Below are 60,948 nucleotides of genomic sequence, written 5' to 3' on the forward strand. Positions count from 1 at the left end.
AGATTCACTATATGCAGATGGAATAATTGGCTAAACACTGAGTTGTAATCAATGGGCAATTGGGGCTGGCTTTGCCAATTGGTACTTGGTTGGATGGTAAGAACACATCTTTAGTAGATATGGCTTTATTGTGGTTCATGTCTGCTCTTGAAGTGGAGTTTAATGGTAGTTATCTGGGCATAATGGCCAACCCTAGTAGTTGTCATATGAATTAGGTACATTACTTAAATTTTTTACAAGTACTGTGACTGTTTTGTTCATTAGGAGTATGGGATAAATCCAACAGATTGGAACTGTCAACGGCAACTATGGAAGGGTAGAACTGGAGCTGATCAAGGGTTTAGAACTTCATCTTGTTGCCAATGTAATCTTTTTGTATACAGTTAGTTTATGATGTAACTTGAAGTCATTTGAAATGATATATTTTTTTTCTAGTTAGTTCTGGGTACCAATATCAATTGTGAGTTCATTCTGTGTTACTGTTTGAATTCTGATTAATGGAATAATAAAATTAGCAAAATAATAATAATTTTTTTTTTAATATCACTACTCTTTTCACACAGACATCTGTGTGAGTTAATAAGGTATTTCACACTGACTGATGTATTAAATATTATTTTCATCTCACACGGATACATAAAATTTTTACAATGCTTGTTAGAAGACAAGTGGGACCCACAAGAATTTTCACACGGACTCTAAAAACCGTGTGAATAGAGCATTAGCGCCCCCTCCGAAGGCAACCGAAAAATATTCCGTGCTTGCACCGTAGGTACAGCCTTTTACCTACTGACATCCGTGTGAAATAGCATTATTTCACACAGATATAAATCTGTGTGAGTAACCCGTTTTGCTAGTAGTGCGGGTTACTACCGGAACTCGTATATGTGCCTTAAGGCCTCTTTGTGATAGACCAGCACATACATGTCAAACTGAAAAACTAGAGTTGCACAACTGAAAACACAAACTCACAAACTCATGTTATTTGTATTCCAATTCCTGTTCAAAGCCATACAAAGGCAATGCTTAAATTAGCAAAACTCTTCCACCATAAAGGTTCCTTTTCACATAACCTTTGTCAACAGAGTTCGACCACAAACGCTTTCTCAAATCTCTAGGATCGAACTCTTTATATGGCTTACCTGACTTTCAGTTCAAGATCATTCCAGATGGTCTACCTGTTTCAGATGGGGATGCCACCCAAGACCTCAGTTTGCTTGGTGAATCCATCATGAAAAATTTCCTAGCTCCATTTCGTGACCTCATCATGAAAAAATTTCCGACTCCATCTCGATCTATTTAGATTAAATTTCTTATTATATATAATTGCTAATTAGCCTTGAGAGTAGTAATGTAAGGGTGACCTCCTGGGAATTCCTCATAACAATTAAAGATTAGCTTGGTTGCAGTATCTCAATATTCACATGGATGTTATATAGTTCATTAGTGCATCAAATGTGATCAATTTGCTCTTTCTGAAATTGTTGTTCCAACTTCCAACAGATGAGAGCTGTTTGGCGAACGGGTTCTGGACAAGCTAATAGATTGGATTCCAGGAATGAAAGGTATCCGCTTAAAGGATCTACCAACCCGAGTTTCAAACTACGAATCCCAGTGACCTCATTTTCAATGGCTTCTTGATGTGATGGATAGCCTTCATAGAGCTTCACAAATTGTTCTTCACACATTTGATGCTTTGGATGCTCTCTCTAGCACTACATCTATGCTCCCACCAGTTTATGGCTTCTGGTCTCATTCATCACCAAAGTCGAGAATTTTCACCATCAGTGTGGCACCACTGGTGCCTCTACCTTAATCATTCCACAGCAAAACATACAAGCCAGAAAAGTCATGATCAATCATGGTGTTATTCAGATTTAGACTGCAGGTGAAATTTTGAGAGTAGTGTTACCTTCAAGCCGCCCACCCTTGAGGGGTTTGGGTGGCCGCCAAGGATAAGGCTTGGAGAGTTAGGAGGAGGTAGAAGAAACAGTAGAATCTTTGTTGCAATAGTAATTTTGCATACAAGATAAAAAGAAATCCGGCAACTATTTGGGTCGGTTTGACTGTCTGAGCATAAAACAACAATATTTTTAGAATGGTGCAACAAAAGAATATCTTCACAGTTCACATCGTACTCAGACACGAGAGTTCTTCAATAAATTATCCTCCAGCTATAGCAGACTAAAAGCCATTCCGTTCCTTTCTAAGGTCCGAAAGATCGAATACTAAAAAGACCAATTAAACAAAGGGTGTATTAAAGTATCTAATGTTACAATCACAGCAACCAAAACTTATACAATCGAAATAATCATAGTAAAACAAACGCAATACATGTTTTATGTATGTGATCAGCAAAATTTTACATTTACTGCAAACCTTACTCATCCACCTCATCTCTAATTTCTTTTTGTAGCTCATCCTTGTACTCATCAAAACTTCTATCAAATTTCTTCACAGTACCATCTTCAACAATCCAAATTTGACTCCTCTCTTCATCATCACACACACGTGAAATAAGTCTGGAGTCGTGACTTACTAGTACAACCCCACCGCTGAATTCATCAAGTGCATCAGCCAGTGCATCAATGCTCTGCATATCTAAATGATTCGTGGGTTCATCCAAAAGCAGAATGTGGGGTTTTGACATGGATATTGATGTGAAGACAACTCGAGCTTTCTGTCCTCCAGATAATTTTGCAATAGGAGTCAGATGGTTGTGGCTAGGGAGTCCATACTTTCCGAGTTTTGCACGCACAGCCTCCTGCTTGCTAAATCCCTCTTGGTCAGGATGAAGACGAAGTAGGTATGAAACAGGGGTTTCGTCCATTGTCAGGAGGTCCACAAAGTGCTGTGAATACCTACCAATCCTCAACTTCTGACTTCTCCTTACTTCACCCTCAGTAGGAACCAAATCACCTGCAAGAAGGTTGAGCAGAGTAGACTTTCCGGCTCCGTTAGGTCCAACAATTGCAACACGAGTACCCATATCAATACCGACATCAACATCAGACAGCCTGAAATCTTCCCGGTTCGGATAACTAAAGCTGACATCAATGAGTTGCAGGAGTGGAGGTGTAAGCTCAGTAGGTTCAGGAAAGTGGAACTCGACGCTGTAATCCCTCCACTTCTTAGGAGCCTCAACTTGGGTGTCATCCTCCTCAACCTTTCCCTTGCCCTTGCTCTTTGCTGCTTCCTTATTAACTAAAAATTTTGCTCGGTCCTTGACCTTCTCCTGTTGAACCCGACTTCCACTCCTTCTGGCAGCTTTCACCTGCTTATCATAAATTTCAAACTTTTTGTTTACCTCTTTGCGGCGCTGCTCATACCCAGTTTCAAAATCATCAAAATTTCCACGGTAGAAGTGGAGCTTCAGATCATGCAGATGAATAATCTCTGTGCACACTGTGTTAAGGAAATCACGATCGTGTGAGACAACCACCAAAGTTTTTTTCCAGCGGCACAAATACTCCTCCAACCAAAGAACAGCCCTCAAGTCGAGATGATTTGTTGGTTCATCAAGCAACAAAAGAGTTGGTTGCACAAAAAGTGCCCTAGCTAATGAAATTCTCATTCTCCAACCACCACTGAATGACTTAGTGGGGCGGCCTTGCATATCCTTTGTAAATCCCAAACCGGCAAGAATCTTTGAAGCCTGGGCTTCAGCAGCATCCGATCCCATCAGCTGCAATTGATCGTACAACTCAGCAAGCTTCTCTCCTGCATCATCATCATGACTATCCTCTTCCTCACCACCGGGAGCAGAATCTGAATTCTGCAATGCTGCAACCTCTTCCCGGAGCTTGACAAGTTCTTCATTAGCTGAAACAACTGCTTCCAGAGCACTTCTATCATCACCAACTACCTCCTGTTCAACTAAAAGAACATCGATGTTTTTTGGTACTGGAATCTTCCTCCAAGCAAGAAGCTTCAGGAGGGTAGACTTCCCCATCCCATTTGGACCAACCAGACCATATCTCTTCCCATGAGATATCTTCACTGATGTATTCTTTAGTAGTTCCTTTCCTCGAGCCGCCACAGAAAAACTATCTATTGATATGTCCTTGATATTAGCATCTGCATCTTCACCCTCAAGTACTGAAGCCCTGCTTCCAATAACAACAGTGAAAGCATCATGATCATCTCTCAGGGCCTCCTTCTTTGACAGCTCAGCAGCATGGGCAGCAAGAAGGTCCTTCTTTTCACGTTTTTTTAACTCTTTCTCTGTAATGGATATATCAATCGTCTTAGCCTCTGACCTCCTTTGCTGATTGGATTGTTGTTCCTCTTCCACCTCATCATCAGAGGGAGGGAGATCAATACCATCAGTGTAGGATGAAAGTTTTGGAGCGACTTTTGCCTTTGCACCAGAGGAAGATGCCTTCTTGGGCTTCTCAGGTTTCTGGTCCATGTTGGCCAACATGGCGGAGACTGTTGGTGCTTTCACTTTCTTTCCATCTTTAGAAGCATCTTTTCCGGTTGACTTACCCTTCATGGCGGCACCAGCTTCATCTGTCTTCTTTTTTCCCATTGCAGCAGTATCTAATAAACAAACAACAGTAAATGAATTAACATTAATTAAGGGTCAGTTTCTATCCAAGACAATAATTTGAATGGACAGCATACAGAAAAAATCTTATGCTAAAGCTCAAGGATTTTTAGGAACACAGCGCCTTTCAATTTTTATAGAACATATGTAAAATGATACAGATGAATTATAAGAACACAAAGCTTTCTATATGTCTCTAGAACTCTTTCTTACTCAAATTCTCTGTACGAGTTATATCACTATAATACTATACTATAATGCAATCTATCAACTAAATTTCAGTGTGCACATACATATGCAAATTGATAATATATAGGAGGGATCCTCATGACTCTGAAATAAGACTCTAAACTCAATTTAAATTTCTAGGGTTGAGGAAAATCTTTCATACAAGGTTAAATTTTTGAATATGAGGTAGCCAACATCTAGGTTTCAGAAACTGAATCTAACACATTGCCACTTCCTGCATAATCCCAAAGTTACAGACCCAAAAAACAACAGTCATCTACTACAATGATACACCTACCTCAAATTTAAGTCATTGCCTCAAAACAAGTCATTAACCTAGGCTAGCAAAGACCCTTTACAACCCAAAAACAAAAACAAATTGGCTCTAAAATTTACACACTCAAATCCTAAATTTTTTTGCCAATCCCTTTTTGCTGAGTTTTACCCTAAGGTACAATCTTTATACAAAACAATCATCTGGGTGAATAAATCAGAATCACAGAACAGAACAATAGAAAACAATACTAAAGTGGATAACAAAAATTACGATAAACCCATCAATAATTTTCTATGCATAACGGATCTAGGCTTCTCTTATGCTCCGATTTAAACTAACCCTAATTGCAGAACACAATGACTGAAAACGACGAATCAAAAACCTAACGGGATCGAACCAATTAAAGAGAAGAGAAAAGATGCATACCCACCTGAAAAGAGAGGAGGATGGAGACGTATCAAGGCGTGAAGCGGCGGAGAGACTTGATTGGTTTCTGGGTTTTAGGGTTTTACGTCGAAGATGAAAAAGAAGAAGAAGGAGGAGAGGAGTTAGGGAGATGGAGGCTGATACAAAAATATGTCTTGGGAGACGGAGCAAACTGGTCGGTTGGAGCTCTTCTCTTAGCTATATTACCGTATTCAACTTTAACACTTCAAAACGACCCGTTTTAACAATTTTGGTATAGAGAGAGAGAGAGAGAGAGAGAGAGCACAGACCACCCCAAAGCTGTTCGTGAAAATTTTTATGACTTTTTTATGGAACTAAATTTCTAATCCCTCCTATGAATTTTTCATTATGGTGTTTCATTAGTTATCAGGAGAGTTTGTAACTATGCGATAAAATAATAGAGTGTGAGTAAAAAATGCAAAGAAAAAAACGAGAGAAAATGAATCACTTGAGATGCCGAAGCCGAATGAACCACTTTCCCGCTTGTTTTATCTTCCTTTAGGAAATATTTCATTTTCTTTACATCCCCAAAAAAAGAAAGGATGGGAACCACATTTTAAAATCTAATTCTTCTAAGCGCTGACAAAACAGGAGAGAACTCGGGTTGGAGAGAGTAAAAGAAATTTTTTAGCCTGTCCGGCGGTGCCCCATGTCAACAGTGGCTCCGTGCCTCATTGATGAGAGGCAGGTGTTGCCAAATGGGGTCTTGGGATCGCAGGGGTCCTGCTTTATTATTCGTTTTGTTGGTTAAGGCTAGGTATGTTTCTTCACTTCTCTCAAGAGGCGGTGTCCGTGTGGAAGACAGATGTTTGGCAATCGGTGCGGAGAAAGGGACCAGAGGCCAGATCATGGCGATGCCATGCCATGGATCGTGTGGCGCTGACTTCTACTCTTCAGTTGGCTACTAGACGAAGGCGGCAACTGTGGTGGATTTGGGTTCTCAAGTTGGTGGGCATGGCGGTGGCAAGAAACGGTAATTTTTTCACCAGTTTCTCGGTGATAGACTTGGTGTCGTTTGCTGCATGGTTTAGGTATCATCGACCTGGGGAGCTTGAAAGCATGGATTTGCGATGGTGGCCTGCCGGTGGGGTCCTTGATGACAAGGAAGAGGAGTACTATGGCGTCATCTCTTTATTTTTTGTTAGTCTTGCTTTTAGTTAGGTTATTGGTTAGATTCTTTTGATCAATAGTTGGTCCCTACTTGTTTGAGCTAAGGTTGAGTCAAATTGATGTGTCATGGATGTGGTGTCTTTCCTAGGGACGAGTTGGTTTATTTTCGATTTTATCTTATGGTCAATGTACTAACAAGCGATCCTTACACGTGGTCTAATTTCAGTGAGACGCGGTGTGAGAGATGGTGTTGGTTTTTTTATTATTTTTATTTTTTATGGCTATTTATGAGGTGTTATTGAGATTTTCGAGATTATCTGTATCCTGTGAGGTTGGGCGACACAATGGGTTAGGGGTTGAGCTCTTTTGGATTATGAAAGTCATTCTCGATGATGGACCTGTAACTAGTTCGGTTTCTAAGGAGGAGAATGAGGAGTTCATGTCCACCATCGGTTATTCCCATATTATATAACCTTGGTTATTTTCAATAAGGATCCTTATTCTAAAAAAAGAAGAAAAAAAATTATGTTTCAGTTTAGGATTAAGTTTCATTTCTCGATGTTTCAGTTCCGCGAACCAAATGAGATCCAAAAGAACATGTTGGCGTGATTCACTCTCCATAATTGTAGGAATTCTAGTATAATTAGGATTGCATAGTTAAAGAGAATATTATGTAGTTAAGGGGGAGAATATCACTGTGTAATTAGTTTCTTATTAGGATTGTGTATACTTTGTATATGTGCTCCATCTTTGGAGAAGATCAATACATTAGAAAATTCTCAATCTCTTTGTTCTGTTTGACTTGGTATCAGAGTAGAGATCCGCCTGGACTCTGTTCATTTGTTTCCACTGCAAATTTGTCTTTGTACTCTTTAAGAGTTTGTCCTTTGTCTTCGTCCGACCTCCGTTCTTTTTTCCCTAAAACCCTAAAGTTTGCAACACCTTGCCGTCAGCCTCTCCTTCCTTAGCCGTGTCAAATTTTGTGGTTTGTGTTGCTGTTTAAAGAAGAAGAATGACTTTGTCTCCTCAGAGTGGAAACCCTCAGTATCGGCTCAACAATCAAAGGTACCAACCAAATCAGAATTATAACAGGGGACCAACCTTATTCAACAGACAGGTGACTTGCAACTATTGTAAAATTGTTGGCCACTAGAAGAGTCAATGCCCCAAGTTGCTAAAACTCAACTTCAATAACTCTGGTTGGAAATGGAGTAACAATGGTCAGAAAGACAAGGCGGCAATCCTATTGGTGTAGGAGCAAGAACCTGATTTCTATGGTGTGGAGGGCCAAGATCAAACTAAGGGTAATGTTTCCCTAACTCAGGAAAATCGAGGTAAAATTGGTGTTACTTTAAATGTTTCTGGCTTTACTTGTAGTAATACATGGGTAATTGTTTTTGGTGCGTCTGATCATATGACCTATGATAAGTCTTTCTTTGTCACATTGTCCTCCCCATCCATAACACATGTCTCTAACGCTAATAATGAGTCCTTTCCGGTCTTAGGAATTGGGTTAGTGCAGGTTATACCGTCCATTACACTTTATAATATCCTCTATGTACCCTCTTTGTCTCATCATCTCTTATTTGTGTCTCAGTTAAATACACAAAATAAATGCTCTGTAACCTTTTATCATATGTATGTTATCATTCAAGATCTGTGCACTCAGGTGATAATTGGTAAGGGAGATCTGAGGGAGAGATTGTTTCACTTGGATTGCATGTACGGAGGACCGACGCAAGCACCATCAAGTCCACAAAGTCCTGTTGCCCTGACATTGAGTTCTGATCGGCTGAATGAACTATGGTCGTGGCATCGCCGTTTGGGCCACCCATCTTTTGGCGTCATGAAGAAATCCTTGCCTTCTCTTTTTTTGGGAGTAAGTGATTCTAGTCTACCACTACACCAAAAACGTTAACACACAACACTTTTTGCACAACGAAAAAAAAAAAAGCGTTGTTTGATGAAGAAAAGTGAATCACACAACATGTTTACTAAACTTACGTTGTATAAGGTGGTTAAAATTCTGAATTTTTTTTAGAAGGTCATTGCACAACGGTTATAAGAATAATCCGTTGTGTGAATCATAAACAAAATAGCGGCAAATTTCCTTCTTAGATCGACTCAAATTTGGCTCCAAATTGGTACTACATCGTACAACAGTATAGTTATATCTGTTGTATGAGAGTAGCAAGCAAAACATGATACAACGGTTTTTTACGTTTTGTTGTGTGATAAAGTGGGAAATATTTGGATGTGCCTTTATTTGGCCCAAAATAGCAGTGAAGCCCCCCAAAAACCTCTAAGTTTTGATTGAAATATAGCACCAGATTGATGATCCCACAACCAAATGAGTTGTTTCCGTTGTGTAAATGAACATTGCCTAGCATGTTACTTTGGTCGATATTATAGCGGGAACTTTTCCCTCTTTGAAACTTTAGCTAAGGTTTAAGTTGTTCACAATCAGACAATAAAACTTCGTCTTTATGTTATCTGATTCATAAAACAAAAATTAAAAGCCTGCCCTTGATAGCTTAATTATCTAGCTAGGTTTATTGGATTTGCTGTCTCCCCGTCAACACTTTATCAAAACAGCCGTTTCCTAGAGCAGCTCTCAACCATTTTGCTAAGCTGCCAAACAAAATCACGCTCGGCTTGCGGTTTGTTCCTTCTCTTATTCAATTCAGAGTTTCAGTCTCAGCTTAGGGTTTTGATTCGGCCTCCAATTTCGTTCTGCCTTTTCTGATAGAGAAACAGAGAGATCTGCTGGGCTCGGAGCTTAGCACGATCGGCAATGGGAGTTCCAGCTTTCTACAGATGGCTAGCGGAGAAGTATCCACTCGTCGTCGTCATCGATGTGGTAGAAGAAGAACTGGTTGTAATCGACGACGTTTCGATTCCGGTCGACACTAGTAAGCCAAACCCTAACGGCGAGTATGACAATCTATACCTCGACATGAATGGGATTATTCTCAACATCATCAAAAACCATCAATCTCTCATCAAAACACCATGGGTCTCTCATCGAAACACCATCTGTTATCAAACACATCTCGATTAGGGTTCGACTGCACTCATCGATTAAGATTTGATCCCTCTTCTTGTTCATGTCTATCTCTCCTAAGCCAACCTATTTCGTCTCTCATCTCCCCTCACTTGCAAACCAAAAAGGAAAAAGCTCGAAGTTTTGATTCTGAGCAACACCATCATGAAGGTAATTCCCGTTTCTCCTTCTCTAGATTTGGTCTTCGTTATTTTGCTGAGAGAGAGATAGAGAGTTTTTTGTTTGTTTTAAGTTGTTTGCTCGATCTGTGCAGAAAGGGGGGGGGGGGATTGTTTGCTCGATCATACATGAAGATTTTTTTGTTGGTCTTCTCATTCTTTGGTGGAAAGAAATTTGGTTTTTTGGCTTTTGGTATTTGACAATTTATGACTTCTTTAATGTTTTGCTGGCATGCTTTTCTGATTTCATTTTTTGGGCTATTTGGGATTTGTAGGATTGTGCTTGGTAATGGCTGCGATTGTTTTGATTCAGCTCTGAGTTATTGGCTTTGGTTGCATGCCCTGAAAGGGAAGGGAAACGAGTTCTGGTTCCGCGCCTACTGCCAAGAATTGGTTCTGGTTATGATGATCTCTGCAAATGGTAATTACGCACTGCCTCTCCTCTCTTCTTCGTTTCCTCTTCAGCTCGGAATTCAATTTCTTTCTGATTTTCATCCACTACTATCAGCCATGGAATTCCCATTCAATTTAACTTCCAGTGAGCTGCGCTCTTTTTTGTTTCTATAATTAGTTTGCTATAATTTGGTTTTGATTTCCAATTGTTAGCTGTAATTGAAATTTGTTAGGTCTCCACGACAAAAGGCCTTTGCTTTTTCAATTAGAAGCATAAATTCATCATATAAATGCTGCATGAATTTAGTTTGGATGTGAATTATTTATTAAGATGTTCGAATTAAGAATTTCGGATAATATTTAGCTGGATCTAAATTGTCTATAATAGTTTGAAACACATTATGCAAAGCAAATGTGAATTTCATTTCGTTTTCATATCATTTATTTGATTATGGCATGCTCAATGCTAATCCCTATTTGTGTTTCAGCTGCCTCGAAATCCAACGACATTGCACCTGCAATTTCACTCATAGAGAATGCATCAAAGCACTTCAATAAGATGAGATAGAAACATAATGAGGATCTATGCCTGGGAATTGGTGTTAAACAGGGTGGATATTCGGGCATGTCGTATACCATGGACTTCTATAGCAAAGAAAATGCAAGACCAGTTGATTCAACCATTGAATATAATGGTTTTAAGATAGGTCAGCCTTCATATTTTCATTCTCTTAGTCAAGTGAGCTTGGACTATTTGTGACAGATAGTTGATGTGCTATTTGTTAGAGTTAGAGTAATGATCGCACTTTATGTACTAATACAAATTGGTTGCATTTAAATTTGTTGAAAGAGTTCGATTGTTGAGCTGATATAGTATAGGATTTTGGAAAGGGATTAAATTACACAAATGTAATATGTGAAGAATGTAATTAAATGATAATTCATTATGTTCTAAGTTCCAACAGGTTGATCAAAATGATTGGTGTAATGCTATTTGATATAAATCAAGAAATCAAGCACAGACTAGGCTCTTCTTTATATTTTTTCTCTGTTCATGCTTTAATGCTTATCAATGGTTCGTATTCTTTGTGTTTCTGTTCAATCTTCTTAGACTCTTCTTAGCTTTTAATATTTCTGTTTCCCTAGTTTGTATGCATTTTCTGTTTCTTTGCATTCAGTGTGTATAAGATCTGGGTGTTTTGTACTGGAGATTGGTTTTTGAGCTTGAAAGTTCTTTTTGTGTTCTAGGTTTAACAATTTTTTGCCTAGTTGATATCTAGATATAACAAACATTTCTTTGGAGTCTGACTCTGCAATATTTCATCCCCTCTCTCAACCCCCCTCCCTAAAGCATCCTAAACAGGGGGAGAGGAAAGCATGGATTTTTGATCTTTCTTAATCTTATTCTCTTTAACTCCCATAATTCATTCCTTTATCTACATCCACAGCATCATTTTCGATTGACTGTCAAAGAATGGAAGAATTTATGAGGAAGCTAGTATCAAGCATTTGAATGAATATGGAGAAGCTGGGTTGCGTACGTTGACGCTTGCTTATAAAAAGCTTGAGTCTGAGTATTCTGCTTGGAACAATGAATTTCAAAAAGCAAAATCATCTATCGGGCTTATAGGGAGGTGATGCTCGAGCGAGTAGCAGAGAAGATGGAAAAAGACTTGATCATGGTTGGTGCTACAGCTGTGGAGGACAAATTGCAAAAAAAGGTCAGATAAGCTTCTTATTACAATAGTAAATAAGGAACTGCCGTTTTGATTTACGGCAACTTAGTACCTTTTTTTATTCTCTTAGATGCCCCAATGCATATACAATCTTGCACAACCTGATCTTAAGATCTGGGTGTTCACAGGGGATAAGATGGAAACTGCAATCAACATAGGGTTTGTCTCTAACCATTTAAGTAGAAAGCACTACCGTGAATAATAATAAGCTACATTTCCCCCCTTCTTTTTAAATCTTTTTAAAATTTATACACATGTAACATCATTTCTTATTGTTTTTATTTATTTAAAAAGATTGCAATAATGGTGGACAAGAGCCAAAAAATTTATTTACTCTGATAAATGTGGACCAAAACCTAATAATATTTGAAAAGGTAAACAAGTAGTTGCATAAAGTTGATTGTTTTTTGTACTTTTTATGTCTTTCATTGGCTAGGTTCAGTTAATAGTGCATGTAATGGAGCCATATTAGGAGTTACGGACACATTAGTACTCCTAGTAACAGAGATACTACAATGACATGTGGTGCTTAGCTGGAATTGTTACCTGACTATGAATAGACAGTGTGTCTGTCTGTCTGTGTGTGGGTGAAGGGTCGTCTGTGTGAGCCCCCGAAAATTTCGTTTAGTTTTTGGAGGTAATTTTTTGCCAATAAGATTTTTCCGCAAGGTAATTTAAGTGAAAGAATTTATTTTGGAAATTATTTTGGTATCGAGACCGCCTATTAGGCCTCATGATCTAAGTTTGGGCCGAGATTCTTTCATTTGGCCTAGAAGGTTACCGAAGTTTAGTGAGGCGACCGTTTGTTGAAGTTTCGAATACGATACATAGGGTTATAACAAAATTTTGGATTTCGGATTTCTACGAGATTGAGTTTTGGGCCTTGGACAAAGTGAAGAATTAACTTAGGAAGTTTTCGACGAAAACGAATAAAAGAAAAGTTACGAGCCCAAAACCCGAAAGGAATTAGCAAGGAGATTTCCGGAATTCATCACAAGGGCAAGATGGGTATTTCACGAACATGAGTATAAATAAAAAAAAGGGCAACTAGAAAACCCTAGAGCCCTCACTCTCTCCCTCTCGGCCGCACCCCTCTTCTCTCTCCCCGACCCATCTCTTTCTCGTCTTCCCTCTGCAACCACCGGAAACACAGCATCCGGCCACCATCTCACAAAACCACCACCACCAATCAACTCAATACCTAAACCTGACCAAAACCAGAGCCTTACTGTCGACATGCACTGCCTCCGGCCTCCACCCGCGACCACCAGAGCTGCTGCCTCCCAACCTCCATCAAATTCCGGCCATCACCTCTCGTCACTGCTACCAGCAGTCGAACCACAGTCTAAATCCGACCAAAACCTAAGAGAAATCACTGCCCTGCATCAGCCCCAACCTTCACACTCGATTTTCAAACCTCCAAAATCACTGTTCATCATCCTTATATGATTTCCATTTACCGATTCACACCACCACTATCAGAAATTGAAGCACCAAGCCTTAAAGAGACCATGCCTTAAATCTCGAAGTCGGAAAACCGTTGTACAAGCTCGCCGGAACTCGTAGCTAGCTCTGCATGCCTTCATTCTCCGGTCTCTAGCTCGAATCGAGCTAAACCACCTCCATAGTTCGAATCAGTACCTCGCAGTCCTCCAAAGCCCCTAGTTTTGACCTCCGATTCCAACTAGAGCTGCCGCACGCGGTACACGAGCCGCCGCTGCTCGTGAGCACCCCAACGCTGTCATGTAACACCGCCGACGACCTCTCCTTGCTTTGGTAAGACGAGCTAAAAGCCCTTTTGGTTATTTGATTAAGTTTTAAATCCAGATTGGAATGGGTTATTAATCTTGAGTTCTTTGGTTGGCGTTTTTGAGTCCTGAACATGGAAGCAACGATGGGATTTTGAAGAAAAAGGGGAGTTTCTGGTAGTGTCATCTGATGGGTTAAGGAGGATGATAAAGAAACAAGAAGAACTACAGGATGCAGTATGTCATAGAGACTGGTCTCGATGGGGTTGAGTTAGGGTAAGAAATCCTAGCCTTGAACTTATGATTTCAATTTTGTTGGGATATTGAAATAGATTGATTGAGCAGGTTGTTTTGCGGTGGAGAAAAACACCTGAATTGTTGGGTCGAGGACATTAAGTCGAGGCTACCAAAGAAAGGATTTGGAAAGGTTATGACTTATGAGAAAGGTAATGACATGATGAAGGAAATGGATTTCTGTTTACTGTGCTTGTATTGTATCGCTTGAAATCGGAAAAAATAAGTGGAAATGGATAATTGCTTACTTTTATAGTACTCGGCTGAATGTGAATGAGTTGGTGTGAATGAGGTTATGTGTGTGTGAATGGCTATGTTTGGCATAGAAGGAAATTGATTAATGAGAAGGGACCATTTTTGAAAATGAGTTAATGTTGTGAACAATGTTAAAGAAAGTGAGTAATCACCGATGTTGAGCGGGGTTCGGAAATGAAAATGGTGGATTTTATTTGTTTGAGTTAAATTAGGATATTGGATTAACGTTCATGAAATAAGGATTAAAAATCGGAGTATTCTAGTGTTGCCATATCCCAAAATTATCATAAGAAAGTGATCATTCGGGAATGGTAATTACTATTTATTTGCTAATATTTAATGGTTAAGTTAAAAATGGTCAAACTGGTTGACTTGAAGTACATTAAGGAAATAAGTATAATCGCCATATCTCAAATGGTTCAAATGCCATTTCATTTGGATTATTTGAGAATGGTAAGGGTGGTTGTTGCTTAAGAAAGGAATACTAGGCAATGGCATCAACTATTTAACCCGAATTTTATTATCAAAAGAAATATGATCAAAATATCCCGAATGAACTTACTATTCTAAGTGAATTGTTCGGGAATGGTTTTTTTAATAATTATCGATCATGGGTTATTTGGTGAATTTTAAAGTGAGTTATGAATTAATTACTTATCGGTATAATTTTTGTTAAAGGACTCGAGCATGTGCACATGAAATTGGAAGAAGTATCGAAAGTCGGAAACGAAGCTAAGTTTGGGCGAGCACTCCATATCCAGGTAGGGTGAGCTGTCCCTTCCTTGTTAAAGGCTTTTCAGTATATGTGGAATGCTATACTAAGATAGTATGTTGCCTGCAAGTACGATTTTGGCTGTTCATTAGTCGATGCCTCGTGATACATGTGTTTTTAGAATTGATAATTGCTAATTGCGAAAACAGAGGCTAGACTTGCATGTTGAGATACTGTACCCTTGTATGTTTGTACTTGTGACCTGAAAGTGAATGGGACCTAAACGCGTAGATTCTTAGGGATCCCACGATGTCGATAACCGTGAACCTCCGGAAGGAGCCGTGCTCCTATGTTTGTCGAGGAATAGTGAGTACAGACAGTGAACCAGTCATAGGAGACTCAGGGTCAGGAAATGGACACTTTCGCTACTTGTAGTTATAAGGACTACAGAGTAGTTGGCTGGTTCTCGAAAGATGACGAACCAGGTCGGTCACTGATTTGATTTATATTAGCCGGCAGGTAAGTATCTCAGAGCTCTAAATTGTGTGAAGCATACTACATATGCTTTATAAAAGAAATAAATGTTTGTGGTTGCCTATTTTTAAAGTATTTTCAATAAACGTGCACAATATTATGTAGTAAATATTTTCAAGTATATTATCTTTCAAACCTAGCATGGTTGGGTCTGCCCCTATTGGGCATGCGAGGACGAAAGCTCACCCCTACAACAGTGTGCAGGTTTCTCGGATGTGGTCGGGGAGCATATAGAGGAGGCACATGCCTGGCTTGGCGTATTCTTCTTTGACTTTATCAAGAAATTGTTTTGGTCCTTTATCGGATCTTGAAGTCACTTGCTTATTTACTTTCACACTAATTTATTTTGTTTATTTATTTCCTACTCGTTTACAAAAATTCCGGGAGACCCGTAACCCTGGGGCGCGTCTCCCATGCTTGTAATTACTTAGTGTTTTGTTTTATTTTCTAAATTGGGCTCCGATTGCAAGCCCAAAACTCTTAGCCCATTTCAAATTCCGCTTTTGAAAATATGTTGTTTGGTTGCTAGGACGACTTGTCCAAGGAAGTGTTTTGTAAACCAACAGTTTGAACCCAAAAGGCCTTGCGATTTCGGGTTGATGAGTTATCGGGATGTCATTCGGGACATGTCGGTTTCTCATTGGCTCGGGGTCGCAGCGCTGTGGGACCCCTCTCTCGGGTCACCACAGTCTGGGTCTGTATTTATATAACATATAATAGCCTACATGTGATAATGTTTGTATTACATGTCTAAATGGGAAGCAAGGTATCCATGGGGAAGCAGGAACTAGTTTCTCTTTTTACAGTGAATCTCATGATAGTTCGTAATTGCTTGCAGGCTGTGATGGCCAGTGACTTTGCTATTGCCCAGTTTCGGTTTTTGGAAAGACTTTTGGTTGTCCATGGACATTGGTGCTATGAAAGGATTGCTCAGATGGTAATATCAGTATGCTCATCTAGTACTTTATTGTCACAGATTTGTTAAAATGCCACTTGCTTGTGCTTGTATGTTGTATGCCGTATACTTGCACATGCTTAGGAACACGAGAGCAGGTGTCTACTTAGTCTTCTTTTTTGAACTTCATCCACTTGTTGATGGAAATATTTTGCTTTTCAGATTTGCTACTTCTTCTACAAAAATATAGCATTTGGTCTGGTACATGCTACTTTGAGGCATTCACCGGATATTCGGGGTAATCAATATATGATGACTGATACATGCTATCGTTCAATGTTATTCTTACCTCATTGCCTGTGTGTTGCATTTTGATTTTTTCTCCTTATTTCTTAGTTTGATTTTACGCAGGCTAATGCTTCTGCTTCCAAGAATACTTCGACCATGACAAAGTCCCCTTCATCATCTCAGCCCAATCGTGGATCACAGATCTCTAAAGAGCTAGTCAAGGCACATCAATACCGAGCTATTTATTTGACTTTTCACTTCATTCATTTGCTTCTATTTAGGGCATGCACTAGAATGCTTTTCTTGTGTAAAATGTTGGTTTCAATGATTGGGAAATGCACCCCTTTTGCTTTTGAAGTTTAAAGTATTGGTTATATGAATCATTTGATGGTTTGGAATGTTTATATTTGATAGAGTATTGTTCAATTGGTAAATGGACCAAATGAATGCACAATCTAATTCAGGAATGAGATGTTCAAATGATCACACAACATATTAGATATAATGATAATTGCCTGTTGTCTAAATGGCCAAAAAGGGGACAAAAACACATTGTAATCAATCATATCACACATCAGTTTTTAACGAATCAGTGTCTTTTGATTTATACTCAGACAACAGAATTAATTGAACTCTGTTGTCTTAAAAGTTAATCACACAACATAATCAATTGAACTCTATTGTCCTAAAGTTCTTCACACAACAGATATAGTCCAAGAACTGAAGTTTGAAGATCAATCAGACAACAGACAAAATAAAAAAAAATTGTCTGAAACGCTTAACATATAACAGCTTTTAAATGACACTGTTGTCTAAAGACAGCGCCTCAACTGCTGCGCAGCTACTCTTCGCATCTGCCGAGCTATCACACAACAGTTATAACACATACCTGTTGTCTGTGTGTTTCTCACACAACTGTGTTCCACCGTTATCTGATTTTTCATCAGACAACGACTCACTCTACAACGGTGGGTCTCCAAATTCCACAACGGTTTTCTGTCGTTGTCGGATAAGATTTTTGGTGTAGTGTACATTGTGAAACCTGTACTCTAGCCAAGAGTCCTAGGTCTAGTTATCATTCGAGATTTCAGTCTAGTACAATGCCTTTTGAATTAATTCATTCGGATTTATAGGGACCTTTCAAACATTCAACTCTTTCTTGAATGCATTATTTTGTTTTATTCATGGGCAAAATATTGTTTAGTATCCTGTGGTATGGACCTAACATCAATTTAGTCCCTGGACTTTCAATTTCATCAAAAATACCCCTACAATATCATCTTCTCGTCCAATAGGTATCTCCGACTCAATTCCGTCAATTTCAGACGTTAAGTGCTGACCTGATATTTCCAACTCATCAAAAGTAGGGCCCACACAGATGTGAAATTCTCAAAATGTCCCTAGCTCTATCACAGCCCCAAATCCTATTAAGATTAAATTTTCTCGCCAAAGAAGACCTAAATACTTGTATCCTCCCACCCAAAATAATTGATTTACAGAATGGCTTATCAAAGTAATAACATTTGACCTGTAAATGTTCAAAGCAACAACTTGTACGTCAAAGTAACCAATCCACAAATTTAACCAACATGCTATTGAGTTCAAGCACCATTTCTACATTTGAAAGTTTAACAACGTCAAACTTTCTTAAAATCCAACAAAATAAGCAGCCCAAATGTTTACAACATCTCAAATGTTTACATTTCAAATAGCTCTAATCATCCTCCCAAAAAATTAGAGCTAGCAACCTAGGTAGCACACACCAAGGTTGCACAAAAAATGTTAGGGCTTGCTTATCATTCCCTAAACTTCCTCCTACTTTCCCCCTTGTTTGGAATTCTGCCTAATCCTTTGAGTTGATCTGGAAGGTGTTGGAGTTTGGCCTTTTGATGTTTTACTTGATGTCGGAGGCCTTATGGTTGCTGAGATAGATGTGGCAGCAGCAGTAGCAACTTTGGTGGACTTGGATTTTGTGGCGGCAACAGCAACTTTGGTAGAGCTAGCAGGGGTGGAAGCAGCAGCTTTTCTAGATGCCTTCAATGCAGGCATCTTCTTCTATACTCACAAAAAAAATCAGAAACAAGAATATAATTGTCAACACATACATACCAAAAGCAAAGCATCACTAGCCCAATCACAGACCTATTCATCAATAAATACATACAAAGTTTACAAGCTAAAATCCATCTTTCATTCCCTTTGATATTCTACCACTTTTAGATGGTTTTTCCTCAAGTCATTCTTACTCAATGGTGACTTAATTTCTTCCAGGTTTAGGTTGCAAAAAAATTATGAGATCAGCCTTAAAACAGAAACATAAACAAGCTGCCCCATAAACAAATTAATTTGAAAAAGGACACTAAACATAACGTGAAAATAAATCAGAAATTACCTGGGCCTTTTGAGATGAACTTCCTTCTCCATTGTTCAGCTTCCTTTTCTTGTTCACATTTGCAGCTTGCTTATCTTTTGGTGGAAGATGTTTATGACATGTCTTCACGTTGTGGCCAACTCTTTGATAATTGCTACACTTCAAGGACCGCTGAACTCTTCCAAGCTTTGTTCCCTTTGTAGCCAACTTCTCTGATAAATCTCTAATCTCTTTGTTCGTGGCCTTCCAGGCTGTCTAGAATATTGTGGTGGTAGAATTGGTTGTTCTTCACTCCTAGTCCACATCTCCATTCCATTAACCGGCTTGATCAAATTGCTGTAAATGTTAATGTACGTCTTTTTTAAGTAGCAATCAGCAACAAAGTCTTCCAGATCTACCCTGTTATTGCATACTGCTGAGACAACGTGCTTGCATGGAACACCACTTAAGTCCCACATTTGGCATGTGCAGGTCCTTGCAGTAAGGTTGACCACATTCTTTGTTCCTTCAAAAGTCTCCACCTCCACTTGGTCACCACCATTCCCGATAGAAATGCAATCTGAAGCAACCTTCATTTTGTTCTTTTCTAGTACTTCTCTAGGCTTGGGGCACATATTTCCCACCATTGCTTGCATATTATCCTTTCTGATTTCGTTTCTCTTCATTAGCTTCACTCTCATTTCCTCGAACATGCTCACTGGTGGTTTTGCTCTAGCATAAAAAATGAACGAGTTGAAGCTTTCACATAAGTTGTTGATCATAATGTCACACTTCAAGCAAGTGTCGAAGTGTGCTCCACACCAATGTTGTGGAGGCCTATCCTTATCTACAAAACAAGCATGAGAAGCCATTAGTCATATATAGGTCAAGTTTAAAAAAATCATAAACTTTGTAATCTCGAAAACTTACGTGTCATCCACTTGTACGCTTCATTATCCAAAGCCTTCATCTCCTCCATTTCCTTTGCAAAGTAAGGAAGTGTAGTTGACTTTGCACATCTCCACATTTGATCCTTTAGAACCTTTCCCGAAAAGTGCTTCGTAAAATTTGTCCACATATGGCGCACACAAAATTTAATCTTGGCCGATGGAACCACTTGCTCAAAAGCAGGGATTAAACCCTTTTGCTTATCGCTGATGAAAGTCCAACCTACTCCATCCTCAAGTATACTCAGGTCTTTGCACAAAAGCTCTAGAAACCAAATCCACGAGTCTTTGCTTTCCAACTCCACCATTGCATAGGCAATCACCCCTGAAGTGTTGTTGGCCGACATCAATTCCAACAGCTGTCAATAGCTAACCCCCATATGTAGACCTCAAATGGAAACCGTCTAGCCCAATCACAGACCTACATCTCTCTTTGAATCCATTTTTAAGATCTCCAAGACATATGTACATCCACTTGAAGATTGGAAGCTTCTTGCTGAAATCACATTTTATGTCAACGGTTGTAGAATGGTCCACCATTTTCAGCTCATTCCCATAATCTCGGAGTCTGACATACTGCTCCATGATGGTTCCCTCCAACACTAAAAGGACTGCTTTCTTTACTCGATAAGCCATCTGCTTCGAGACCCTTACTCTAACTTCTGAAGACATGGTTTGAACCAAAGATTCTGCAACAAAACAAACAAAAAAGGGTACCAACAATACCAGGTTCAGCAACCATAAAAAATAAAAAAATAAATAGCAAAAATATATAGCTCTGTAAACAAAAAAACTCTATCTTATGAACTTTCAGCAACCATCAAAACAAGCAAAAATATCAAGCATCGTAAAACTGTAGTCTGTTGGCATCAACTTTCAACAACCATTGAAACAATTGTACTCTAACTTTTCAACTTTCAGTAACCATTGAAATAAGCAAATATATCAAGTAAACATGTAATTACTCTAAAACTGTACCCTAACTTGCAGGTTTGACTGCTCTAAATAGCAAAATAGTACACAAACAAAACTACTCCAAAGATAGTACACAAACATGGCAAGTACTCTAACTTGCAGGTTTCATCTCATATAACACAAACTTGCAACAACTGCAACCTTATCAACTTTTCTCAATTCTAAAAAAAAAAAAAAAATTCCCATAACACTACCTGCAACCTTATCAACTTTGCTCAAATTTTTTTCTTAAAACAGTACCATAACAAACAATTTACTGCAACTTCGTCAAACTTTGCTCAAATCTGGAATTTTTTTTTTTCTGAAAACAACACTAACTCGTATACTTGCTACAACACAATAAACTTTGCTCAAATATGGACGTTTTAACTGAAATCAACAGTAACTCATGCACTTGCTGCAAAAATATGAAAATATAAGAAACAAAACTGTACTCTAACTCATTTCTAATAGCTGTAACCAACCAAACATGAAAATATCATAAGAGTACCCAAACAACAGTAACTTAGCAAGTTTCAGCATCTCAACCAAACTGAGCAAAAGCATGAAGAGATTAGAAATGGATATCTGGCTTCCATCCGGTGTTTAGCTTGATCCTTTCCATGAAGCGCTTAGTTAAATACTTAGCACTGACCATGATGAGTGCACTTGTGTTCAAGTTCATAAGTCTTGATCATAAGAGAGTCCTCATGTTGCATCCTAGATGCATACAGCTCAAATGAACAATCTTGGGACTTGCATATAGCCCTCACCCTTTTCCTATCATTTTTGATAAGAAATACCTCTCAACCATCTCTAATAGCCATCTCATTTATAGCCTCTCTCAAAATGGCAGAGCTGCCAAATATCATCCCTTTCTTGAAGACTGGATCCTTCATATCTGTTTCGGGATTAAACTCAGGGAATAACACTTCCTTTTCACCATCAGAATTCAAAGCAGGCCACAATCTCTCTTCATCAGACTCTGCTGGTCCAAACATATCTTCGTGATCAACAAACTCTTTTCCACTTTCCATCTCCACATTGTTCACAGCTTCTTTACTTGGTCCTACCCATTCACCATTTCCATTAACCTCAAACCCTATATCAGCTTCCTCTAACCAATCATCGTCATCAACGCCATACTGATCATATTCATCATCTTCAGCTGCAGGTATGTAGTCATCATCATCATCACTCTCACTGCCATCAAACTCCACTTCATCTACTTGCTCAGGGTTGAACCCGAAGGACTACATGTAGTCAAGAATATCTATATCTTTCAGCAACTCCTCCTCTAAACCACCTACACCGTCAATACTTTTCTTTACAGCACTTCTCTTAGGGTACATCTTTCCTTTTCCTTTGTCTTTAGGATCTGCTTTAGCCACCTTGCTGCCTTGAGTAGGGATGCCATCATCAACCTCTCTAATGACTATACCCAGCTGCCTTGTCTCCCTTGTCTCACAAATAGGCAGCTTTTTTCCATCAATGATCTCCTCAATCACACATGTAGGCTTTTTTCTCGGCTCATCAGGGAGCTTTTTAATCACCACTCCAGAAGATCTCGACTGACTAAACACATCAAACCAGCTGGATACATGTAGACCTCCTCTTCATTTAAGCCTTCATCACATAACATAGTAGAGAACAACTAATCTCACTTCTGGTACTCAACATAACATAGTCATCACATCCGCATATGAACTTATTTTTGTCATAGCATTATCTTCACTTCCTATACTAAACCAATAATCAATCCTAGTACCGGCATAATTTGGGTTCAACCCTTGGACCATGTTATCTCAACAACATCCTATCCTTGTCTACATGATCATAGAAGGATATCTTCCCACCTATCTACCTGTTTCCATATATGTTCCCCCCATGTTATATCTTCATCGTGAAGTAATCAAGATTATCTGCATGGAAGGAAAAAAAAATTAATAAAGCATGTCAGTTATTACCACAACCAACAATTGGACCACTTACAAAGGCACTGCTAAGTGGGTAGTAGTAAACAATGACCACAACCAACAACAAACACATCAAAACCATAATAGCAGCAATATTAAAACCCTCATTCATTATCCCCAACAACTTTCACATGCACCTGCATACTTTAATGTTTAATCACCTACTTTAAGGGTCAATCCTTCACAAACAGATAATAATTGAAGCATAAATGACCCTAAGATAAAATATTTATTAGTGCTATATGACCCTATATGCAGGCATCATCTTCATAATTATTAGGATTGAATAAGTATGAGACAAAAACAGAACCTAAATGTATCATATGAGACAAAAATAGAAGTCAGAATAGAAAAGGCATATTTTTGGAAAGGGTAAACTTATTGTTTTATATTGTACTTTGCTCTGTCAGAATTCAAGCATGTTCCTGCAACATATAAGCTGCTTTTAAACTTCTAAACCCTATATCACAAACAGACAATATAAGCTTCTGAAGTAGAACAAATTTCAGTTCTAGTTTTAAAAAATTACACAAGTAAGCACTTTGATCTGGTTGAAAAAGTACAAAAGAATTTTGCAACTTGGAAAATTCATACTTTGCAACTTGGAAAAGCAAAGACAACATTATTCACTTATTCCTACTGTTGCTGCTATCCCTCTACAAAGCATAAGAAAGTGGAACTTTTAAGTCAATTTACACTCAATTGGTGGGGTTGATAACAAGCCTTTGAGGTTACATTACTGACAAAACCGATAATGGTTTGGGTAAAAGACTAGGACCAATACAAGATAAAAATTGCAATCACACTGCTTTAAAACGAACTCCATAAACACAAAATTGATAAACCTTAGAAGCTCTGAAACCAAACCCAGAAACACTTTTTTCCCAATTTTGAAATTTTGAAACCCTAATTTCAAACCTTAAACCCGAAACCCGAAACCCAAAACTCTTTAATCCATAAAACCTAAAGATTTGACCACAGTAATGCAAAATCCTAAACCTAAACTCACTGTAATGAGGGATTTCATCTCCATCCTTCATTTTTCTGGGTATCCAAACATTAAGCACGTTGTCGGCCATGTCGAAACCGTTTCCAGCTTTTCAATTGGCCTTCTGCTTGTCGATTTTGTGGGCCTTTCAATCGGTTCAGCCTTCTCCTTCTTCACGCATTCGATTCCTTAGGTTTTTTTGAAATTTTTTGCTTTCTCCAAACAACTTCAATCTGGGAGTGTTACGGTTTGTGTCTCGTAATGGGGAGGATTAATGTGGATTTGGGGCAGCGATTTGAGTTAGAATAAGGTAGGGACATTTTGGAAATTTTACTATCATGTGGGCCCCACTTTTGATGAGTTGGAACTCCACGTCAGCAACTTAACATCTGAAATTGATGGAATTGAATCGGAGGGACATATTGGACGAGAAGAGGATATTGTGGGGGTGTTTTTAATGAAATTGAAAGTTGAGGGACTGAATCGATGTTGGGCTCATACCACAGGGTACTAAATAGTATTTAGCCCTTTATTCATTGATGATTTCACAAGATTAACTTGGGTTGTTTTGCTTAAATCAAAGGATGCAGTTTTCTCTGCCTTTACAACATTCCATAATCTTGTTTGTACCCAATATGATGCTCATATTAAGGTTTTTTGGTCTGATAATGAGGGGGAGTTTGTTAATCATTCATTTCATGATTACTTTCAATCTCATGGAATTGTTCACCAAACCACTTGCCCACAAACACCATAACAGAATGGGATCTCTGAACAAAAGAATCGTCATTTGTTGGACATGGGTTGTGCCCTTCTTCTTTGTGCCAATATGCCTAAATACCTTTAGGGAGAGGCAGTGTTGTGTGCCTCCCATCTCATTAATCATCTCCCATATTCCTCTCTTCAAGGTCGTATTCCATTTGAGGTATTGTCTAGTTATGTCACTATTCGATCTCTTAATACCCTTCCTGCTTGTGTCTTTGGTTGTGTAGCCTATATCCATCTTTATAAGAGCCAACGTTCCAAGTTAGATGCAAGGGCTCTCAAGTGTGTCTTTGTCGGGTATGTGACTCATCAGAAATGATATAAGTGTTATCATCCTCCCTCTCAACGATTTTATGTCACCATGGATGTGACATTCAGTGAGGACATATGCTATTTTCCACCTTCTACGACTCATAGTCAGGGGGAGCATGGTATTTTTTTACAAAGGACAATACCAAACATGACCAACGATTGATCGCTTTATCCCAAATGATCGATCGTTCAGTGAAGAGGAAACGTCCAGTGGCCCAATGATTACCCTTCCCACCACAACCACTCTTCCCTTTCTAGCCTTAGATCTCAGCAAAAATGTAATTGCCGAACAGAGAACTGTAAGTATCGAAACAGAAAAGACAATTGCCGAATCGTCTACCCTTCGCTATGCAATTGCTGAACAGAGCATTGTGAATTCTGAAACAGAAAAGACAATTCAACAATTGTCTATCCTTCAAGAAGAAGTTCCTAATCATTTAGTCTCTCTCTCTCTCCATCAATGGTCTCCCCTATTCAATCTTCATCTGAGGTATGTAGTAGTTTGCATTTGTCCCATAACCCACCTTTGTCTAATAATATTACTCCTTTAACTGATTCTACACATGTTCAAACACGAGTCTTACCAAAACGGTCCAATCGTGGTCAGCCTCCCAAGAAATATGAACCAAGTTTGTGTGCTAAGACCAAATATCATGTAGCTAATTATGCGTCTACTCATAGGTTGTCTAAACCATATGTAGCCTTTGTGATCAATTATCTTCTATGTCACTTCCTAATAAAGTGCAGGATGTAATGAAGGACGAGAAGTGGGCAAAAGTAATGGTTGTGGAGATGGATGCACTTGAGAAAAATCAAACTTGGGAGTTAGTATCACTACCTCTTGGAAAGAAAACAGTTGGGTGCCGATGGGTGTATACAGTGAAGCACAATTCAGATGGTTCGATGGATAGATATAAGGCGAGGCTAGTAGAAAAAGGTTTTACCCAGAAGTATGGCGTGGACTATGATGAAACTTTTGCACCAGTAGCAAAGATCAATACAATCCAGGTACTTCAGTCTCTAGCAGCTAATCTTGATTGGCCTCTGCAACAGTTTGATGTTAAAAATATCTTCTTGCATGGTGATTTGAACAAAGAAGTATATATGGACTTGCCGTTGGGATATGGTACTTCCACTGGAGTCAAGGTGGTGTGTCGTTTAAGGAAGTCTCTGTACGTATGACCTTAAACAATCTCCAAGAATTTGGTTTGGTTGATTCACGACATTCATGAGGAAGATTGGGTACAGGCAGAGCAATTCAGATCATACCCTCTTCCTTAAGCATTAGAAGGGTAAAGTTACAACTTTAATTGTTTATGTGGATGACATGGTGGTAACAGGTAATGATCTTTGGGAGATTAAGAAGTTGCAAAGTGCATTGTTAACAGAATTTGAAATGAAAGACTTGAGGAGTTTAAAATATTTCTTGGGAATTGAAGTCGCTAAAGGAAAATATTGTATTATGTTATGCTAGAGAAAGTATGTCCTTGACTTATTAGCAGAGACGGGTATGCTCGATTGCCAATCAGCTGACACACCCATTGAGCAGAACCATCGATTAGCTGAGTATCCAGATCAAGTACCCACGAATAAGGTAAGATATCAGAGGTTAGTTGGAAGATTAATTTATTTGTCACACACTAGACCAGACTTAGCTTATGCAGTTAGTGTTATGAGTCAGTTCATGCATAATCCTAGTGAGGCTCATATGGCAGCTGTAGTTCGGATCTTGAGGTACTTGAAGTCTGCTCCTGGAAGGGGGTTGGTGTTTTCTAAGCATAGACATTTGGATGTTTTGGGGTATATATATGTAGATTGGGCGGGTTGTATAACTGATCGACGACCCACTTCCGGATACGTTTGTAGGTGGGAATTTAGTTACTTGGAAGAGTAAGAAGCAGAAGCTGGTGGCCCGTTTTAGTGCTGAAGCATAATATAAAGGAATGGCTCGTGGAGTTTGTGAGATGTTGTGGTTAAGGCACTTGTTGAGGGATTTAGGGTTCAAGCCGAAAAAAGCGATGCCTTTTATTCTGTGATAACAAAGATGCAGTTGAAATTGTTCATAATCATGTCCAACATGATCGCACAAAACATGTGGAGGTTGATAGACACTTCATCAAAGAGAAGCTGGATCAACAAATCATCTCTTTTCCCTTCTTACCTACTAAGGAGCAGCTGACAGACATTCTTACAAAGATAGTCTCTAGCAAGGCGTTTTATGACTCACTTGACAAGTTGGACATTCGTGAGCTGTATGCTCCAACTTGAGGGGGAGTGTTAGCGTAAGTCACTCTCTATAATTGTAGGAATTGTAGTATAATTAGGATTGCATAGTTAAGGAGAATATTATGTAGTTAAGAGGGAGAATATCACGGTGTAATTAGTTTTCTATTAGAATTGTGTATACTGTGTATATGTACTCCATCTTTAGAGAAGATCAATACATTAGAAAATTCTCAATCTCTTTATTCTGTTTGACTAAACATAGCCACTAGAGCACGCAATTGCTACCCGGCCCCCTTTTTTCTTATTCTCTCTTGTATGGAGGCGCGTCTCTGGGAAGTCAGCGTCGTCGTCTAAAGAGGTGGCTTATGGCGTGGGGATCCCCAGTTGGATATATTCCAATCTGTTTTGATTGGAATCGTGGTGGGCAACATGATGGAGGAGCTTACGCCTTGCGGTGGTTGGTGTGGGCCGGTCAAATTGGATCATATTTTGGTCTTTGAGTTTGGGTTTGGGTTTGGGAATTCAAGATGTTGTCACGTTAATTTTCTATAGAATGATTAATTGATCACAAACAAACAAACAAACAAAAAAGATTAAAATTAAAATTTGGGTAATGGCACAAGGCTGTAGTTCCGGAGTTGAAGCTATATATTTCTCCCAATATCTCTAGTTTAGGTTGGTATGTTACCGTATGTATTTACTACGAGTCACGTATAATCGACATGCACCTTAATTTGTAGTGCACCTTGATCCCGTGAAATCTGACACGGGCCAAGCGTGGCTTAGAGTTCAGGCGCGCGTTCAGCCTTGACCAAATCAAATGATCAGACGATAACAAGTACTGTAAGAACAACCATATATATAGCCTAACTAGCTAGCTAGTTACGATATGGAGCTACACTGATTCAATCTGAAACGGATCTTATTGCTAAAAAACCGATGGAGCACAGATGAAGCGGGACTCACCAAGCAACAATTTCGTCGTTTGCGTAGGCGGACCGGAATAACCTATTATTACTCAGGTGGGCATGTTTACAAGCAAGTTGCCGTACGTGTTTAGCTCAAGATATCGTCAGCTTACAAGCGAAAGCAAGTGTTTATAGCCATGATGGCCATCGAGGAAGAATCAGTGCCAACATCAGAATAAGAACATACATAAGGCTACTAATATAGTTAACTTAGTCTTGGCGTACAATGATCGATATTGAATTCAAAACTTGTTGCCACCCTCAGTAAATGACTATATGTTGCCATATCCGCCCCAACAATGTTAATTTAAATTACTTTCAAAGCTTCAGTACTGAAAACCCAAGCTAGCTAGCTTGCAATCCACTATATATGTGCATGTGTGTGGCCCTGGCCATATACATTTTACAGCTTTACAATACGTATATTCATCGGCAAAAGTGCAAAACCTAGCTAGCTATACCTTCATAAATAAATAAGAAACCTGAGATACGTACGGTATTGATGCGAAGTGAATTCGCGGCGCTGGTCATGCAATGTGAGGGACAATCATTTTAGATCATGAATTCTGCGTTTCAGTTCAGATCAGTCTCAGATGTATGTCAGATTAATTCAAGAGAGATGATCAGAGAAATCCTGAATTTCTGGTTGATGATGATCGCAGTTGGTGATCGATCACCCTGCATCACATTCCTAGGCGCTCTCTCATTAATTAATGCATGCATGGGTGCGTGGTGCTAGCTATATATCCCTATCATCATAACTACTATCGTCAGCTCTCCTTCCGTTTTCACGCTGGTTCTTCAATCAATGACCGGGATTGCTGACAGGAGAACTGTCACTGGATCAGTGATTTCTTGTGGGTGAAATAGTGATTTTAGTTCATCCTTACCTATATACCATGCATATAAACACGCACTGCACTTCTTTTGACATAATAAGTAACCGCGGCCTGTCCCTGTTTTCACGGATCGGTACAGGATGGAGGTCATATGGAACCAGGGGCGGATACAGGAATGAAACCTTGGGCGGGTTGGATTTCTTAAACAAAAAAAATCTCGACGGTGCGAGAGATTTTAGCAACTCTAATAATGGACTCAAGCTTTTGCCATTCACTTTGTGTTCCAATTCATAGTGTCATTCACAATTAAACAAACATAAAGAAGCCTCCTGTTTGAAGCACAAAGTTGATTAGCACAACACTTTAATTAAACCCAAACTTGAGATTTCAGAGCAGCATTATACAACTTGAATAGTTGATTAAACCCAAACTTGATTACTCATTAGCACAACAATTTCTAAGTTATACTTTAATTAAACTCACTGACCTTGATAAGTATTGAAAATTTGAAATCAAGGAGACCTTCAGAGTTCACTCAGTTTAGACCCATTGATCGACCTTTATACCTTCAGACCCATTGATCGACCTTCAGACCTTGAAATCAATTAAACATTTAAACCCACTGACCTTGATAACTGATAAGTATTGAAATCAATTAAACCCACAACAATTGCACATTTGCACAGCAGAAAGAAGACCCACATCAGTGAATCACATTTAACCAACATCAATTAAACAATAAATTGCAGATTTGCAGAACAAGGAGACGAAGACTCGGAGAGAATGCTGCATACCAGAGAAGTGGAGAAGGGAGAGCAGCAGGCGGCAGTGCGGCACTGGCGGAGGAGGAGAGAGTGAGACTATAAGAGACGTTTCTCCAATCTCCAGTTCGAAATTTCGATTAGCCCGTAGTCGATGAGTGGAAGCATGAACCAGAATTTGCTTGAATCAAGAGGTTGAAGTCTTGAAGAGGAAATTAAGAAACGGATGCTTGTCTAGAATGATTTCTAATGAGACTGTGGCTTCACTGGCTTGGGAGAATGGGAGATGAGTCATTGCTTCATTTGCTTCAGGAAATGGACATCGATTTGAGGCTGGATCTGAAATTGACGGAGGCTGGATCTGATTTGCTTCGAACTGTCGGGAGTGGGGAGTTACAAGGGCTGGGTTACTGGGCTTCTGGAACCTGGACGGGCTACCCAATTTTTTTTTTAAAATAAAAAAAAACGTATACATCTAATTTTTTTTTTCAGCCCAAAAATCTCGGACGGGCTTGAGCCCGTCCTAGTCTGTGCATAGATCCGCCCCTGTATGGAACGTCGTACGTAACAGTGAGTTTTTGCCGGTATGGTTTCGATTGCCCCACAAGAAAGTTGAACATACTAATGACGAAGAGTTCCTTTCAAAAAACAAATCGATCTAGCTATGAGCAACATCTTCAACAAATTGGTCAAAACTAAAATTAAGCTTTTAACCTCTCTTTTGGATAATCACCTAAATTAGACATTAGTATCAAGTATAAGTATTAGGGGAAATGCTCATTTACCCAATTTTAGCTTAAAATTTGCCCACTTGCTCCACTAACAGTTTTTTAACCCTATTTACCCAAAACACTCTAAGAGATTATTTCACCTTTACCCAATTAATTCTTTTTATTTATTTTTGGGACTTTTTTGTCATCTCCTTCTTTCTCACTTAGAAAGAAAAGTCATCCTCCACCTTGCTGTGCTCCAGTGACCAGTGGCTGGCCGCGGACTCTGGCCACGGGTGATCAGAATCCTGTGACCAGTGACTGGAATCCGACGACCGGAATCAGGCAAACGATGACCGGATTCCGGCGTCTGAATTTATTGCCCCCTAATAATACCTAGTAACCATATTATTACCCCCCAGTAATCATATTATTGCCCTCCAGTAACCATATTACTGCCTCCCAATACTCGTATTATTGTCTCCCAATAATCATATTATTGCCTCAAATAATCATATTATTACCCTCCAGTGAATTGCATAAACTCCCAAAACCAAAATAAATACACTACAGGCACAATTGATCAATTTATATGCATATTATTGCCTCCCAATAATCTTATTATTGCCCCGCAATAGACATGTATAACTACTCAATAAAACTTTTTTTTTCATTCTTCTACCAAATTTACCAACAAAAAAAGAAGAAAAAAAAGAAGAAAGAAATCAAGCCGGACGCAGAACCTGGACCCTGCGGCGACGACACCGACTGCATATCTCAAACTCCAAAACCCGGACGACATCCAGCACATAATCGAAACCTGAGAACCCGGACAAAGCCGCCGGAATCAAAATGAAATCAAGCTGGACGCAGATCCCAACCCTGCAGCGACGACATCGACTACAGATCCCAAACCCCAGAACCCGAACGACATCCCGCTCATAATCGAAACCAGAGAACTCGGCGGTGACGACGTTGCGGTGGCTGTAAGGGTTAATTGACTTCTTCGGCGGGTCAGTTTTGGTCTTGCTTGACTGTGAGTGAAGGAACGATGAAGAGAGAGAGAGAGAGAGAGAGAGAGAGAGAGAGAGAGAGAATTTTGTAATTTATTAATTAGTTTGGGGGTAAAAATGTCACTTGTATTTAAATTGGATAGATGAGAGTAAAAAACTCTTAGTGGAGCAAGTGGACAATTTTTTTATTATAATTGGGTAAGTGGTCACAGCCTATAAGTATTAACCATTAATCGATCTTCTTCAAAATAAAGAAATAAAAAAATAAAATAAAAACAAAAAAACAATAAAAAAATAAAAATAACACATCATGTCACATCATCCACAATTCCACATTCAACATCTAAATTCAACTTTTACGTGTAAGTGTGTAACACACTACACAGATGGGCAACCTGATTTGTCAAAAAATATGGACTTAGTGGACTTAGTGGGACGGATGTCAATCAAACGTGCAATATATCAAACATGCATGTCACATACATCCACAACATAAGAAGTATGGGAACTAGGGAAGGTGTTCTAAAAAATAAAAGAAATTCATTATTAAATCTCTCATGGTTATTGTGTCTCTTGTTGTTACAAAACCATTCTTGCTTTAAAAATGAAAAAAAAAATTCACAAAGCTGAAACCAAAAATCACTTTTGGAAAACTGATCAAAAAGGATAAATTAAAACTTAGTCCATATGACATTTGAATAAGAAATCAATCTTATTTTGATTCCATAAACATAAAGATAATTACACAACATTTTAGTGTATTGTAAAACGAATGATATTGATGGGGCAACTACCAAATATAACATTGTCTTGATAATTGTGACAGACTTTTTATGAGTGACAGACTTTTTATGAGTCGTACTGTTAAGCCGCAACTTGTGATTTGCCTATCTTAGTTATAAAACATTGGGTTAATCAATTGATTTTTGACTTGCAGGGTTGGACATGATGAGGTGACCGGGTAGAGGTTGCCGACTTATGCCCTGAAATACTTTAGACAAGTTATTGTATTGATTCACAACTGTGATAAGATTAAAACAAGTTAGCTTGGATTGCAAGATAGATAGGTCGTCATGTGTGAAGGAGTCGTTGTTGTAGTTGTGCTTCATTTTTTAACATGATCATTGACAAATATAAGGTTATTCGCACTATTGTACTGTTCATCTCTCCTTGATTTTAAGCTGTTTCTCTGATCATGGAGAATGATTTTATTACCTTCTTAACTATGTAGGGCATAATTGCGGTGTGAATTATAATACATACGTTATTATTAAAATAGTTTTTTTGAGTATTGGAATTCACATCGTTTTCAATGTGTTGCTCGGGAGAAAAAGAAAGTGTTGCACATTTGGTCATTTTCAATGAAATATTCCTTTTTTTTCTTCCCTCTATCCTGCCAAATTAGTGGGGTATAATGGTATATGTTCAATCGTGACATGCATGCATGGGAAACTTCCGCGAAGTTTCCCCTTCCCTTGTCACTTCATTCTCTCTCTCCAGTGTCCTCGTCCTCGTCCTCCTCTCCCTCTCATCAGTGAATTTTGCCGTTATTCTCTAATCGATCTCTCTATCTCCTCTCTGTAATCTCCCCAGTCTTAGGGAGAATTCCGTTTTCTTCTCCTCCAATAACGCGGTAAAAATCTCACACCTAAGAGCTGTCTTTGTTTTACCCCCAACCCAAACTGTTGGGATTTTCTTCTCTGTCATCGTTATTCCGCTCCGATTTTCTCTCGTAAACCCCCACCAAACCAAATGGCCAGAAAGAAAAAGAAAACCAAAAAAACATTAATTCCTATTCCCTGCTGTTAATCCCTTTCCTTTTTTTATTTATTTTTATTTTCATTTTCATTTTGCCGTTCGTACTGGGGTGGGACCCCTCAGCTTATTTGCGGCAACGGGAATAGTGTGAGAGAGAGAGAGAGCCATATCTCCTGCGACATTTTGTGACCGAAGCGACGACGTAGAAGAAGGAGGAGAGAGGAAGAGGAGCTACTACTATGGCGTCCGGTGATTCCGACTCTTCCAAGAACGGCTTGCTTCCGACGTCGAGGTCCGGCCGCCACCACCTCGACATGGAGTCCGGCGCCAAGGTCCGTCTCCCCGCCGACGAGTTCGTCAACGGCAAGGCATCCAAGAGCGACGATCACCACGGCGATGACGACGATCCCTTCGACATTGCCCACACCAAGAACGCGCCTCCCGCCACGCTACGCCGATGGAGGGTAACTCTCTCTCTCTCTCTCTCTCTCTCTCTCGTTTCTAATTTGCGATGCCAATTTTCTATATCGCATTGTTGATTCTCGCAATGCCGTACAAAAATCGTAGACGATTTGGTGCAATGGATTTGCTGCTTGACCAGAATTGGACTCGGTACAATTCCGAGAGGGAATCGAACCATATATGCATTGTGTTTAGGATTTGGACTGATTGCTTGATATCAAAATAAAATGAATCGGCATTGTTGAAGTAAGTACTGGAACTCAGAGAGGAATGATGGAATGGATGTAATGATACATACAGAAGAGTCCACTTTGAAGGCTCTAATATTTTTTATTGGGGGTTTTGGTGGTCAGAGAGAGGTTTTATGTGAGTTTTAGTTTCTTGAGGAAGACAGGGTTTTGTTGTGGAAATGAATAGCTGGGTGCATATGGAGAACTATGATATGGACTGAGCATTATACTTGCGTATAATCACACATTTCACTATGTTGTTATGCTAAAATATAATGAGATGTACCTCTTCACCACCAATGTACAGTAGGTACATTTAAGTTGGTTAATCAGTTCTTGGTGGATTCAAGACTTCAAGTGCAATAGATAACAGTTCAAGTCCTTTACCAAGAGACAAGAGTATAGAATGAAAAAAAAAGAAAAAAAAAAAGCTGGAAATTCCTCATTGCCCAATGTTTCATTTCCCTGTCATAAATTCTGAAATGTTCATCTAGGATGGACTATGTAGCGAGAAAGTGTTGACTGCTAATTGATATATGAGGTCCATGCGCCCACCCCCCGTCCCACCCGGATGGTTTTACCTGTTCATCCACATTATCTCTATACACATTTTTTTATTCTTCTTCTTCTTCTCAGTTGCTGCTTTCTGTTTATGTGTTTGTCTGTTAAAAGAGATCTGATTCTTTGCAGCAAGCCGCTCTAGTGTTAAATGCTTCACGTCGATTTCGGTACACGTTGGACTTAAAAAAGGAAGAAGAGAAAGACAGTAGAAGGCGGATGATCAGATCCCATGCACAAGTCATAAGAGTAATGTTCTGAACGATAACAAATTATCATTATAGTGTGTGGTACTGTTATCGCAGTTCAATTGATGATTACTTGTGATATTAGGCCGCATTGCTTTTCAAATTGGCTGGAGAACGGGAAACTGGTATGCTACTCTCTGGAAACACTCAACGGCTGCTACTGTTTCACCTTGAATGTTATAAATATCTATAATTGGTGTAATTATATTTAATTCATTTGTATTGATTTTTAGAATTTCTTGAAGTTTAATTTGAAAATTGCATGGTTAAGCAAGCTTTTGCTGCTTCCATCATTTCCACCCATATTGGTATTTTCAGTGATATTTTTCTAGACCTGGACCATCGATATTTTCACTGACTCCAATATCTTTCATCCCTGATTGCAACATTAGTCGTCCTTTATAGTTAGTTGAAATGGCTTTGCTGACTAAATCTGTCAACCTGTTCTGTTAGACTTTCTATACAATGGTGTTTTAGACTTGCTAAATATTGTCGTTTTAGGGGCTTAGTGCAACTTTTCTCTGCCTTGATTCTTTAAATGAGGACTTCTTATCCTCAATTATATTTTTTTGACTTTTTATTTTATTTTATTTGCTGGTCAAGTGTCTAAATCATGGCGACTTCTTTTTGCAATTTGTTTGCTTTGTATGTTAATGCTCATACAAGGTGTAAGTTATTATTTTTGTTCATTCAAGCGGAAGCATTATTATTATTTTCGCAAAAAGACGGAAGCATTATTGTTGGTTGTGTCAGGCTTGATATGCATTGGTTCCATAACTTTAGTGTAATGTTGCTAAGCAGGTCAGGAAATACTATATGTATGTTTTGCCCAATGGCAGATGCCATTCCAGTTCATTATTCTCATAATTCACTTATTTCCGGATTATATAGGGTTAGGCACAAAAGTAACACCTCCAACTCCAAGCGGTGATTATGGAATTGGACTTGAACCACTTGTTTCACTAACTAGGGAGCATAATACGTCCGCTCTACAGCAATTTGGAGGGGTGAATCAATTGCAAACTTATTTCTCCTTGTTTTTGTGACTTTCTGTGTGCCTTCCCTTACATAATGCATTGTAACTTGATCAGGTTAAAGGTATATCATCTTTGATAAAAACAAATTTGGAGAAGGGAATTGATGGGGATGAAGCAGATTTAATATATCGCAGAAATATGTTTGGATCAAATACATATCCTCAGAAAAAAGGGCGGAGTTTCTTGGTATATTATTTGTTATATGGTTTACTGTTTTATTAGTTGATATTTTCAGTTGGGAATATGTTGCAATAAGTGCATTCCATTCCTGTGCTTGTCCTGCAGAGGTTCCTTTGGGAAGCATGGCAAGATTTAACTCTTATAATCTTGATAATAGCTGCAGCGGTGTCATTGGCACTTGGAATAAAAACAGAGGTACACTTGGTCCTTCAAATTATCCACCTTTTTTACCTCCATTAGCTGACCTAAGCATTGTCAACATGTATGGCTTGGCTTTCGTCAAGGAAACACATTTTCATGTTTGAGAAATTGGGTTTGAGTATAACATGTTTTTGATTTCTTTATGTGCAAAATATACTTGTCTCTGTAGCTATGGTAGTCTTTAGTCAATGGTGAATCGATAGGCTGTGGTAGGACGAGACAACAATGCCCGAATCTTGCAAAGAAGTTCCTAAAGATGAACCAGTTTAGGAGCTACAATCTGAGAAACTACAGGAGCAAGTTGATTGGAAATTCAGATTCTGGCAGATTCCAGGATCCCAAATATAGGAATGGATTGCACTTCTTTTTTTTTCTCACTCTGGGATTAAAACTGGATTGGAATCAAAGAATATTTGGCAATTCAAAAGGCTTAAACCACTCCGCAAAACCTCCTGATTATGTATACTATTCATTTGACTCGAACCATTGAAAATAAGTGTCGTGTACCGTCACTCTTTCTGTAGAATAGTTGAAACCAACTCATTATCTCTTCTCTATTCTCCCTGTTTTTATATATGTGACTATAATTAAGTGGTGCTTATTTGTCTAATTATGTTGGCATGGTTTGTAGTTCCATTTTTTTAAACTAATGTTTTATTTTTTTATTTTTATTTTTTTATAAATTATAAATTTCTTTGGAAATTCCTCACAGGGTTTGGCTCACGGATGGTATGATGGAGGAAGCATTGCATTTGCTGTTTTTCTTGTTATCATTGTTACAGGTACTGAAATAGAGGTTGTAACTTTACGTAGATGTAATTGTTTCCATATAATGGTGGTCATAGTTTGTCCTTCTGGAAATATATTATGCAATGATGACATAGAAGGATTAGACTGCGGTATCTTCCTGTTGGCCATAATAGGGATTTTTTATGTTTTATTTTATTTTTATTAAAGTTGCTAGCTCAAATAGTCAGTTTGATTTTTTTTTTGTTCCAATTGAACAAATTATCATCATGCCTTCAGCCAGAACTTTTCTGATATTATCTTTGTTTCAATGAGATTCATCTTAGAAGCAAGAAATTAATTTTCTTTTTTCCTTTGTCAATTTTTGTTTGCCAGCTGTTAGTGATTATCGGCAATCTCTTCAGTTTCAAAATCTAAATGAGGAAAAGCAAAATATACAATTAGAGGTGTGTACATTTTCATCATTGGAATATCAGCACTAAAGTTGTTTATGGATTCAGACTTGCCTAATTATTGGAAAATTTTCTGCAGGTCATGAGAGGCGGTAGAACAGTAAAGATTTCAATATTTGATATTGTGGTTGGTGATGTTGTACCTCTCAGAATAGGTGATCAGGTGAGTGTACTTAGTGTATTAGTTTGTTCGACTGGAAGTGGAATTCTATTTATGTGAAACAAATATTCTTTTTCGTACTTAGGTCCCGGCTGATGGAATCTTAATCACCGGTCATTCTCTTGCGATTGATGAATCTAGTATGACCGGAGAGAGCAAAATTGTGAGTGATATACCTTGCAGTAATTTAACTATCTGATTGTTAGATCCTTATAATTCTTAAGCACCGTCTCTTTCAGGTTCACAAGGATCAGAAAGCACCATTCTTAATGTCTGGCTGCAAAGTAGCTGATGGAGTGGGTACCATGCTGGTAAAATTTTCTTCTGGTGATCTCAGAAAATTAAAAATACTGGTTTTTCTTTTCAGACAATATTTACATTTTATTTTTGTGATTTGAGAAGAAAGGAACTTTATTAAGACAAGCTGAAATAGGGAGGATTTTGGAAAGTCAATATATTACGATCTGTGGACCTGAGGTCCACAAAAGTTAAGGAACTTAGAAGAACTATAAGATAAAATAACGTAGGCAAACTGAGAAGTTGCTTAATTTGTTTGATCATAACATATATTAGCATCTATCTTCAATTAAGCATGCCTAATGTCCTCTTTTGACTTTGTTACTAGGTGGTCAGGAACATCCTTCCCTTTTATGTCATTAAAGGTTGGATGAAGGAAAATGGATAGTTCAGTGTCTGCCAATTTTGTAGATCCATCTGTTTCTCTGCTCTCCTCGTATTGAGTTTTGTTTAATTTTATATTATGGTTAGCATAGAGGCACTGAGGGAGCTTACATCCAAAAGTCAAAACATTAGTTTGCAGGTGTTCTTATTTTGATCTTATTAGACCGAGGACTTCAGATATTAACATTAGGATGTAGATGCAAGGGTGTAGATATACTCCATATTCACACAATCTGCCCCTTTGCTTGCTGCTACTATCAATTCGTTTGATTGCTACCATGAACATTTCTAAAATTGGACTAACTTCAGAGTGTGGATTTGATTCTTTGTGATAATACTTCATATTTCTGGAAATTCCTACAATGCTACAATGAGTCACTTGAACTTGTCCTACAATACTACAAATAAGTCATGTTTCTGTAATTTGTCCTAAGATGTGACAATGAGTAGAATTCTGTATCAAGTTTCTTTTATACCACCGAGTTTGATCAACCGTCTGTCTATCTGTAGGTAACGAGTGTTGGAATCAATACAGAATGGGGATTGTTGATGGCAAGTATCTCTGAGGATAATGGTGAAGAAACTCCTTTACAGGTTGTTGCATTTGTCCTTGAATGTTCTTTAATTATGGAAAATCCACTTAGAGCTGAAAGTTATCTATTTGTGGTATGGGATAGGTGCGCTTAAATGGACTTGCGACTTTTATAGGCATAGTTGGGCTTACAGTAGCTGCTTTGGTGCTTCTTGTTCTTTGGTTCAGGTAATATTTCATCATTAAATAATTTATATCCTTTTCTTTTTGAAAAGAATAATCTATTTGCTATTAAATGAATTGTTTATAATCTTATCAGCTGCACTGTTATTTGAAATTTTAGATACTTTACTGGACATTCAAAAAATACAGACGGAAATGTGGAATTTAAAGCGGGAAAGACTAGCCTTAGTAAGGCTGTAGATGGAGCTGTAAAAATTTTCACCATTGCTGTAAGTGAAGTTTCTGGATGCTTGTTGGTTTTGTTGTTTTATGTTGGCCTCTTTGACAATTTTAGAACGATTCAGGTCACCATTGTCGTTGTTGCAGTGCCTGAAGGGCTACCTTTGGCTGTTACCTTGACGTAAGTGGCAACTACCACTTTTTTCTTAAGTTGTAATAATACTGGAGGATAGTTTTTTCATAGCAGTATTGCTCTAATTTATCTTATCATCTTTTGCATTTGGATTTCAACATGTAACAGGCTAGCATACTCGATGAGGAAAATGATGGCGGATAAGGCATTGGCAAGTATCTTTTTTATTTTTTCCCCTTTGGCTAGTTTGCCAACATCATTTACAATGTTTACCTTCTGCAGTTACTGCTAACAGCATATGTGTGCAGGTGCGTAGACTTTCGGCTTGTGAAACTATGGGCTCAGCAACAACAATTTGCAGTGATAAAACTGGCACATTGACTTTAAATCAGGTTTGTCCTCTTCAAAAAACTGAATAGTTCTTTTCTCAAATTTCTAAATACAAAGTCGTGATCGTATCTCAAACATGAGGGACCACTGGTTTATGTAATGAAAAGTGACATGTTGCAGATGACTGTGGTTGAGGCATATGTTGGGAGAAACAAGATACATCCACCAGATGATTCCTCACAGTTGCATCCACTGGTTTCCACTCTGCTAAGTGAGGGCATTGCGCAGAATACAAGTGGGAATGTGTTTGAGCCAGAGGTAATATCTCTACTTTTACTTTTCTCTCACAACATCATTAAGGATTCTTAATTCTTTTCTTCAATTGTTGAACTTTGGTGGCTATTAGTGTTTTCTATTAAATGTAGTTGTATTCTATTGAGCAGGGTGGTGAAGTAGAGATCTCTGGATCTCCCACAGAAAAGGCTATACTTTCGTGGGCAGTGAAGGTTCCATTTCAATTCGCTAAAGTTTTTACTTTCAGTTTCCTATATTTGAATATTTACTCAGCAATCAAATCTGCATTTCAGTTGGGAATGAAGTTTAATGCTATCAGATCCGAGTCTATGATTCTTCATGTGTTCCCTTTCAACTCAGAGAAAAAGCGAGGAGGTGTTGCACTGAAAGGGGTAATTTGTTTAAGGTTTAAGAATTGAAGTGGACAAACAAGCTCAACGTCATCTGCTTGATTAGTCCTATGCTAATGATTTTTGTTTCTTGCTTTTATCTTGTCTTGGCAGTCTGACTCTAAAGTTCATATACATTGGAAGGGCGCTGCGGAGATAGTTTTAGATTCATGTACAGAGTATCGCGATTCAAATGGGTGTTTGCAGGACATTAATCAAGATAAGGTTGGGAGTATAAACCATCACATCAATTTCAGAATATCTTATTAGGAACAATAAATCCAGAAAGATCTCAAATTAAAATCTGGGGAAACAAGTTTTATCAAAGATGCTTATGCAAATATACTTCAATAAGTATGGAAGAAGAGTCCACTAAAATAATTTTGGTTTGAGGGCTATAGGTAACAATTTTAGTCATGATAGTGATGGGTATTCCAAGAAATGCATAGACCTATAGAAAATGTAAAATTTAGTTGGAAAAGTCGGAAATAAGCCTTTAGAAGGAATGTTTGTCTTGTGAAATGGCTTCAAGATAAACTTTGTCAGAGATATATAGTTGGCATGTGTTCTATCACGTTGTTCTGTATGTATCTTACGAGAATTTATAATTCTTATAATCCTACACTTGTTCAACTAAGGTAGCGTGGTTGTCTGCACAATAACATGTTAGGTACAAGAGACCCATAGAGTGATGACCAAAAAAAAAGAGAAAGAGAATCATTTATCATTTTCACCAAGATCCTCTTGTTAATTAGAAAGTTTGGCATTTTGACTATTTTATTATTTTCTTAATACACTTATATGACAGTTGTGATGCACATAGGCCTTAGGGCAAATTTGCTGAGGGTTTAAAATAAGGTTTTTGGATCTGAGTGTTTAGTGAAAATTTCTTAATGTACTTTATATGATATGATTCTCAAATAACCTGACATCTGATGTTGCAACACTAAACGGTGATGTGATGATTGCCACATCGCCACCTTGAATTTAAAAGTTATTTAATTTGAATACAAGTTGGAAATTGTCGAGTTAAAGTAATGATTGGCAAGTGCCACATCATATGCGATACATTTTTGATACAAATATTTGGGATCTCTAGTCCAAATCCCTTGTCTTAGATACATAGAAACTTTGTACCTGCAATAACAGTCTCTTCAAGTTTGTCATTGAAATTTTGAATATTGTTTCCAGGATTTTTTCAAGGCAGCTATTGATGGCATGGCAGCAAGCAGTTTGCGATGCGTTGCCATTGCATACAGAACATATGAATTGGACAAAGTTCCTACTGAGGAAGAGAATTTAAGTCAATGGGCTTTACCTGAAGATAATCTAGAGTTGCTTGCTATCGTGGGTATAAAGGTAAAACATCTAACAGGTTTCTCATGATAATGAGGTTTTGTTTCTTGCCTTTACATTTTAATTTGAGAATAGATCTTTACACGTAAGCAACAAAAGTTCTGCACTATTGCATAATTTACTTTAATCTGATTTTTTTTCTTTGACTGCGTACGTAATAGAATAGAACCATGCTGAGGGCCTTGGATGTGATTTAAAGTATAGATTATTTAGCATTGTACTATCTTTCTCCACTGAAAGCTAATATGTCTATCTATTTGCAGGATCCTTGTCGCCTTGGGGTCAAAGATGCAGTGAGATTATGCACAGAAGCTGGTGTTAAGGTATTCTTTCACATTTTCTAAACAATAACTTTAGATGTTACTAAATGTCCATAGTCATAACATTTTTCTTGCTTCACCATTACAACAGTGGATAGAGGATGGATTAGTCTGGAGAAAGTTTGGGTGTACCTTTTAGCTTCAGGTTTTAGGAATACATGTAAAAGCCTCTAGGATCAAGCTAGTGGCCTATATTTTTTGAGAATTTATTGATGAACCTTTGAAGAGTTGTCTTGGTCAAGCAATGAGTCTTTTTTTTTTTTTTCTGATTAAAAACTTTAGATAATGATTTGAATAGCAAACTTTCTGATAAGGTTATTTTGATCAAAATAGCAAATTGAGAGAGGTTCTTTTCTCCTGAGTAATGTTTAAGAAGGTAATCAGTAGTACTTGGCAGCTCTCTGACACTTCTGCTTTTACAAATTAATCTCTAAACTGAGTAATACAACCTATTTTAATAAAGAACAAGTGGACCTGATCTCTTTTTTTGATTGGAAGAGAAACTTCATTAATAATTGAGAATACAATGAGAATGGATGCAAAGATTCCTATCATCTTCTATTGAAGATCATAAAGAAACCCTGCCCACTAGACTTCAAACTTATAGTCCAAGTGAGACCTAATCTCAAGCAACAAGTGTATTTATTTTTATTTAAGTACAAAAAAGACAGACTGTCATAACAGGATGAAATAAAATTGCAAGTCACATTGCTGGAAAAACCATATCCAGGTTAGCAGCAAACATCATACGCAACTTTTGTTATGAATCTAACAAAGCCTTCTATAGGGTGCTCAGAGCTGCTGATTTTCTTTATAGTTTACTGAAAACAGTGTTGAACTTCCACAATAAAATACAAGAGAGTTTTAGACTTGAGACCTGCAAAAATGGACCATTTGCATTCCAGTCATTTGACCCCTAAATAAGTGAGGATTCTGGTGTAGAGAGAGGATTTAAGCTCTTTTTTAGCATCATAAAGTGTGGCATTACTGGTTTTTACAGGATGCAATACCTTTGTTTGATGATTTACTCATCTTAAACGACTGTCACAATAACACCTATGTGAACCTGTAGGTACGCATGGTCACTGGAGACAACCTTCAGACAGCAAAAGCAATCGCATTAGAGTGTGGAATTCTTTGTTCTGTTGAGGATGCTACTGAGCCTAATATCATTGAAGGAAAAACATTCCGTGAATTATCTGAAAAAGAAAGAGAAGAAGTTGCCCAGAAAATAACGGTGTGGTTTCAACATTGTGAAAGTTCTAATCACATTAGCTTTTAGATCTTCAGTATTCTCTTAATAATTCAATTATCTCCTAGAAGTGTGAGTTGTACGTTGGGTAACTTCCAATGAGCATATATATTTATATGTAGCATGGTGTTGCACAGGTAATGGGGAGATCTTCCCCTAATGACAAGTTATTGCTTGTGCAAGCATTACGGAAGGGGGGAGATGTTGTTGCAGTAACAGGAGATGGCACTAATGATGCTCCTGCCCTTCACGAGGTATGTCATCTTTGTGAATTTAATATTTTTATATGATTTGTGCCTTCAAATTTTTAATGTTAGAAGACATCTTAAGATGACTGCTAAAATTCTACATTTGGCATATAAGCATTGTATAACCTTGCCCACGTTTTATTGATATGGGAGATATTTGTGAATGAGAAGTTGTAGATGAACCAAGTCCTATATGAACTATTCTGTATATTTAGTAAATTAATCATATAGAACTATCTATACTATTATTAAGAGAAGAGGCTTTGTTAGCCAAAATCTAAAATTTTGACAGAATTGACCCTAAAAGATTAATAAGCTTTGAGAATTAATTAAATCACAAGGATAATTAAGACATTTACAAAATGTATTTTTATTAAAAAAATTATAAAAAAATAGGTACCCACAACCCACTTTTCTCTCTCCCATTTTCTTTTCTCTGTAATAACCAACTCTTTTCTTTTTTGAAAAAAAAAGATAATAATAACTTGCACATGCAGAGCATGTGTGGAGAGATGCTAGTATATCATTAAGATGAAGACATACCGGTCGATTTCACGTTGGATCTTTCATAGGCAATGAAAATAGAAGGCTCGTTGATCAGCAAAATTAGTGCGGACTATATTGTAAATCTATTGAAGAGGAAAAATAATACATAAAATTGTTTGTATTCAAGCAATCAAGATTACTGTTTCTATTACATGCTTCACGGTTCTTTATCATGTTCTAAGAAGACAACAATCTTGACTTGCTGGATTGTGTTAATTGTGGTAATGGTAGCCTTTTGGCTTTAGGTGGCCAAGTCTTAACCTAGATCTTTTCCTCGTGTTTTTTAGTTGTTTTGGGGCAGCTGGATATTTCTTGTCCATCTACTTTCATACTTGGTTTCCTGTCTATTTATAAAGTTCGTGTTTGAAAAATGGACTACAAGAGGTGTTTATCTGTATGCTTATGTACATGTATGCATCCTTCTACGTGTCGCATGTCAATGTCCATGCTAGCACAAACTTGAATTAGGGTGTAATATAACTCATCTATGACTATATTGATTTGTTTAGATGCCAGTTTTGTAAGAAACAGCTCCAAGTCTTAAGGATTTACAACATTTGTAGCATTGAATTCTTTTGAAACTGGATGATGAAGAGGAATAACTAGATGGTTCAGAAACTAGATAATCTTTTTCTTTCTTGCCCCTTGTCTGTCATGGTTTTGGTTATGGATTCATGTTTTAATATTTCATCTACTCAACATCCATTACTGTAATGTTCTGTAGTTGTAGTTGATCAGTTTCTTTTCCATTTTGTATTTTAGGCAGATATTGGTCTATCTATGGGCATTCAAGGAACTGAAGTTGCAAAAGAAAGTTCGGATATCATTATCTTGGATGATAATTTTGCTTCTGTTGTAAAGGTGAGAAAAGTATCCTTCACTTTCACAACTTAACCAAAGTCTTGTTATCTTTCTTTTCCTCTTTTACTGCTGAGCTTCAATTTTGTCTTTAGAGCAATTAGTTCCTTTGCATTTAGTTTCATTATCTTGCTCAAGTTTTGTACACTTCTTTCTTCAGTTTTCCGTGCACTTTACCTCTAGCCCATAACCATATCCCGGTGGTCTGGTTTCAGAAAATTGGCAAAAAAAATTTCAGGAAGTTTTCCTGTTTGAATATGAGTTTTTGACTATGATTGTATTTAGTTATTTACCTTGGGTTACGCTTATAATTTTATAATTGGGATAGTGATTTTATTTTCTCTGAGTGGTTCTCTTTTTCTGCATCATGTAGGTTGTTCGCTGGGGACGTTCTGTGTATGCAAATATTCAGAAATTTATCCAATTCCAGCTTACGGTTAATGTTGCTGCTCTTACAATTAATGTTGTTGCGGCAATATCCTCTGGTAGTGTTCCTTTAAATGCTGTACAGGTTGATCCCTCTTTCTCTCTCTCCCTCTCTCTCTCGGTATAAAATATATCCTCGGTTATGGATATCAATTATTCAGTCTTAACATACAAGTCTTGTAACCATCTGCATTCAAACCCTAGGCATTTTAGAACATTATAGCAATGAGTTTTGGTTGTCATATTTCTTCTCACATACTGGCTCTAGGTAGCAATGGGCAAAGCCACTATAGATCTTGTTTTGCATGCCATATACTTAACTTTCTGACATGTTAGAGACAGAAATTATTAGACTTAAATCAAATTGAGACTCCTGGTGTTAGTGCTATGAAGTTTCCATTGTGCTTTATCATTGAAGATTTGAAAAGTTTAATTTGATGTTCCTTACAAATAATTGAATATCAATGATTTGTTTTATGTTTTTCTTACAGCTTCTGTGGGTTAACTTGATTATGGATACTCTAGGAGCACTTGCATTGGCAACTGAACCACCTACGGACGACCTTATGCATAGAGCACCAGTTGGCAGAAGGTGTGAGACTCTGCATTAATATATCTCTGCAATTTAGTAGTATCCAAGTTAAATCCTTGTAGCTTTATGCTCTTAGAAATATGGTATCTATCCATTAGCATAATGTAGGGATCTTGTAGTCACTTTTCCTAATATTTTCTGCCAATATTGCCACCCTTTTGTAGATTATTCTGGTCCATTGTGAATTTGTTATAATTTCCAACAAACTATGTCCATAGAGATGGGTTTGCTTACTGCAGCACAATTGGCGATCATAATTTCTTTCTTTTGACCTGTGGAAGTTTCTTAAAATTATTTTTTATTATTGCTTGGCATCCCTCTGAGATGATGAGTTTGATAATTTTGCGATGCATATGGATTCTGGGCCATATAATAAGCAAATAATTTGGTTTTTCTTTGCTTTTTCCTTTTTATATCGTTGTCCTGTCTATTGTTCGGCTTTTTATGGTATTCCGGTATTCCAGATTTCAATTGCATTTATTTCACTATGTGATATTTTTCTAAAGTTGTGCCATCTTAAGAATGGAACATTTGGCTATGAAGTTCCATTGGATAGATTTTATATCCTTGTATTTGAATTGCCTTAATGAACTACCTCTAGATTTTGAAGAAATAATCTCATATTTATTTTCTTAGGGCACCTCTTATAACCAACATCATGTGGAGGAACCTACTAATTCAGGTACCAATTCATTTCATGATTGTTGGTAAACTTACTGAGATCACAGTATAGCAATGGTAATTCAACCTTTCTGTTCTCCCTGTCCTCTAGGCTTTGTATCAAGTTTGTGTGCTCCTTGTCCTCAACTTTTTGGGTAATAGCATTCTTGGTCTGAAAGAGGACAACACACAAGCCGCTGGTGTGAAGAATACAATCATTTTCAATGCTTTCGTCTTCTGCCAAGTAAGAGTTGAAATTTAAATTAACCACGTGAATGAGGAATAAGGTTGTACTTGTTTAGTTGGTCTGGTTTCATTGTTCTATTCTGCTTGCTAGTTATTGAACTCATTGTACTGAAGTGAGCGGGTGCTAATGTATCTATTCTTAAGAGTATTTTCTTGATCTGAATACAGATTTTCAATGAGTTTAATGCTCGAAAGCCTGAAGAGCTGAATGTTTTCAGTGGAGTGACTAAGAACTACCTTTTCATGGGAATAATAGGAGTCACATTTGTACTTCAGGTGAGATGCCACTACATTTCTATTTTGGTTTCTGGTACTTAGTTGTTACTATTTTACACTTACACAGTATAAATGGATTTGCAGATACTCATCATTCAGTTTCTTGGAACGTTCACAAAAACAGTGGTACTTGATTGGAAGCAATGGCTTATTTGCTTTGGTATTGCCATCATCAGGTAGGCTTATGTACTACTAGCTATCATACAAGTTAGTTATGAACCTTGCATCCATATTTTCAAGATACTTGACCACCTTTTATTTTCTGACAGCTGGCCTCTTGCTATTGTCGGCAAACTAATTCCGGTCCCTGAGACTCCATTCTCCCAGTACTGCAGGCGCGCATTTCAGCCATGCAGACAGTCATTTCAACGAAGCAGAACTTCTCACAATACCTAATGCTGATTTCTCTGGTTGCATTCGTATAGTTCTAGTAATTCAAGGCCATTGGCTGTAGAAGATATTTTTGATTTTGGGGGGTTATTACTGATAGGAGTCAATGAGGAAATTAGATCATCGATCTCAAACCTCTTCCAGAACTAGGAGAATTGCAATAAGGACAAGCGGAGTTGGAGAAGCCGTCTTCCAAACTAGGAGGATTGCCATATATCTCTTTTCTTTTTACCTGTAGTCTGTTCATGGGTATATGACTATATGGTTATAATACGGCATACCCTCACCACTACTCTGTAGCTTTTCTCATTAAAAGTTTGACTTGTCTTGGTATAGACAAGTGTAAATATAAAGATGCTATTTACATATCCAAGTGTAAATATAAAGATGCTATTTGTCCAGCTTTTCACGCTCAATATTTGTACGGTGTTTTTTTTTCTTTCTACGAGTACAATTCAACTAAATTTGGTGAGGATTACACACAGAGGTTATATAATGGATATATCGCAGCTACTTCATGATGCAAATAAGACAATCAGTATGTCTCATAAATGAACGATACTATGTTAAATCTTTTTATTAACAAAATCAGGTCTAAAGGAGAGACATTCCAAGATTGAGATGAAGCATGAACTACAAACATTCCATGCCTCTTGAGAGATATTTTGGTCCACCACAGAGAATTATTTGATTTTTGCATTTCAAAAAATTTACATGATACATCAGAACAATCTTTTTTCGGATTTAATGATTCCTAAGAGTGAATGAGTCCTTTGACGGCCATTTGATTTGACAATAGTAAATTGAATTTTAAATTGAAATAGTGTTGAAAAATGGATCTCCTAAGTGCCACTCCTGTCACTGTCTAACATCTTAATCAACACCAGAATCAGTTGTTTCAGATCTGAGATTGGCGTTGCCAACTGCCTAGTAAGAACTCATGGCAAGAAGTAGACCTTCAAGAAGATTGCCAGTGCCAAATGCTGGTTGCTGGACCTTGACAGTTTTGGCAACAGTATCATCATCAAAAAAGCTTCGTAAAAGATCCAGTTTCTACCTATCTTCATTCTAGACATTATGTACTTCAGTTTCGGTATTTATACGCACATTATCACCAACTTCATGGATTAAATCCTCACTTTTCGATCATTTGTTCTTTTAATCCTCCAAATAATTCACTGCCCGAGTAAATTAGCACCAAAATCAGTACTTCTCCAGTGCCGGCGCATCGCCGAGGGCTATAGTAGTCAATGTTTTTATGAAAATCCTTCGTCAAATAATTATTCCTAAAGACACTGTTCCAAAGTCCTTTGGCCTTGGCTGGATTCATTTTTACAATATTCTTTATTCTTTAAGGATATAGACTAAATCCCAACTTGTTAGATGCACTTCCTTCTTGAAATCAGTATCACCCCACCAAAATATATGACTTTTAAATTTATCAAGCGTATGTATTGCAAATAGAGATGGGAAATCTAGCAGTTTGTAACTTTGTATAGAATCTCAGCTGTTTGTGAGCAGGTTTAGAAAATTGCATCGTGTTTTAGGACAAGTATAAATTGATACACAGAGAGAGATCAGAGAGAGTGGAGATTCAGTGTGTTTATTCATCTCATACAAAGAGGTATTTATAGGAGTACATTTTGTAGTGTGAATGCTCAAAGAGAAACTCAATTTGATAACTACTACATTTACAGCTGCAGCTCTATATTGTGGCTGTGATGATGACATTTGTCATACTTGTTCCCCTTTGGCATAAAGCTTGTCACACAAGTCTCTATACCTACATTATACACTCAAGTACCTATTGTATACATGATATAGACATTTATACTATGACTCATATGTACAACATGATTCATATATACTACAACACTCCCCCTTGGATATTTCATGTCAATAGTATTGTCTAGATCGTGCGCTTCGAAATTGCCTCGTTAAAAACCTTGCCAAGTAATAAAACCCTGTAGGAAAAACAACATTGGTCGAAGGAGAAAAAGAGCACAACGCGCGTTGAGTGTGGAGTATGTATCTGGATACTCCCCCTGATTTAGACTCCTCCTGGAGATCGTGGGAGTTCGGATAATCTTCTCAATCCGATACTCTTCACATGTTTCTCGAAAAGGGATTTTGGTAACGACTTAGTAAATAAGTCCGCTACATTTTCCTCTGATCGGATTTGATTTACTTCAATTTTTAGAAGTGTTTGTTGTTGCTGATTGTAGAAGAATTTTGGCGATATATGCTTGGTATTGTCCCCCTTGATGAAACCTAATTTCATTTGCTCAATACAAGCTGCATTATCTTCGTAAATGCATGTAGGTTCTTCTGTGGTAGACTTCAAACCACAGGTTCCTCGAATGTGTCTATTTACATACCTTAGCCATATGCATTCACGCACAGCTTCATGTAGAGCAATAATCTCTGCATGATTTGAGGAAGTAGCAACAAGGGTCTGTTTTGTGGATCTCCAAGATATCGCGGTGCTTCCCATGGTAAAGACATAACCTGTTTGGAAGCGACCTTTGTGAGGGTCAGAGAGATACCCTGCATCAGCAAAACCCATCAAAACATCATTATCATTTTGATGGAGGGGAGGAGGAGAACATCGGCCACCATTGATGGTGTCGCCGGTGTTCATATTACGGAAGGTGGCCTTTTGCCTTGTGGGATCTAATCCCATACTTCCATCTTTTCTTTTCTCCCTGTAGGGATAAAAGAAGCCCATATCAATCGTACCTTTTAAGTATCGAAAGATTGTCTTTATACCAATCCAATGGCGGCGTGTTGGCGAGGAACTATGTCGAGCCAACAAGTTCACTGCGAATGAGATATCCGGTCTTGTGCATTGAGCTAAGTACAATAATGGACCTATTGCACTTAGATATGTCACTTCAGCCTCTAATAAGCCTTCGTCCTCATCCTTTGGACGAAATGGATCTTTTCTGGGCTCAAGACTACGGCTGATCATGGGAGTACTCACAGGCTTTGCTTTATCTTCATTAAAGCGCCTTAGTAATTTTTGAGTATATGCTGACTGATGGATCATAATCCCATCATTACGGAGCTCGAGTTCTATTCCGAGACAAAACCGTGTTTTCCCAAGATCTTTCATCTCAAATTCGGATTTCAAATATTTAGCAGTTTCTTTTAACTCATTTAGAGTTCCAATTAGATTCATGTCATCGACATAAACTGCTATAATTGCAAATCCGGAACTTGTCCTTTTAATGAACACGCATGGGCATATTTCATTGTTAATATATCCCTTCCTAATCAAGTAGTCACTTAGACGGTTATACCACATCCGTCCGGATTGTTTCAATCCATATAGTGAGCGTCTCAATCTTACTGAAAACGCGCTCCGTGGTTTAGAGCCATTTGATTTGGGTAATTGAAGTCCATCTGGAACCTTCATATATATCTCTGAATCTAGATCCCCATAGAGATATGCTGTAAACGCGCTCCGTGGTTTAGAGCGAGGTTCGATATCATCGTATTCTATAATTCCTTTTGCAATATGATATGCAAATGCATCATTAATAGTCATAGAATTTCTGTCCATCATCACATGTATACTAGTGTAATTCATGGAGATCTCTCTATTCTCTGGAATTGGTTCTGTTATTGGAGCGTCCTCCAATGATGTCTCTTTGACATAACCATAATCCGGAATATTTTCATGAGATGGATTAATTGTATCGATGATTAATGGATTATTTTGTGCCAAACTCGCTTTCTTTCTTGGGCGAGAATCCATCGAACCTATGGGCCTCCCGCGTTTTCTGGAGGGAGCCGTGGGTCTAGCCACTACGTCACCCATATAGGGGACGTTGGCGCCATTCTCATGTACTCTTGAGATGGCATCATGTCCTCTAGTGTTAGGGACATCAATCCTTCCAGGCACATTTGCAGCAGGTATATGTGATCTTGTCACTTTAGCGATATTAGAAAACGCATCAGGCATTGATTCTGCTACGTTCTGAAGATCGAGAATTCTCCGCACTTCTATTTCAGATTGTGCTGTTCGGGGATCAAGATGAGACAGAGTGGGGACAAACCACGACAATTCCTGTCTTTTCTGTTGAACATTACTGTTCATGTCTCCCTCTAAGGACGGGAAGACTGTATCATCAAAGTGACAATCCACAAATCTTGCGGTAAATAGATCACCTGTCAAGGGTTCTATATATCGGATAATGGTGGGAAAGCCATATCCAGTATAAAGACCTAATCGTCTTTGAGGACCCATTTTGGTGCACTGTGGCGGCGCAATTGGCACATAGACTGCACACCCAAATATGCGTAAGTGTGAGACATCGGGCTCATACCCAGTTACCATCTGGGAAGCAGAAAATGGTTGGGTGGCAGTGGGCCTCAGACGAATAAGCACAGCTGCGTGCAATATTGCATAGCCCCAAGCAGAAATAGGGAGATTGGTGCGCATAACCAATGCTCGAGCAACCATTTGAAGTTTTTTAATGGCAGCTTCTGCGAGACCATTTTGGGTGTGTACATGAGGTACATGGTGTTCAACCTCGATCCCAATGGACATGCAATAATCATCAAAAGTTTTTGATGTAAACTCTCCAGCATTGTCAAGACGAATTGACTTAATAGGATGATCATGGTGGTGAGCCCTTAATTTAATGATTTGTGCTAGGAGTTTAGCAAATGCAGCATTTCTCGTGGATAATAGCATGACATGTGAGCAGCGTGTCGATGCATCAACCAACACCATAAAATATCTAAATGGTCTGCTAGTTGGTTGAATAGGTCCACAAATATCACCTTGTATTCTTTGCAAGAATGGTATATTTTCTTTAGTGTCCTTTGCATAGGATGGTCTTGATCCTACCTTTGCTAAAGAGCAAGCCTTCCAAAACGAATGATATGAAGTAGTTCTTTCGACCAATCTTTGGTTCGTACTTCTTTTCGTTTTGAAGAATGGATGTCCGTGTGAAGTTTTTAATATACGGAGCATCATATCACGACCTGGGTGACCCAAACGGTCGTGCCAAAATCTATATGTGTCAGAATCCAATAAATTTTCATTCATGACATGGTTGGATTCAATTACTCTGATAGTGGTTGCATATAATCCACTAGAGCGACACATAAGTTTCTCTAATACTCGTGTATTTTCGTAGTTATTAGAGGTAATGCAAAGGAACTCTTGTCCATTCTCACAATGTGTTTCCACATGAAGGTCATTAGCTCTTATATCTTTAAAACTCAATAGGGTTCTTCCAGCCCTAGGAGCGTATAGAGCTTCGGTGATATTAGTATTCGTGCCATTTGGCAACAAGAATTGAGCTGGTCCTCGACCATGAATCAATTGTGATGATCCTGCCATCGTAGTTATTGAATATCGACTAGGCGTCATCCATAAAAACAATTGCCTATGTCGTAATATAGTATGTGTGGTGCCACTATCAACAAGGCATTCCATTTCTCCAGAAAACATACTGAAAAAGAATAAAGTTCGGAATATTAACACATGTCCATGACATTGAATGCGATACTTTATTGATAAGGAAAATGATTACATCAAAGTTTTCCAAAGTCTATTCCAAAAGTAAAATCAAAATGACATATCGTAGTCACTCAATCCATTTGATAACTCTAATGAAATATGACTAGGAAAGTAGAGAGATGTTGGTGGAGCGGGGCTCACTTAAGTACCTTGATCTCAATCACTTTCCTAGACATCATACTTCATTTGATGCGCCACTGAGAAAGAGTTTAATACAATTGTTATTGATTAAGGCACATTTGCCATTCTTGGAAAATAGAAAGGACTATTCTAATCAAAGTCTGCTGCATCCTCGCGCACTTGTTTAGCTTTGAAGTCCTCTATGGTGAGATTGACATCTTCACTATCTTCATTTTCGGCAAGGTTGGATTCTTGCTCCCTGAATTGCCTATACTCTTTGTAGCTTGTAGCTAGTTGAGTACTTGCATGGCATTGCTTGAACCAATACTCGATTGATCCGCACCGATGACACACGTCATTATGGTTGCCTACTTTCATTGGAGGTGCAGTTTGTCCACGTTGTGGATATTCCCTAGGAGGGTTACTGCTACTACCACGTCTTATGATGCGACCTCCACGGCCCATGTTGCTATCGTATCCACCTCTCCCACGTGTGGAGTTGCCACCACGTGTGGAGTTACCACGTGTGGAGTTACCTCCACGTGTGAAGTTGCCACCACGAGTGTCCGCTCTAAAGTTGCGGTTTCTCTCTTTATTGGGGTGGTTATTGTTTGGACCCAAAATGAACATTTTGGTTTGACAAGGCACGTCTTGGAGAAATTGAGCCAATATCAGTGGCTCAAGCTATATATTGTCGACAAGTTCGAAATATATATTTAGAGGCTAAATAAAGCCTACTATGGAAGCATGAAAAGTCAACTTTAGCACATTTTCCTACTTCGGCTAGGAGAAACAGAGCTAAACAAGGAAGGAGGGGCAGCAGACTAACCAAATAAAATCGAAATGAGCTAAAACTTTCCAGATTCATTCTAGACAGCCCAAGGATCATTTCTTATGAAGAGTGCCAGAGCTAGTTTTGAGTGGAAGGCCTTCAAACAATCAGTCCAATTTTCTATAGAAGCAAAACTGGAAAACTGGACCTGTAAGAGGTCCAGCAGCATTTCCGGCCCAACTACATGGAAATAAATTCTGAAATTTTACCACAGTAATCCACACTCATGGTGGATAATTTCATATGAAGAAGTCGAAGGCTTATACTGAAGTCTTGTTGGAGAAATAATTGAAGGAATAAAGGGGCAGAAACTGACCTAAAACCAGCTCAATATTCACATGTTCATGTTTCCTACCCACATGAAGAAAGCTAGATGCTTTTCTTTTTTTCCTTTGATATATTTTTCTACTACAATCTCTTTAATAGATCATCATCACTTCCATGTTTCTGCACCTTCATGCTTTGCTTTCATTTCATCATTTCTCTATCTTTTCCATATTTTACAAATCACTTTTATACTCCACTTTCATTATTTTTATTCCACTCATCATTTCACTCTTCTTTTTCTTCCCTATATAAACACCTTCTCCTCTCATTCTCAAACACACATTTACAACATCAAAACATCTCTAAGATGATCTAAGTTCTCTCTAGAGCAACTCCTCTCCTTCTCTTTCTCTTATCGGTGATCACACTCTAAGCCCTAGTCTTCTCAGGAGTCGACTATTAGTGCCACCAAACCCTCTGTCAACGTACTTCGGTCCTAGTCTCCTCGGGAGCCGACGGTAGTGCCGCGACCACAACGGTTACAGAACCAGCCAAGCAAGGGTAACGCCCTAGCAACCCAGCCAAGCTAAAGTCACGTTTTAGCAAGTTCTCCTCACTTCCCGGTGGTTCTCACTCTACTCAATCTACAACATCGAGTATCGATTTGGTGACGCAAGAAGATGATAAGCAAAAGTCCTCATCACGAGGCACAAAGACCCCAGCGACGAGGTTGGTGCTCTCCTCGTCTACAATCACTTGAAAGAAGTCAGGTCAAGGGACACCCCCGACGACCGCACCCGAACGGTGCTAGCATGCCCGCGCTGAAAAGAGACTGTTGACCAGCTGCTACAAAACTGGAGCCAAACATTTTGGCACGCCCAGTGGGACAAGGTTAGAATTTTTTTTTTCTTGAAGACATTCAACCACCGGGCTACAAAATTGGAAACAAACATTTTGGTACGCCCAGTGGGACTACACTAGAGTCTTTTTGCATTTGTTCGCCATCATTCAGATGCCAGGGGAAAATATTTACCAAAAGAAATTCCTAAAGTGAATGATGGTCAATGTTGCCACCACTGGCGATACTGCCATTAATGATGAGTTTATGCCTATTCCCATCCCAGAGGGGGCAAGCATTGAGGAACAGCTCGCGATCATCATGGCCAACATCGAGAGGCATAAAGAAAAGCGAGCCAGGGACATGGCCAGTTTGATCACAAAAACAAAGCAGAGGTTTCGGGATTGGGACCTACAAATTGAGCAGAACGCTCGAGAAGCTGGAGAACAATTCCATAAGCCTTTCTTGAGCAGCGACAAACAGACCACTCAACATGCCGCGAACATCACATTTGAGTTCGCAACCTTACGCGAGGAAGGTTCCAGCTTGGCTAATTCGCAGCAAGGCGAATTGGAACGTCAAAAACCTGCTCGCGAAGAGGTCGTTTCTGAGACTAACTTGCCTGTAGGTGGCAATCAACCTAAGGATCTCGCTGGTGAGTCATAGCCTTACACAGAGGCTGTGCATGGAAAAGGTCATCAACAAGATTGTTCTTCTGACAATACAATTGTCTCTGAACAAATATCTGATTTCTCCACTGATCAAGACAAATATGTGGCTACTGATCAGATGCATGGGAGGCAAGATATGACCCATGATCATCCCTTTGATCAAGAGCAGTTGGCGACTGTTGGCCACAAAGCCGATCTTGGGACATCTTCATCTCCTCAATTGCAATTGAAGATCATGCCTCGTCAACCAACAAAGATACTTGGGGGGCAAGAATACCCCTCTCACGAGCCAAATTCCTCTAAATTCTTCAACGAGAAGTATCTTTGTTCTTTTCCTACAAGCTCTCACAGGAGGGATTTTTACCCTACAAATTTTGATACATCAGAGCTTGGAGTGAAGCATAGATGGCCTCCCCCGTGGCCTTCTGGAGGTTAGCCAAATATAGTGCTGCTAACTTATTTTTTGTTTTTAAATTTCCTGTCAATTTTCAGTTTTCATTTTTATTTTCGTCATTTGTGAATCATAACGGAATAGGTGAAGTCTCTTTTGTTACTATTGGCCTAAACTCCTTATTGGTGCCTAGTTCAGGTCCCTTAAGGTTAAGGGAGGCTTTTATTAAAACTTATTGAACTGTCTTCACACTTATGACCTTTCTCATCTTAGTAAGTATAGCCTATGTGAAATGGTGTCTAGAAAGGGGACAACGTTCATGACAGGTTCTTGAATCCAGAAGTGCGTGAAAATGGGCCTAAACCACTATGTGGGAGTAGCTCATGCCAAAATGGATTCTGCCTCTCTTGTTCGCCCTCCCCCATCTGGCCATTTCAGTAAGGTTGCCCAAAGGATTTGAAAGAAAATTTGTGTCTAGACGACTATACTTGGGCCGCATGTCTAAACCTTGATTCACAATGTCTTATTAAAAAAAATACAAAAATACAAAAATACAAAAATACAAAAATACAAAAAGAGTTTCAAATTTGTGCGTCGCGGAGCATGCAAAAAATTGTGTTCTTGCCTAATAGCAGTGGCGGATCCTTATGGGGGCGGGTGAGGGCCATGGCCCCCCCAATGTTTTCAAATGTCCTTAACAAGCCGTGTATAACATCAATAAAGTCAGCAATTTTGTATATATATGGCCCCCCCATTGCCCCAATTTACTAAATTAGTAATTTTAAAACCTTTTATTTGCTTTGCTTTTTAGGCATGGCCAGCATTTGTTGTTCACGTTGTCATGCTTAGTTTTTGTCAGCAAAGAATCTCATGCTTATTCATATTATATTCTAAACCATAAGTAAAGTAGTCAAGAGCAACAGTTAGTCACCCACTCACCCTATTTCAACTCTGCGACATCATCTTCTAAACTTCTACAATTCTACAAAACAACTCTGCGACTGCAAGATCAATTATCAGTTCAATTTCAAACCACTGCTTTTTAGGCATGGCCAGCATTTGTTGTTCACGTTGTCATGCTTAGTTTTTGTCAGCAAAGAATCTCATGCTTATTCATATTATATTCTAAACCATAAGTAAAGTAGTCAAGAGCAACAGTTAGTCACCCACTCACCCTATTTCAACTCTGCGACATCATCTTCTAAACTTCTACAATTCTACAAAACAACTCTGCGACTGCAAGATCAATTATCAGTTCAATTTCAAACCACAGAGAGCTCAAGGTGAGTACATACTTTTATTTATTGATTTCAGTTTTAATTTTTTATCGTATTCATTATTGATTTGGGTATGAATTATGATCATGTTTGGAAACTAGGCTCGTGAAATCATGCCCAAACTGAAAACAATTGATTCATTCTTTAAAAGAAAAGAAGTTGAGGATACTGTAAATAATACAACTTCTGGTGTTAATGCTTCATCGAGTTCAGCTGAGCCTCCTTCAAATCCTCAAAATACTGAAGAACATTTGACACCTCAATTGGAAAATCTTGGGCATGATTTTAATGACGTTGATATTGCTACTATTGAACGAGATCCTGGAAAACGTTTGAAGATGTGGGAATATCCACCCAACAAGCGCGATGAGATTAGACGTGCTTATTTGAAATTAGGGCCATATCAAATTCACCTTACGGAATATCCAAAGTCTGGAAAGAAACATCCTCGTCGCTTTCAAGAGTCATGGTATACCCAATTTTCTTCTTGGCTTGAATATTCTCCTTTTGAAGATGCAGCGTATTGCTTACCATGCTATCTTTTTACAATGAAAGCAGCTTGTCGTCCTGGTTGGGATCTATTTAGTGTCAAGGGATTTAGAAATTGGAAGAAAGTGAATGACGGAAATCGGTGTGCATTTTTGAATCATATTGGAGAGGATTCTTGCTCACCTCATAACAAAGCTGTGCAAGCTTGTGAGGATTTGTTGAAGCAATCAAGACATATAGACAAAGTGATCAATAAGCAAACACGTGCGCAGATTGTAAATAACAGATTGCGAGTGAAGACTTCTATTGATGCTATTCGTTTTCTCGCAGTTCAGGGATGTGCTTTTAGAGGTCACGACAGAGTCACAAAATCAAGGTAATTTTGTTGAGTTGATTAAACTTTTGGCATCATATAATGAAAAAGTGGCACAAACTGTTTTGGAAAATGCTCCTAAATCTGCTAAATATACATCACCAGCAATACAAAAGGAAATTTTGCAAGTTATTGCGAGCAAAGTGCGGAAAAAGATTCGAGAAGATGTTGGAGATTCTAAATTTTGTATTATCGTTGATGAGGCCCGTGACGAGTCTAAGAGAGAACAAATGGCTCTTGTTTTGAGATTTGTTGATGGAGAAGGTTTTATACAAGAGCGCTTCTTTGATCTTTCTCATGTTAAAGACACTGGAGCTGCAACTCTAAAGAATGAAATATGTGTCATTCTTTCTCGTCATTCACTTGATGTTCAAAATATTCGTGGACAAGGGTATGATGGAGCAAGCAATATGCGAGGTGAGTGGAAAGGATTGCAAGCATTATTTCTAAATGATTGTCCATATACATACTATGTACATTGCTTCGCACACCGCTTGCAATTGGCATTAGTTGCTGCATCAAGAGAGGTAATTCCTGTCCATAATTTTTTCTCTCATTTGAGCTTTGTTATAAATGTGGTTGTTTCTTCTTGTAAATGTCATGATGAGTTACAAGATGCTCAAATAGAAGAAATAGCACATTTATTATCTATTGATGAACTTGAAAGTGGAAAGGGAGCTAATCAGATTGGCACTTTGAAACGACCTAGTGATACTCGATGGAGCTCATATTTTCTTTCTTTATGTAGCCTAGTGAGACTATTTGGTCCAACTATTGCAGTGCTTGAAAAAATTGAGAAAGAAAGTTCCAATTATTGCCAACTTGGTGATGCTAATGCAGCTTGCAAAATGGTTACTTCATTTGAGTTTATTTTCATCCTCCATTTGATGAAGGAGATCATGGGTATCACAAATGGTCTTTGTCAAGCCTTGCAACAGAAAAATCAAGACATTTTGAATGCTATGCATTTAGTTTCAGATACAAAGGCACTTATCCAAAAGTTTAGAGAAGATGGTTGGGAAAATTTTCTTGGGAAAGTCATTTCATTCTCTAATAAATATGAAATTGATATTCCTGACTTAAATGCTCCTTATTTTGAAGGTCGAAGTCGTCGTCGCAAAAGAGATGTTACATTGGAGCATCATTTTCATGTTGATATATTTGTTGCTGCTATAGATGTTCAATTGCAGGAGCTTAATTGTAGGTTTGGTGAATCTGCTATGGAGCTTCTAACACTTGGCAGTGCTTTGGAACCCAAAAATGCATACAAGTCATTCAATATTGAAACCATATGTCTTCTTGTTGAGAAGTATTATCCTCTTGATTTTACTGAGCAAGAGAAAATTAATTTGAGATTTCAATTGAGGTCTTTTGAGATTGATGTGCATAGTCATCCAGAATTGCAATCACTGTCATCTATTCCACAATTATGTCGGAGGTTAGTGGAGACTGAAAGGGTAAGTAGATATTATCTTATTGATAGATTAATTCGTTTTATATTAACTCTTCCAGTATCTACTGCAACCAGTGAGAGAGCATTTTCGGCGATGAAAATCATTAAAACAAGGCTTAGAAACAAAATGGAGGATGATTTTTTGGCAGATAACTTGGCGGTCTACATTGAGAGAGAAATTGCTAAGAGCTTCAATTCTGATTCTATACTTGATGGCTTTAGTTCTATAAAAGAGCGTAGAGTACTATTTAAATAGTTTTTGTATTTCTGAGTTCTGAAATTAGTTGTATTGTGATTTTATGGACGGGGTTTAGGTTTCAAGTCCCCCCCCCCCCCCCGTTGTACTTAATTTATGCAACTAATAAAATAGGCGTGGGGATGAGCCACCCAGCTTGACTGGGTTCCAAACCCCAAAAAAAAAAAAATGTTATTGTAGTCTTTTTTTTTTTCCGGCCCCTCCAAGATTCGGCTCCAAGTTCAGTCATAGTGGCTGGAACTTGCTAATATACTTAAGAGGCCATTGGTATTGGTCTGAGCACATATACAAGAGGCATTTAATATACCTAGTATGGTATTAGCAGTGGAGGAAGTCAAATCAATATTTTTGCCAATAATTGTGGCGAAAGCTGGGTTACGAATTGTTGGCAGCGAAGTGGTTTTAATTACATGGCCTCGCAAAGGATGGTTCGCGAAGGAAGACTGGCGATTAATATATATATGCTCATTATATATAATTAAGAGGGAGAGAGGCCACTGTTCAAGTAATTTTAGTCAAGCCAATACAAGTGGCTTTGGAGCAACGACATTATAAGAGCAGTGCTGATTCAAGACCTCTTCAGTCAAGATGAAGACTTTTGACTTCGAGGTCTGGGGGGCAATGTTTGGACCCAAAATGAACATTTTAGTCTGACAAGGCACGTCTTGGAGAAATTGAGCCAATATCAGTGGCTCAAGCTATATATTGTCGACAAGTTCGAAATATATATTTAGAGGCTAAATAAAGCCTACTATGTGTTTGGACCCAAAATGAACATTTTGGCCTGACAAGGCACGTTTTGGAGAAATTGAGCCAATGCCAGTGGCTCAAGCTATATATTGTCGACAAGTTCGAAATATATATTTAGAGGCTAAATAAAGCCTACAATGGAAGCATGAAAAGTCAACTTTAGCACATTTTCCTACTTCGGCTAGGAGAAACTGGGCTAAACAAGGAAGGAGGGGCGGCAGACAAACCAAATGA

General features: G+C 38.3%; 3 protein-coding genes, 1 long non-coding RNA gene and 1 pseudogene across 5 annotated transcripts in view; 3 read left to right on the top strand and 2 right to left on the bottom strand.

Annotated features, from left to right (window-relative positions):
* Positions 1 to 458, top strand: part of LOC112189012 — a 2,252-nt gene extending 1,794 nt beyond the window's left edge. Inside the window, exons 1-2 of the long non-coding RNA XR_002931688.2 lie at positions 1 to 96; positions 265 to 458. The exon at positions 1 to 96 is cut by the window's left edge and continues 1,794 nt beyond it. This is a non-coding gene — a long non-coding RNA (uncharacterized LOC112189012). The remainder of the gene's footprint in view (positions 97 to 264) is intronic.
* Positions 459 to 2,119: 1,661 nt separating this feature from the next.
* On the bottom strand, positions 2,120 to 5,672 carry LOC112189010 (ABC transporter F family member 4). Of its 2 annotated transcripts, none has more exons than XM_024328267.2 (2): positions 5,481 to 5,672; positions 2,120 to 4,542 (listed from the first exon to the last, which is right to left on the bottom strand). In XM_024328267.2, the coding sequence occupies exon 2, from the start codon at positions 4,529 to 4,531 to the stop codon at positions 2,381 to 2,383; it is 2,151 nt and encodes a 716-aa protein (XP_024184035.1). In that variant the 5' UTR covers positions 4,532 to 4,542; positions 5,481 to 5,672; the 3' UTR covers positions 2,120 to 2,380. The 2 variants fall into 2 exon arrangements, with proteins under 2 accessions (XP_024184035.1, XP_024184034.1); XM_024328266.2 differs by having other exon boundaries at positions 5,485 to 5,671.
* Positions 5,673 to 32,989: 27,317 nt separating this feature from the next.
* On the top strand, positions 32,990 to 47,877 carry LOC112186922 (calcium-transporting ATPase 9, plasma membrane-type). Its single transcript, XM_024325487.2, has 33 exons — positions 32,990 to 33,719; positions 34,638 to 34,754; positions 34,839 to 34,878; positions 35,645 to 35,760; positions 35,845 to 35,976; positions 36,076 to 36,165; positions 36,884 to 36,953; positions 37,294 to 37,364; positions 37,450 to 37,533; positions 37,616 to 37,693; positions 37,770 to 37,841; positions 38,722 to 38,805; positions 38,889 to 38,971; positions 39,087 to 39,195; positions 39,271 to 39,326; positions 39,447 to 39,489; positions 39,587 to 39,670; positions 39,789 to 39,926; positions 40,052 to 40,114; positions 40,196 to 40,294; positions 40,406 to 40,516; positions 41,483 to 41,650; positions 41,911 to 41,970; positions 43,040 to 43,204; positions 43,357 to 43,473; positions 44,776 to 44,874; positions 45,245 to 45,382; positions 45,789 to 45,889; positions 46,526 to 46,571; positions 46,662 to 46,793; positions 46,964 to 47,071; positions 47,156 to 47,247; positions 47,341 to 47,877. Exons 1-33 carry the CDS (start codon positions 33,495 to 33,497, stop codon positions 47,465 to 47,467), a joined length of 3,318 nt encoding a protein of 1,105 aa, XP_024181255.1. The 5' UTR covers positions 32,990 to 33,494; the 3' UTR covers positions 47,468 to 47,877.
* Positions 47,878 to 53,267: 5,390 nt separating this feature from the next.
* LOC112184827 lies at positions 53,268 to 53,747 on the bottom strand. Its single transcript, XM_024323062.1, has one exon. The coding sequence runs from the start codon at positions 53,745 to 53,747 to the stop codon at positions 53,268 to 53,270; it is 480 nt and encodes a 159-aa protein (XP_024178830.1).
* Positions 53,748 to 56,972: 3,225 nt separating this feature from the next.
* Positions 56,973 to 60,030, top strand: LOC112190143 (annotated as a pseudogene).
* The last annotated feature ends 918 nt before the right edge of the window (positions 60,031 to 60,948 follow it).

Source organism: Rosa chinensis, chromosome 2, assembly GCF_002994745.2.
Source record: "Rosa chinensis cultivar Old Blush chromosome 2, RchiOBHm-V2, whole genome shotgun sequence".
NCBI classification, from domain to species: domain Eukaryota; kingdom Viridiplantae; phylum Streptophyta; class Magnoliopsida; order Rosales; family Rosaceae; genus Rosa; species Rosa chinensis.

Coding starts and splice junctions, on each gene's coding strand:
- LOC112189010 (XM_024328267.2), bottom strand. CDS start 4,531: ATGGGAAAAAAGAAGACAGATGAAGCTGGTGCCGCCATGAAGGGTAAG.
- LOC112186922 (XM_024325487.2), top strand. CDS start 33,495: ATGGCGTCCGGTGATTCCGACTCTTCCAAGAACGGCTTGCTTCCGACG. Junction 46,794..46,963: donor ATGCTTTCGTCTTCTGCCAA/GTAAGAGTTGAA, acceptor ATCTGAATACAG/ATTTTCAATGAGTTTAATGC. Junction 47,072..47,155: donor GAGTCACATTTGTACTTCAG/GTGAGATGCCAC, acceptor ATGGATTTGCAG/ATACTCATCATTCAGTTTCT.
- LOC112184827 (XM_024323062.1), bottom strand. CDS start 53,747: ATGTTCATTTTGGGTCCAAACAATAACCACCCCAATAAAGAGAGAAAC.